This window comes from Ursus americanus, chromosome 29 (genome assembly GCF_024610735.1).
Source record: "Ursus americanus isolate L20-20 chromosome 29, mUrsAme1.1.p, whole genome shotgun sequence".
Lineage (NCBI taxonomy): Eukaryota > Metazoa > Chordata > Mammalia > Carnivora > Ursidae > Ursus > Ursus americanus.
The window spans coordinates 32,081,032-32,151,035 of NC_142155.1; the positions used below are offsets into that span (position 1 = coordinate 32,081,032).

At 53.6% G+C, this 70,004-nt stretch overlaps 2 long non-coding RNA genes across 5 annotated transcripts; both read left to right on the forward strand.

The window, feature by feature from the left end:
* Nucleotides 1-4,240: 4,240 nt before the first annotated feature.
* Nucleotides 4,241-13,263, forward strand: LOC123797280 (uncharacterized). Of its 3 annotated transcripts, XR_015722287.1 has the most exons (4): nucleotides 4,241-6,097; nucleotides 7,836-8,115; nucleotides 10,777-12,129; nucleotides 12,940-13,263. It is a non-coding gene; the product is annotated as an uncharacterized LOC123797280 (long non-coding RNA). The 3 variants fall into 3 exon arrangements; XR_015722286.1 differs by having other exon boundaries at nucleotides 4,241-8,115; XR_006780910.2 differs by having other exon boundaries at nucleotides 4,241-8,115; nucleotides 11,919-12,129.
* A 136-nt stretch (nucleotides 13,264-13,399) lies between these two features.
* On the forward strand, nucleotides 13,400-44,969 carry LOC148107527 (uncharacterized). Of its 2 annotated transcripts, XR_015722288.1 has the most exons (6): nucleotides 13,400-13,647; nucleotides 13,823-13,930; nucleotides 36,125-36,275; nucleotides 37,451-37,558; nucleotides 41,752-41,868; nucleotides 42,422-44,969. It is a non-coding gene; the product is annotated as an uncharacterized LOC148107527 (long non-coding RNA). The 2 variants fall into 2 exon arrangements; XR_015722289.1 differs by lacking the exon at nucleotides 41,752-41,868.
* The last annotated feature ends 25,035 nt before the right edge of the window (nucleotides 44,970-70,004 follow it).

Below are 70,004 nucleotides of genomic sequence, written 5' to 3' on the forward strand. Positions count from 1 at the left end.
AGGGAGCTCTTTTCTGGTTGTCGAGTTGCAAGTGTTTGGGGGACACTAAACACAAGGTCGGGGAGAGAACAGAGTGTGGAAGGTTACAGAGTCATCAGGATGCACGTGGTCACCCAGCGAGAGAGGAGGGGGAGAGGAGCCGGCAGCCAGGACACAGTCCTGGAGAGTTCTGGTGCAGAGGTGGCTGGGCAGGAGATCAAGAAGAAATGGGAGGGAGGGAGGAGGGCCGGGGAGTGGAGTCCTGGAGGCACAGAGGTGCGGTGTGAGGAGGAAGTGGTCACCCCGATCCCATGGGACAGGGGCACTTAGAAGTGAGGTCTGCAGAGGGATGGGTGGCATGACCACCTGGATGTCACTGGCGGAGAGTGGGGGAGGAGGCAGCCCGCAGTGGGGCTAAGACAGATGAGGGCAAGCGGATGGTCACAAGGAGTGTGGAGGACTGCTTCAAGAAGTCTGGCAATAGAGGACCGAGAGAGGGCAGCACGAGGAATGCTGTAAACGGCTGGGAGAGGTCTGGGCAGTTTGTACACTGGTGGGTTCTCCTTGCTGGGAAGGGGTCTTTGGTAAGAAGATGCCAGCATATGTAAAAATCACCAACAGACGGAGGCCAGCCTTGAAAATTCCCTGAGCAGACAAAACCAGTTTAGTCATACAAGCCAAGCTTAATTTAGCTTATTTTGCACGACTAACTTGACCTGGGTTGTATCTTGCTTATGCCTCTGGAAATCACAAGCAAAACTGAAACTTTTCCCAAGGGTGATATGAGGTAACACTGACTAATTCCCTGTCATTTAAGAAAACTCTGGTATCATAACCGGTCACTGTGCAGAACAGTCACTGCTTCCTCAGCGTCGTAAACTGCTTTAAAGCCGTCTACCTGAACCTCATTCCATGTGTTGGTTTGAGTGCTGAATGCTGCTTTGCAAGCTTGTTGGTGTGTGCACCACAAGCTTTTCTTACCACTTGGGTGATCGCTGGCTTTACTTCTATTATTTTGGAACTTTTGCTACCCAATAAGTACCAGGAAGTCAATATCATCAGCACGAGAAGACGCATCGTTGCACGGTCTACCTTTCACCCTGAAGGCCCTCCGGTGACAGCCAAGCTGGAGGAAGGGCCCCCGGGAGAAAAGTAGAGCATAGCTGCCTGATGGAGAGCCAGGGCCCTCGGCAGAGGTGGGCTCGGGCACCAGGAGGGGTGGATTTGGGGGGTCCATCCCTCTGACTTAGGCCGGACGAGGATGTGATGGGGCAAGTAAGCAGCTGTTGGTGGCAGCCCGTGTGGGGAGACTGCATTCCTGGGCACCTAATGATCGCTGGATAGTGCCTTTGTGGCCTTTGGGACGGGTGGGTGTTGCCTAGGGCTTAAGGCAATTAGATCACATTTAGTGAACACTCCCTGCCTGCCAGCCCTCTTCCAAGCGTTGGGCGTGCTGACACTATCTTGTCTTCCCAAAGCCTTAGGAGGTAAGGGTTCTGGCAGTCTTCCTGGGCTGTGCCCCATGCCGCCGAGGTAGGGACTGAAGCTCTGATTTGGTAGAGTAACTGTCTCAGGTCCCAGGGCCAGGAGCTGGTGGAGCTGGGGTGCTTGGCCTCTGCAGCTGGCTGCTGGAGGTGGAGGCTACAACAGAGGGGAAAGCAGGGGAGCTGGAAGAAAGGCAGCGAAGGGCACCTGGGCCCTGAGCCTGGTGGCAGGCTGGGCTCTGGGGGAGGTCAGTTTGTGTATAGGTGCGGGTGGGCAGGACCTTGCAGCGTTCACTCCTGAAGGCCTTGGGAGGGGGAGGCTGTCCCTGGGGGTGGGGGGTGGGAAAGGTAGGGATCAGCTGCCCAGAAGGAGGGAGACGGCTGAGGATGGAGAAAGAGTTGTCAGTGTGCTAGGGCACTGGGCCCCTGTGGTTTCCTGCTTATGCACTAGAGGGGTCTGCCCAGCAGGGCTCAGTGGCCATGTGGCCGGTGGGAGGGGTGGGGGAAGAAGGTGGCCACGGACATCCTGGGTCAGGGTCCGCAGGGCCCCCTCTCTCCCAGTGGGTTTGTGGCCCCAGGACAGAGTTGACTCCACCCTCTTCCACTCTGGGTCTTGACTCCAGGGGGTGGGGACAGTGCTGCCACCTGGAAACATTGCTTGAACGCACCTGTCTTGCTTTTGTCCCCTGTGAGTTCCTCGAGGACAGAAGCAGTGTCTGGCATACAGGGTGACTGCATATTTGTTCCATCAGCCTGGAAACTCCTCAAGGGAAGGGGCTGGGGCTCCTGTCTCTCAGGAAACCCTGGCCCCACTTCGGTCTCTGCCTCTCCAGCACTTGCGAACACACTAATACACGCACACATCCATGTTCATACACACGAACTCACACTCCCAGGCACGCACGTACACTGCTGCTTTGGTCAGAGCTGCCCCTGAGCAGAACGTCTTCAGGAGCAGGGTCTGTCCTGGGGCGTTGCTCTGGTGGGGCCCACAGAGGCGGGGCGGGGACGCTGTTTACGGTGTTTCTCATTTGTCCACAGCAGATTTAGGCTCCGAGCCCAAGAGGGTTGCAGGCTCTGGTTGAGCCTTGGCCCCTGCCCTTGAGAGGGTCCTGGTTGTCTGAGGATCTTGGCCAGAAGGAAGGAGGCCAAGGGCAGGGACACAGAGCAGTGCCTACCGCTTGGCATCGGGGTCCTCATTCTTTTCACGGCAACCCTATGAGGCAGGTATGATCGCGCTTTGTAAAGTGGAGACCGAGGCTCGTGTTCATGAGGTGCCCACGGCGAGGGGTGGAGCCAGGATCTCGGCTAGGTCAGGCTGCAAAGGTCATCTCAGCAGTAGATGGAATCCTTGTCGGTTTTCTGGGAGGGAGGAGGCTTTACGCTGCCCACCTTGCCCTTTGGAGCACATAATATGGTATTTGGTAAAGGCACACAAGGTCACACAGGTTGGTGCTTCTTAGCTTTTAGGAGGCCCTCTGAAAACCAGAAAACCTGTGAGAGTTATGGCCCCTCTCCCCAGAATAGTCCACACATACAGAGGCTCGCGTGGATAAATTGGGGTATGATTTCAGGGGTTCAAGGCCCCCAGTGGCTCCCAGGTTGAGAACTCCCATCAGGTGTGTTTGTGAGCAGTGTGACCGACAAGAAGAGGTGGAGTCCTTGCCCCGTACAGGCCTCCTGCCATAGTGCACCGTTTTTAATCATGAAACCTGGGAAAAATTTGAACGGCCACCGAGAGGGGCTGATTTGATCAGTAAAGCCCATCCGGACACAATGGTTCCAGGAAAGGATGGCGTACGTGTAAAGAGATGTGGCTCTCCAAGACATATTGTTGGGTGGGGACAAGCATGTTGAAGAGTGATAGACACACATCATTTACGTAAAATAAAATAAAAGCCCTCGACAATATGACTTCTTTCTGCATGTGTGGAAAAATGTGTGTTGAATGCCCAGAAAAAGGACTGGGCTCATATCCCACAGGGAGCTGGGCAGTTCCCAGGCCTGGCAGCCCTGGACGTGGAGGCCTGGAGTCTCTTCCCAGGAAGCCTCCACGAATGGGTGAGTTGAGAGCTGGCTGGTCATCAAATCAGGTCAACCCTGTGACCTGGCAGTTCCATTCCCTGAATCTTCAGGCGGGGCCAAGGGGTCCTGTGCAAGGACGCTCCCGGCAGGATTGTTGAGGGGGGGAGGAGTTGGAGGGAACCCGGATGTCCAGCACCCTGAGAGCCGGGGGGGGGGGGGGCGCGGAGGAATAAATGGTAACCACCAGGGACTAGCAACAGGGATGGGTTTTAAAAACATGGTGCTGAGAGAACAAAGTAAGAAATACATGGCGTACTGAGCACCAATTTTAAAAAATACATGCACTTGTTTTGCAAGAACACATACAAATGGTTGGCTGCAGGTGGGGACGAGGAGTGGGAATAAAAACCAGATAAAGACAAAGGGTGTGTGGTGAATTCAGTCGCCTGGGCAGGTGAGGAGGGAGGCCTTGCTGGTCAAACCGACATTTCTGTGCACATCACGACATCTAGTGGGCACGAGGACTCTCGGCTCTCTGATCCCAGAGCCTGTGCTGCGAACATTTCCCAGGACAGCCCGGCAGGGGGTGGGGGCTGGGAGGTGGGGGTCGAGGGGGGTGTGGGAGGATGTTTCCTGGCAGGGCCCCTCAGCAGAGGGGCAGGGACAGGCTGGCTGAGATTTGCTGTGGGCAGGTCCAGGGGTGTGTGTGGGGGATCTGAACTGATGCAGGGGTGGGGAAGCTTCAGACAGGCTTTGCCTTTCGCCAACCACTGAGGCAGGCAGGGGCAGAGGCTGGGGCCCAGACGCTAAATCCCCTCATGCCTACCTCAGTCGTGGCAGGAATCATCTGGCGGGGTCATCATGAAAGCAAAGAGGGAAGAAGATGGGCCTGGGGTCTGTGGGCATGGACAGAAAGCTCTGGGTGGATAGGGTCACTGGCAGCAGGGCCTGGGGCCGTTGGCCAGCAATGGACCATGGACCCAGGCCAGGTGGGGTGGGGCTGTGTGGGAGTGAATCAGGGTAGGTCCTGGGGTGAGATCCTGCAAAAATCCCACGTTATCTACTGTGAAGCTCCTCTGCTCTCCCTAAATACCCACCAGACAGGTTGTGGAGGTCATGTGTGATCAGGGAAGTAGGGGGAGGGGTGGTTACCAGCAGGGCCAGTGATCTCTGCGGTTTGAGGGACTCTACCCTGCTCGACCTCCCTCTGTAATTCGCGACTCCCCACTCCCTTCCTTCTTCTTCCTCTCTTCTCCATCATACTCTGTCCCCTCCATTATGTTAGCTCTCCCTTTCCCCATCCCCAGCCTCTCCTGCCTCTGCACCCGAGTTCTCTTCCTAAAGCACAGAACAGCTTCGCCTGTTCAAGAACCTTCCTTGGCTTCTCATGGCTTGTGAGTCAATTCTGACATCCTCGATAAGCACTCAAGTCCCTCATAATCTGGCCCAACCTGCCTCCTCACACTTGTCTTCCACGCTCTGGAAATGCATTGCTTCTCATCCCCCAAACGGACCATGTGCTCCCAGTCTCCAGCCTCCGCTCAAGCTGTTTTGAATACTCCTTCTCCCCACTCCTCTGCGGGGTAAAGTCCTCCTCATCCTTAAAGGCCCAGTTCAGTTGTTCACACCTCTGCAAAGACTTCCCTGGTGAAATGGCCACCCTCCCGCCCTTGTCATTAAATCAGCTGTCATTAATCCCTTTCCAGCTACTGCATTTTTGGAACAGCCAGCCCAGTGACTTGTTCAGCGGGTAGAAGAGAGAAGTGTGGGTTCTGACAACAGACTGGTAGAGGAATCTCGCTTGGCCGCTCACTAGCTGTGTGACCGTGGGCAAGGTCGTTTACCTCTCTGAGCCTTAGTTTTCTTATCTGCTGAATGCGGGTGAAGCTCTCATTACACAACCCAGATTCCTCACCCCAGTCTGCAAGGCCTTGTCTGACCTGTCTCCGGCCCCTGTCCTGTAGCTCACTGTGCCCCAGCCGTGCAGGCGCCCCCCAGCACCCCACTCTTCATTCTTGAACATACTAAGTCCTTTCTTGCCTCCTAGCCTCCGTACCTGCTGTTCTCTACCGGGAGTGCTCTTCCTTCTCCTCCACCTCATTTCCAGTGTCACCTCCTTAGAGAGGCCCTCTGCCACCATCCCCTAAATCACTGGCTCCACTCTGCTTTGTCCCACCTTCTGTGTATTTTCTTCCAGGGCTTACCCCAATTTAGAATTTCCCTACTTTTTGACTTGGTTGTCAGCTCTTGAGCTCTCGAGGCTGAAGCTTTTGTCCCCGGGATTATGGAAGATGACCAGACTTAGTACGTTAGCCCTGGCCTCCCCTCTTCCACTTGCTCATCGGGGAGCCCCTCAGGGCAGGGAGTATGTCTCTGTCACGATTGTATTCTTAGCACAGAGCACCATGCCTGGCCCAGAGTGGGCCCTTAGTCCGCATTTGCTGTCTGTCTGCCCATCCTTGTTCTTCTCCCTTCTTTTCTCTTCACAGCTTCTCGCAGTCTCCTGATGGCTCTTAGTGCCCGCCAGGCTGAGCCTGGCACCTTCCAGAGTAGGAGTGCTTCCCAGCCAGGCCTCTTACTTTGCTTCCAAGCCAAAACCAGGATTTTCGGTGAGGAGTTTGGGGTACACTCCTGGCTGCAGCATCAGAGGCCTTGACTATGCCCTCAGGGTCACTCCAGGTGGGAGGACAGTGACCTAGAATGGTCTGGTCTAACCGGAGAGACTTGGAGAGGGCCAGGAGGTCCCAGTGATGACCCTGGGCCCCTCCCAGCTAGAAGAACGTGGGCCGTGAATCGCTGAGCATGAGTGGGGTCCACATAGTCTAATGAAGCCTCATTTGGTTCACAAGAAAATTGGTCCCTGAACGTGGCTTGTCCCTTCGTAAGCCGAACTAGGGGTCTGGTAAATGGGAGGTGCTATGGCTCCATGTCAGCCCCTTCCCTGCTGGAGGACAGGCCGCCGGTGCCAGGATGCAGGGGGCAGTCTCTTGGGAAGCAGAGGCTGGCCGGTGAGGATGTGTCAGTCAGCCTGGCATCAGTCTGCTGCTGTGGGGACCAGGGGCTGGGGAGAGCCCCCCTGGGAGGGATGGACCCCAGGGGCCCCGCCGTCCCCCCACCCACTGAGCAAGTGAGGCAGGATTCACCCTCTGCCACAAGAGGGACACTTGAGGGGCAGGTCAGGCAGGGCTGTGCTCCTCAGGTTTGAGGATTTACCAACAAAATTTCAAAAAGTCATTTTTGGGAACTGATGTAAAGGTTGCCGGCATCTTATTTTATCAAATAAGGACATAGGATAATTTAAAAAATTAATTTCTTATTACTACATCCTGAAAAATGAACATTGGGGCGTCTGGGTGGCCCAGTCGGTTAAGCGTCTGGCTTGTGATCTCAGAGTTGTGGGATCGAGCCCTTATTGGGCTCTGTGCTCAGCACGGAGTCTGCTTGTCCCTCTCCCTCTGCTCCTCCCCCCCTCAAATAAATAAACAAAATCGTCTTTAAAAAAATGTAAATTTTAATACAAAGAAAGAATAATCTTTCTCTGGAAAGGTTTTTAAAATTATTATTTTTTTTATTTTTAAAGATTTTTATTTACTTATTTGACAGACAGCCCAAAAGCACAGCCAAGGGGAGCGGCAGAGGGAGCAGGAGAGGGAGAAGTAGGCTCCCTGCTGAGCAGGAAGCACGATGTGGGACCCAATCCCAGGACGCTGGGATCCCGACTGTGGGATGACGACTCTGTAGACAGGTGAAACCACAGTTAGGAGCCAGCTCTTCGGAATTGTTGGCTCAGGTGTTTGGATGTCTGTGTGTGTATAGGAAAATGTTCTGGAAGCAGGGAGCTGCCCAAGTGGTGTGTTTGGAGGGAAAAGACAGTGCTCCCCCATCCCAAATATTTCTTGGATGAATCCAGAAATTCTTTACTTCCCTATATCACTCAGGGAATACTTTATTTCCCTATATCCACTTTCTGTGAATTAACTAGTTTCCTATTTGGTATTTGCAAATATCCCTTGGGCAGGTTTGCCAGGGAGCAAACAAACCCTGGACAAGTGTGGCCGTCTGTGTGTGCGTGTGTGTGTGTGTGTGTGTGTGCGCACGCGCAACCTCTGGGAAGGTGTTTGTCCAGGTGAAACCTGGTCGGGATCCACGTAAGGGCCTGTGTGGGTGAGAAAGGAGAGGGGGAAGAGGGGCAGCCTTTGCTGAGCTCTCACTGTGTGTCAGGCACTGTGCAGGCACTGTGCTTCCTCACGTGCGAACTCACTGACTTCTCCCAGCAACACGGAGAGCTGCTGCTGCTTTTAAAAAATGTATTGTCATTTTTTTTAAAGATGTACTTATTTATTTTAGAGAGAGAACGAGAGAGCGGGGGCAGGCGGCAGAGGGAGAGAGAATCCCAAGCAGACTCCACGCTCAGCGCAGAGCCCGATGCGGGGCTCGATCCCACAACCCTGAGATCGTGACCTGAGCCGAAACCAAGAGTGGGAGGCCCCACTAACTGAGCCACTCAGGTGCCCCGAGAGCTGCTTCTGCTTATCTCCATTTTCCAGATGAGAAAACTGAGGCCCAGAAAGGCACGGTGGACGTCCAAGATCACAGGGCCAGTGGTGGAGCCGGCATATATATCCAGGTCGGTCTGAACTCAAGGCCGGAGCTTTTATTTCTCCAATGGGTCAAGGCACAGGAATGTTTAACATCAACTCGAGTCCCAAATTTGTCAGCATAGCATCCGATAGACGTGTGTTTTATTTGTTCTTTCTGTCCCGAAACCCTGTGGCTAACTCAGTGCGGGCCACCCCCAGGCCCGTGGAGGGAAGGGTCAACTACTGACTACTGATCGGGCCAGGCCCTGCCCTTAAATCCCTTTTTTTTTTTAAACTTAAACCTCCCCATTCCTCCTCCCCCAACCCCTGGCGACCGCCCATTTGCTCTCTGTGTCCATGAATTTGCGTGTCGTGCACATTTCACGCAAGTGGCATCCACAGCACGCGGCCGGCCCTCTGTGAGCGGCTTCTTTGACGCAGCGTGGTGTTTGCAAGGTGCATCTGCCTGGCCGCACGCACCGGTGCGTTGTTCCTGTTTATGGCCGAATAGTATTCTGTCGTATGGATATACCACGTTTCGTTTCTTCGTCTCAGTTGACGGACATTTAGGTGGCTTGCACCTTTTAGCGGTTGTGAATTGTGCTGCTCTGACGTTGTCGTGCAGGTTTCGTCTGGACACCTGTTCTTGATTCTTTGGGTACATATGAGGAGCGGCGTTGCTGGGGTCATATGGCGAGTCTATGTTTAACTTACTGAGGGACCGCCAGACTGTTTCCACAACAGCTGCATCGTTCTCTGCTCTCGGCAGCAGCGTGTGAGGGTTCCAATTTCCCCACCTCCTTGCCAACACTGGTTATTTTCCTTTTTATAGCCATCCTAGTGGGTGTGAAATGGGATCTCATTGTGGTTTTTGATCGCGTTTTCCTAACGACTAATGGCATGAATCATCTTTGCCCTTAACTCTTTGGGGGGGGCTCCAGCAGGCCCCTTGCCCCCTGCATGCCTCAGTTTCCTCGTGCCTAAATTGGGATGCCATCTCGGGTTGTTGTAAGGGTGAAATGGGTGACTCATGCAGAGAGCTTAGCACCCGTGCCAGACATGCAGCAGGGACTCTCAAGACCGTGTCAGGCAGCCCCAGTCCCACCCTTGCTCAGGTAGGGGAGAGGCTGCCTCTCGGGGGACCCTCCTGGCTCAGACCAGCTGGGACTCTGCAGGGTCAGTTAAAGCTGTCGCCCTCTGCCCGGCAGTCCGCGCCTCTCTGCCTCCACCACACTGCACTCCTCAGGGATCTGTGAGCCTTCAGAGGCTGGGCTGCGACTGGTTTCCAGTCAACCGAGAAGATATTTCTGGAGTGTAGCAGATCCCCCGAGGCCCTTTTTCCATGTCTGCGCACCCTCCCTGGCCTCTGTGTGCTTTCCCTTCTGTGGGCTCTCTCTCTACACACTGCACTCAGCTATTGGACCATACTGGAAGTGCCTGGAAGTTTGCACCCCCAAAGAGGCCCTTAACCAACAATTGGGGTGCAGGTGAGAGAGGGCTCAGCTCCCTTGCCTGGCATGGGGAGAACCCCAGAGTCCCCTGCGGGACAGGCAGAAGCCAGCCTCTGCACCCTCGTTGGCCCACCCTGCTTCCCCCAGTCCCTCTTCAGTGTCTGCTGGGAGCACTGCCTTAGGAAACCACTGAGCTGGGAATCCCCATCTCAGGATCCACTTCTGGGGAACTTGACCTAAAACCCGGAGCACCTACTGTGTACCAAGCCCTGTGCAAAATGCTGAGATAGACACTGATAAACAAGATGTGGTTCCTTCCTCCAAGGAGCTCACAGCTTGGTCGGGGCTGGTCCTGATAGCAGTCATAAAGCTAATGGCCAATGTTGCACACCTACTGTGTGCCGGGCACCAGGCTGATGGCTTTACGTACCTTACTTCATCAAAACCCTTCTGGGGCGCCTGGGTGGCTCAGTCGGTTAAGCATCCGACTCTTGATTTCAGCTCAGGTCATGATCTCAGGGTCATGAGATTGAGCCCCCGAGTCAGGCTCCATGCTCAGTGCAGAGTCTGCTTGGGATTCTCTCTCCCTCTCCCTTTGCCCCTCCCCCTGCTTGCTCTCTCTCTAAATGAGTAAAATCTTAAAAAAAACCAAAACCCTGTAACCCTCTGTGCGGGGATGGTATTATCACCACCACTTTACAGGTGAGGAAACTGAGGCCCAGAGGTTAACTAATACATGATCTGGCATTGCACAGCTCGGAAGTGGCAGCACTCACCCGGAGTCCCATGTGTCGGCCCCAGAAGGCCCTTGCTCCTGGAGGACCACTGCACTGTGTGTCATCTCTTTGTAGGGGGCCAAGCTTCAGGGGGAGGGGGAGGGGTGCGCCAGCTGCTCCCGTTCAGTAGAGGACAAAGCTTCTGCTGGGCTGCGCTGTGACTGGTGGCGAGGGTGCTTCACAAGCCATTTGTTACTGATCTTGGTTACCTTTCTGTGACTGATGTTTTTTAAAAAGATTTTATTTATTTATTTGAGAGAGAAAGCAAGAGAGAGAGAGAGAGCAACGAGCGGGTGAGAGGTGAGGGGCAGAGGGAGAAGCAGGCTCTCCACCAAGCAGGGAGTCAGACGTAGGGCTCGATACTGGGACTCTGGGATCATGACCTGAGCCGAAGCCAGACGCTTCACCGACTGAGCCACCCAGCTGTCCCACTATGATTGATTTTTTTTTTTTTTAAAGATTTTATTTATTTATGTGACAGAGAGACAGCCAGCAAGAGAGGGAACACAGCAGGGGGAGTGGGAGAGGAAGAAGCAGGCTCCCAGCGGAAGAGCCTGATGTGGGACTCGATCCCGGATCGCCAGGATCACGCCCTGAGCCGAAGGCAGATGCTTTAACGACTGCGCCCCCCAGGCGCCCCCCACTATGATTGATTTTAAGTAAGAAGAAAAAACAAGTAGATTCAAGCCCATCTCTCTGATACAGTCACTCCCTGCTCACTTACCTTCCACTGTGCTTTTCAGAGCAAGAGACCAGTGGAGGTCCTGCCCCACGGCAGCACAGGCTTGCCCTAGGTGAAGACCCCATCCCATGGGTGGTGGTATAAACGGGGTACCGGCTGCAGTCTTGCCTGGTCTCCACACCATCTGAGCTCCCGGGAGCGGGTGCCTCAGGCTCTCATGGGGGAAGGAGATGTAGCCATTGGCCTGAGCTGCTTTGTCATAGAGGACCCCCGCCCCCTTCCGTCGATAACCACCAGACCCTTGGGAAGGCAGAAGTACCATCTCAGGAGAAGCCATTGCTCTCGGGGCATGTACTGGGGTGGTTAAGAGCACAGACTCAAGGCAGATTGCCTGGGATCAAACCCTAGCTCTGCTGTTTATAAGCTGAGGGACTTGGGAAAAGTTACTTAATCCCTTGATGCCTCAGTTTTCCCATCTGTAAAGTGGGGACAGTAATCACACTGGCCTCTTAGGATTGTTGGGAGAATGAGTTGAGATTATATATATAAGGCAGGCAGGCAGAACTCTGCCTTGCACACAGCAGGAACTATACAAGCGTTGGCTGCTATTACTACTGTCACAAGAGGACTGTCCAGGCCTGGCTATGACTCCTGATCACCCAGAAGGCCCTGATAAAGTCCCTGAATCTGGACATGCTCTCCTAGACAGACGTCCCTGGAACCCTCTGTGTTCCTGGGGATGGTTGGAGTGGGGGCAGGAGGAGAAAGGCTTCTGTCTCCCTCTTTCCCTAGCCCTCCCCTCTCTGGCTTGCATCTCACCCATGCAGGGTCCTGGGGATTTGGGGTCAAAGGCCCTAGCAATGGGACTGAGGGCTGAAGGGGATGGTCCCAGGGACACCACCCTAACTCTGGGCAAGGGCACTCTGTCTATCAACCTATAGGCCTCATAGTGAGCGAGGGAGCAGCCGGCCCAGCGTCATACGTCTGTGGATAAGCCAGCTCTGCCACTACCTGACTGTGTGACCTTCGCCAGCTCCTTCCCCTGGTCCTGGTGACAGAATGAGCATTTATGAAACACTGCCTCATTTGATCCTCAAACTCACCGGTGATTCTGGTCCTCATCATACAGGCATGGAGCAGAGGCCGCAAGAGGTGAGTGACCACAGTAAGAACAGAAAGACGTGGTCAGGGAGGGGCTGGGCCAGCAGAGACCTCTCCCCACCCCCCACAATAACTGGACTCACGGGGCATTTCCTCTGTTCCAGGCATGTGCCGTTAAGGTGAGGAACCTAGGCCACAAGCAGGTAGAGCCAGAAACAGAACTGAGTCTGCTTAGATGTGGCACCAGTGCCTGACCCTCGGGCCTCAGTGACGAAGGCCAGATCCCGGGGCTCCGCTCTTGGTGCCAGGACCATGCCTCTGTCCTACACGTGGCCCCTGGCCAGACAGGCAGGCTGAGAAGATGCAGGAAGGCCTTGGCCACTCAGAGGGCAGGGGGCTGTGTCTCCCCCTATCAGACTGGGGGCTCTCTGAGGTCAGGAACTTGTCCCCTCAAATGATAGACTGTCTTATTGGCAACCTTCTCCTTTTTTAAGTTTCTATCTAGTAGAGAAACTTGAAAACATACGCAGTAGAGAATTAGCGTAATGAGCTACCGTGCACCCGTCCCCAGACTCAGCGGCTCTCAGTTCATGGCCAGTCTGGTTTCCTCAACCCCCTACCCACTCTCCCCTGCCCCCGGCCTGAGAGGATTTTGAAGCACACCTCGGGCTGCATATCGTTTTACAGATTTTTCTGAATGTGCATCTAAAGATAAAGACTCTCCTTCAAGAAAAGGACAAAAATCCCTTAATTATAGAGACTTTTGTGAAGGCGAGGACTCGCTTCTCGTTTCCTCCTTGTATCCAGCTCAGGGGAGCCCCGTTGCCCTGGGTTTGAGGTTCCTTCTGCTTCCATTTCCAGTGTGCGAAAGATGCCCAAGCTGGATGGGCCCGGAGTGGATTGACTTTGGCCCAGACCCTCCTCTGCCAGCGGAAGGCGGGGGCAAGCTCTGCGGGCAGCCCGGCTCTGACCCGCCTGCATGGGCACCTGGCTCCCCCTGCGGCCCGTGTCCAGGACTTTGGGACCGTCGCCCCTTGTGGCCCTCACCTGTAGTTAGTGGGCATCACTGGCCTGTCTCGTGTAAACACCCTTTCCTCCCCTCATAGTATTGGATGTGGCTCTTTCCATTTGTATGATTCCTGCAAATGGGCACTGCCATTTTGAAAAAAAAAATTTTTTTTTTAACTTTGGTGAATGTCATTGTGTTCATTGTGTTATAATCTTCACTCAGTGCTGTTTTAAAAATCTAGCCTTGGTGCTCCAAACTGCTGTTCCATTTCCCATGATGTGCAGCCTCACTATTTTCTGCCCACCCCCCCTCGTGGGAACGAGCTGCGGGCCCCCCCTGCCTGGCCCGCAGGGACCTGGCTGACACTCCCGGGATGCCGTCATGAGTGGTGCTCCTGGGTCACAGGACACCTTGTGTTTCATTTGACAAAGCATGGCCAACCCGAGTCCACAGTGTGCCACCTAGCCTACACCCGCCTGTGCGAAGGGCTCCGGTGTCCCTTTGTCCCCCCCCCGTGCTGGGCTTTATCCAGCCCTCTCATTTTTGCCCATCCATTGGAGGTAAGTGATGTCTGGTGTTTTTCAGCACCGTTTCTCATGTGTGTTTGCTTTTGGGGTCTTGTCTCCTTTCACTGCCCGTTCATGTCTCTTGCCCATTTTGGGGTAGGGTTGCAGTCCTCTTGTTGCTCTGCAGGTGCTTCCCGTATCCTCTGCTCTAGATATTAATCCTTTGCAGGTTCTGACATGGCCAGCATCCGCCATCACTGTCATCTTCAGGCACTTTGAAACCTAACTCCTCTCCCTCCTGCCGGCCGCCCGGCTCCTTTCTGAGTGGATGGCACAGGTGAGGCCCTTCTCACTGTCTTCTGCCCTTTTGGTAAATGCCAGGCATCCGGGACAGGGTACATCCTGCACCAGGAACTTGCTCTTAGCACGGGGCTAGGGCACGGGGGAGGGAGTGACTGGCCAGAACAGGACAGCAGCTGCCCGAGAGCCCTGTCCCTACTTCTCGGGTGCCCTTGCCCCTGACAGGTCTGGGTCCAACTGGTTCCTTCATTCACACTTACCAGCACCAGGTTGGATCATGATGTCGGCCCTTGGCCCTCCAACCCTGCTCCTGGCCTCAAAAACTTCAGCTCAGTGGAGGGAAAAATCATACCCACTGACCACAGAGGTGGCTTGGTGGAAGCCTCAGAGAGAGGGCACTCCGGAACACAACTTGAACTGCTGCCATAGCTGGTCAGGGAGGGCTTCCCAGAGGCGGTGCCTTTGGTCTGGGCTTTGGAGGACGCATGAACATTCTCCAGGCCTCAGCAGGGTCTCAGTTAAAGCCCCAAGTGGGAATAACAGTGGAGCTTTTCATCTTTGTTTCCAGGGAATATGATTTCGAGGTCTTTCCCTTTCATGGAGTTGAGGGGTCTTTGCCCCTGGCTTCTTCTGAACAGGGGCCAGGGTGACTCACAAGGGAAAGGAGGCTGGCTTGGGGGTTAGCAGATCTGCCTTCTCAGAGAGACCTTGGGCAAGTTCCTTTTCCTCTCTGGACCTAGGCCCCCTCATGTGAATGAGGAGGGCCTGGGGGGGACAGAACTCTCCCAGGACCCTTCAGAATGCCCAGAATGATGCCACATGCCAGCAGTGGCTGTCTTACCCTCTTCTTCACCCCCTATACCCTTCAAGGGACAAGGGCATTGAGGGGAGTCTGCCCTGGGTCCACGGCCCCAGGACCTCCCCAGCCTCTCTGCTCTGTAATCCCCCTTTCTACCAGACCCAGGGCAGGCTTGACTTCTTTACAGGGTTTGCTCTCAGAGCCTTTGGGATTTCCCTTGCAACAGCTCCTGTGAGTTGCGCAGGTCCCGTGTGTTAGGCTCTAGGCTCGGTGTTTCACTTCCTTTACTTCTCACAAGTCTGTGAGGTGGGTACTATTATACCCAGGGGCTCAGAGACAGTAAGCCACCTGCCCAAGGTCACCCAGCTTATAAGCGGCAGGACAAGGATTCCATCCCAGCCATGTGCCTGCTCTAGAGTCCATTTCCTCTGCCTCCGCCCCCATGGGTCCACCCTTTCCTAAACTCCAGCTGCCCTGTTAGCATTCCCTGGCCAAGCCCTCTCTATACTTCTCCTTGCTTCCAAACCTTGATCTCACACAGACACCTCCGCCTTTCCCAGGTTCACCCCTACTTTCCCCTCTGCCGTCCCTCACCCTCTGTCGCTTTCGTGCTCGAGCCTCTTTAGCCCTTCGGGGCCTGTCTCTGTTACTCTGTATCTCCCTGGAGTGCCCCTGGGAGCTGGGTGCCTGCACTGAGCCTCAGGGATCCCTGAGGCTCCTCATTGGGCTCCAGCCCTGTAGCACATGCTGGCCCCGAGGATGGGCTTGCGTGGGGCCTCTGGGCCTCACATCCCTCGGGGTCACTCGCTTTCCTGAGGTTGAACAGGCTGAGCCATGGAAGAGGTCACGCTCTAGGGCCCAGCAGGGCTGGAGATCAGGGCCCTGGCAGCCGGCCTGGCACATGCCCGAGGTGGCCAGCTTGAAGGTACGTGCTTGTTCTGCTGGAAGCTGCCGGATTATCAGAGGGGAGTGAATGGGCTGGGACACCCCGTCTCCTAGGACGTGCAGGGACTCACGCCACCTGGGGTGGGAGAGTGTGTGTGTGTGTGTGTGTGTGTGTGTGTGTGTGTGTGTGTGCGCGCGGGCATATGCGTACATGCTAGCTGTGCTCACTCCTGCTGCAGACCTGGCCCCAAAGGAGGGGTGGTGGGAGTTCTGGGTCCAACACTTGACTCCCCTGCATCTAACAAATGCGGCAGAGTGTCTGGGGCCCAGCAGGCCTCTGACTCATCTGCACTATTATTTTTATAGCTAGGAGCCTAAATCACATTTTCTTCTCCCCTGGGCAAAGCCTGTCTCCCACATTTGAACCCCAGCTGGTGGCGGGCTAGGAGTGGGGGCGCGAAGTGGGCTGGAAGCACGGCTACCCAGGCTGTGTCCCGAAGCCACCCATCTCCCAGCTGCATAGGCATTCCGCCCCTGGGCCTCGGCTGCTGCAAATGAGCAGGGCCAACACCACCGGGGACGGTAGCTTGGAGTCCGCAATGAACAGTGGGGTGTGTCCGTGGTGTGTAAGTGCCACCACGCAACATAAACGTGCGGTGATGTTCCTGGTCGGGATCTTTTTCTTCCACTTAGCACTGTGCTAGGCCCGGGAAGGGTGATCGGCACCCACCCCCCAACTCTTTGTTAAGGCCTTAGCCCAGATGCTTGAGAATGGTTTGGGTTGCCTCTTGGCCTCGGAGCCATGCAAGGCGGTCGGATGAGGAGCAGCGGGTGAAGGAATGAGTGAAGGAATACATGAAGGGACCTCCATGTCCACAGGTGTTGAGACAGAGGCTACCCCACGCCTGCAAGGTCATGACCGGCCAGACCAGATGACCTTGGAGGTGACTTTCCACTCAGGTCCTTTCCAGGTACTGTGACTGGAGCTGAGTTTGCCCCCTTTCTAAGAGACCCTTGCTCCCGAGCCTCCCGGTGGCTGGTGCCGGGCTGCACACAGGACCTTGTGCCCACACACTCCTGCTCTCAGGGGCTCTTGGGGGAGCCTGCAGCTAGCAGAACAGAGGCATATGTAGGACCTCTGATGGGCCGGGGGGAGACAGGAGAGGGGAGGACATCCTTTGCAAGGTCAGAGCTGGGTGTGTGTGTTGGCACAGCCAGCCCTTTGTGGGGCAGCCTGGAAGGCTTCCTGGAGCAATCCGTTTTGAATCTCAATGTGGGAGCCGGTGGGCTGGCCCCTGGTCCCAGCCATCACTGGCTTGTGGACTGGTATGTACCTGCCCCCTGCTTGCCCAGCCATGCCCAGCCCAGGACCCTGGCGGGCAGGGGGGAGGGGTGCCCAGCTGTGGGGGCAGAGGGTGGGGGCAGGCTTCAGTTCTTGCCCACTCACTTGGGTAGTCTCTTGGGAAGCTGGAGCTTGTAGGTGTGGTTCTGATGCCATGTGACTTGGCCCGTTCTAATCTCTTAGACCCCATTTCCTCTCCTGCAAATGCATGGTTAGCAGAGGTGGTCACCCAGGCCCCCTGGGACTCTGGGTGGGAGTCTGTTGGGAACGACCCGGCAGGCCCAGCCGAAGACCTTGTGTCCTGGAGTGAGCTGGGGGTGGGGGAGACTTCTCTTTGTAACTGCCACTTCCTGGAGGGCCAGGAAGTTTGGGGGCTGGGAAGTACCCCCAGCAAAGTTCATTCTCTGGCATCTGCCCCCTCCGCCTCCCTATCCTTCTGCCACATTTTGTCCCCTCAGTGTTACATTCCACAGAGGAAAGTGATCCTGCACTCAAGGCCTGAGGATTATGGGTCAGAGAGAAGCCGGTGTTGCCCTGGGAACACTCTTTCCCACAGGTACCCTCCTCCCCCCACCAAACGCTGGGTTTGGGGTTGATCCCGGCACACCCCAGCCTGAAGGAGCAGCAGGGCATCTGGGGTTAGGGGGCTGGTCAGCCTTTTTCTCCCTCCCTGGGGGGGTCAGTGACCCAGGGTGGGGGTGAACTGGGTTGAGCTTCTAGTGGGCCCTCCCAGGAGGTGGCTAGGGGCTAGGTCCTGGGGTCTCCACGTGCCTGGGCTCCCCTGCCCCCTCACTTCTGCCCTGACACCCCTCCCAGGCTGAAGCCCCCCTATCCCTACTAAGCTGGGGATTTCCGCCGGCTGAGCCAACCGCCTGACCCTAATTATGGCGCCTTCATCCTGTTGGGGTTAAGCTCCCAGTGGCCTTCACTGCCCCCACCACAGAGGCGAGGCCTGGGGTCAGAGATGCAGGAGGCTCAAGCCTGGTGGGCCCCCTCTGGGAAGAGCTGATGGCCAGTCTTCTCCCTGGGGGCCTCAGAGGGTGAGTCCGCGGCTTGTCCTGGGGGGCCGGGTGGACAAGTTAAGATGTTCTGAGAATGCTGGGGAAGGAAGGCGTGGTTTCTCTGGAGAGCCCTCAGGACAGGGCGGGGAGGGTGGGTATAGGCCTGGGGAGCTGACCTCTGGAAAGCAGAGAAGTCTGAAGATGGGAAAGTCCCAGACGCCCCATTTGCAACCCTGGCTCCATCTAGAATCACCTAGAAAGATTTTTTAAAATGCCCATACTTCAGCCCCACTCCTCCTAACATTGATTTCATCAGCTAGGGCTGGGGCAAGCATTGATATTTAAAAAATTCTCCCCAGGTGATTCTCTTGTAGAGCCAGTTTGAGAAGGCCCTTGAGGGAGGTCACTCCACTCGTTGGGCAAGGCTGGGTTGGAACTTGGCATTTCTAACTCTCTGGGAAGCCACTTCCTCTTGGCCTCCCCTGTCACCTGGAGGCTTATTGGCTGTCCCATTCATTTCATCATTTAGGTTCTTAGGAGCTGTGTGACCCTGAGCGAGTTGCTTAACTTTGCTGTGCCTGCTTTCTCTGCTGCGGTCAGAGGCCCTAGGCGATAAGAATTGAATGAGATGGTGCCTGTAAGGCCCCAGCAGCCCTTGAGCCAAGAGGAACTGTCATCCTTCTGCCTTCTGCCCACAACCAGGGCAGGGTCTGGGCAGAGGCCTCCTTGATCATCCCGCCCATCAGGAAGGTCCAAGTGTCAGAGGTCTCTCAGGTGGAGTGGGGAGTGGCTGTCTGGAGGTTCCCTGGGCCCTGAAAGGGAGGTGTGAGGTGGAGGGAAAGTGCTGGAAAGAATGGCTCCCTCACCCACCAGACCTCACGCTTTTCCTCTTGGAGGGTGTCGCCGGATTGGGGCCTGCAGCTATAGGAATGGCCGCCAGGTGTCACCCTCAGCTCATGCTTGAAGTGAAGGCAGCGCAGAAGAGAAAGAGGAGCTGGGTGGAGATCAGGAGGAGGACACCCCCCTTCCCCCCAGGGAGTGGGTGAGCTTGGAGAGGGCCCGGGATGGTGGGACGGCTGTTAATTTCTACAGAAAGGTGTTGTGTAAAGGTTCATTTGTCTGCCTTCAGAATTCTCCTTCCCATGCTGACAGCAAATCCCAATTCAACAGGTTTTTCATGGGGCACCTGCTGCACACAGAGTAAGAATTTTACTGAACACCTACTATGTGCAGACCCCATACACAGTTGGCCATTCGATATTCACAGCAACCCTTATAGTTAGTATGATTATTAGTCCCATGTTACAGATAAGGAAACCGAGGCTCATACTATGTGTTGGGCCCAAGGTCACCCAGCTGGACAAGGTTTGAGGCCTGTCTGGAGCCTAAATTCTTTCTCCTACACCAGGTTAACTTGCAGAGAGTTCTAGGATAGGAAACCTGCAGCAGGCTTCCCATCGGGTTGGGAGAGGATGTGGCAGGTGGCCTTGATGTCTTGGCTCTTCATCAGGAGCCAGTAAGGAGCTCAGACAGGCTATGCTGCCAGCAGGCAGAGGAAGGAGCCATGCTCACTGGGGTGTCTGGAAGCGGGATTTGGATTCATTCTGGGTGCTGGGCATGCTTGGGCTGCAGACAAAGCAGCAACTAGACGTACTCTCCATCTGCCCATGTGCTTCTCTCAGCAAACTCTCCACCCAGAGTATTTCAGTTTGCTTTTTCTTTTTAAAAGATTTTATTATCTATTTTAGAGACAGCGAGAGAGACCAAGTGTGAGCTGGGGGGAGGGGCAGAGAGGGAGAGAGAATCTGAAGCAGACTCCATGCTGAGCGTGGAGCCCGACACGGGGCTCGATCCCACAAACTTGAAATCATGAGCTGAAACCAAGAGTCGGACACTTAACCGACCGAGCCACCTAGGCGCCCCTCTTTCAGTTTTCCTACCTGTCAACTCTAGGGGCACACTTTGTTCATTCAATACCCTGTTGTTGCCTCCTGCCCCCTGCTGGGCTCCATACTGACCACTTCCAGGACGGATACTAAGAGAGACAAGACAAGTCATCCCCCACCTGCAGCTGCCCCACCTGCAGCCTAGACCAGTGGTCTCCAAAGAGTTTTTGATCATGCCTCCTAACAATTAAAAAAATTATGGAGTATGCACTAGTAATATAAGCACATTTTTATATTGTTTACCTTATAAACCACACTCACACTAAATGAAAAGTTGAGATTTAAAAAAACAGATGTCCTATTATTTTTCTCCTGTACCTCTGTCCTCATACACACACAGCACTTTAGACCTAACTGTTCCAGGAGATGAGAGGGTAGAGTTGGCCCAACCCCACTCAGTATGAATATGTGGTCAGTGTTCCAGAACATCCTTGCCCACCCCTTCATGCCCTAGCAATGGATGGGAGAAGCTTCAGGGACAGCAGGTGGGAGTGTGGGCAGACAGGAAGCCATGTCTGGGGAGGGATCCAGATAATCCAGGCAAGAAGCAGGTTTTTATTTTAAATCCTGACGCTGAAAATTTTGTATGGCTTTTCACACTGTCCCAGGGCATAGAGAGCCAGGACAACGTGTCCCAAGTAGTCTCTGATTTCATGTACTTTAGGTGGTTCTGTTCCATTTCCAACAGTTTAAGCCCTCCCCCTCCCCCCCCGAGGTTGGGGAACATTCCCCCTACTATACCCACTTGGGACAGGAAGGAGAGAGCCCATCTGGGGAGGCACTTAGGGGCTGCCCTCTCTCGGGCTTCATCCTCCACTGCCCCTTCCGGGTTGGAGGCCCCTGCGTCCCCCTTGCCTGGGCAAATCCCCATGTAGAGCCCAACACTTGGGGACCCCCGTGAATATGGGTTGTAGGAGAAGTGAGGCAAGAGGCTGCATTTGGGGTACAGAAGGGAGCCCCTCTATAAGGCCCCCTTACTCAGAGAAGTCTTAAGAGAAGCCCCTTCCCTCCAACCCTGGTGCTGGAGAAGGACCAAATGGCCTGTGAAGGCATCTGTCTGCCCCTGAGGGCGGCTGCCAGGGGGGCAGCCATTATGGCTAGCCTGGTGTGGGTGCCTTTGTGAGCAGTGGCTGGGTGACTGCTTCTGCAGTCACTGGGCGCTTGTTCTGTGGGGTGAGGGGTGTGGGGGTGGGGGCACGTACGTGAGGCTGGGCACGAACAGCCTCACCTACCAACCGTACTCCTGCCAGGTACAACCAGCTACTGCGGCTGCCCGCCATCCGCCTCCTCCCTTCCCTGGGCATGGCCAAGCCGGGGGGCAAATGACTTGGCGGGTACCTCCCCTCGTTTGGACCCACTGGTGCAGGGCGGGCTCACCTAGGGCAGAGGCAGGACTCCCAGCTAGGTGGGTGCTCTGCCAACAGGAGGAGGGGGGGTGGTAATGAGGCAAGGGAGGGGGCTCAGGGCAGAGATAGGCCCCTTCCCCTCTCCCAGACTGGATGGGTAGAGCAGGGCAGAGGGGGCTGAAGGAAGGGGGAGTTTCTCTGCTTAGGGCCCAGGAAATGATTTCGATGCAAATGAGATGCAAACTCCTTAATGAGTTTGCAATTAGGAGAGGAGGCTGCCAGGCCCGGGCAGTGCCTGCGGGTTTTATGAATGGGCCTGCGTGGGGTGGGGGTGGCGGCGCGCCGGCCCGCCCCCACATTTCCCTGCCGCTGCAGCCGCGACATGCCGCGCCGCACGTTGCTGCCTCCCGGCCCCGCCGCGACCTGGCCCGCCACCAGCGGGTCAGCTGCTTCAGACGGGGCGCAGGAGGCTGTCGGCCAGAGTCCCCGCCACGCCGCCGGCCCGCCGGCGACACGCCCCCTGGGGCCCGGCGCGGGGGGGGGGGGGGGACTCTCTCTGGCGCCCCTTCTCCTGGTTGGTTATTGGAATGGATTCCTGAAGCAGGAGACAGTGAAGTTAGCCTTCCGGCCTTGTTGCCCTTAGGGTGGGCGGCCCTGGGAAGTCGCTGGCCACAGGAGGGGGGTGCACCCCTAACTTGGGAGGGCAATGACCTTGGGAGGGATAGAAGTATAGGGGAGAGGAGAGGAACCAGTTCCATTTCCAGAACCCCCTTGTCCTCATGTCTGTTCCCACCTGCCTCACCTCAAAAGGCCTGTTCCCACCACCCCAGGGCACCTGCTTTTTTCTGCAGTGCCAACTTAGGTCTGCTCTGGGCCTTGCTCGGACCTGGGGCCAAAGAGTGGGTCTCCTGGGTGGGTGGTCAGCTCTATTCAGAAAGGGATTCAGCAGAGTTTGAGAGTTTGAGCCCTATTAGGCCACAGACCCCTCCCCTCCCCCACTGCTTTCAGAGTAAATTAACTAATTACCTCCAATTAAAGCGCCATGCTCTCTGTTCCCTCCCAGGCTTCAATCCCCGCCCCTGGGAGTCCTCCTCACCCTGGCTGGGTCTGGAAGGGGGCCTGGCCATTAAGGTGGAAGCAGTGAATCAGTGAGAGGAGCAGGGGAAGGGAAGGGAGGGGGAAGCCGACAGAGCCATTTACTTTTTGGGAGTGGTCCAGGCAGCCAGGTCCTCTGCCTTCCTAGGGGTCTGGGCACGTAGGCCCTGTGAAGGTTGGAAGCAGGGGCCGCCTTTGGAGGGAAGAACTGGGCCTGCGCAGATGCCAAGGCCCTGGGGTAACCTTCCTCAGAAAAAGCAACTTCAGGGGCAGGTTCTAGGAGCTGCCAGTTCTTGGTGGCACCTGTTGCCTCCCTCACCCAACACACCTGGAGAGACTCCAGATGCCCAGGGGTCCATCCGGTCTCTCCTCCCTCTAGCCCCAGCTCCTCTGGCTTACAGCAGTGAGAACACACCTTAGTCTTTTCCTCCTGCCTCTTTGTGGCCCAGAAACACAGGCCCTAGCACTAACATGGTCTGCACCACCCTGACACAGCCCTGACAACCCCCTTCCCCTTGCCCCACGTGTGAGACGTGATGAGGAGGATGCCTGGCAGCCAGAGGCAGAGAGATGGGTTGTTGACCTGGGTCTCACCTCTTGGGGAGCTGGCCTTTCCCGAGACAGGCAGTACCACACCAGGCTGTGACTCAGGCCCCTACGCCACCTTGAGCCCCACCATGCCACGGATGTGGACTTGGGCCATCCTTGTATAGGGAAAGGGGGTGGGGTGGAGACATTTGTCAATTGCAGACTTCTTTCTGGCTTCGCCTCTCCCAACCCTGGCAGGGCACTGCGGCCATCAGAGTGAGTGGATGTGTGAGCCATCCAGGGCAGGGGCAGGGCTCCACACACAGAAAAGTCTGCCCCTGGTGTGTCCTGAGCAGCCCCTCTACCAGCTTGACTTCCCCTCCTTTGTCTACTGAGGACAACTCCAGCAAGGCTCCAGCATGCCTCCCTTCTTTGTGGCCAGTGTGCCACTCTCAACTGGCTCCTGGTTTTCAGTTGTTTCTGTGACTCTTGTTCCCTTCTCCAGAACCTCCGTGAGGGGATCTGCAGGACTCTGTTCTTTTCTGTACTTCTCAGTGGCCAGCAGAGGGCGCCCCCCAAAGACAGAGGCACCAGGGAAGGAACAGACATTCTGCTTCCCTGGATCCAGGCACTGTGCAAAGTCCAGGCTTGGTTTGTGTAAAATGAAACTGACCCAGGATGCCTTCCTCCCTGGGATCTAGACTTAACCTGTCGGCAGAGTGCTAGAGGTTAGACTACAGGTTGAACCCAGTGGCTGCCTTGGAGATGAACCCAGGTGGTCTTGGGCAGGAAGGCAAGGATGAGGGAGCCACCCCCTCCCAGCAGCCTTAATGGGGAAGGGGCACTGGAGATCGTTGGCTTTCCTTCCCTCACCCTGGGAGAAGGGGTGGGAGGGGCTGCAGAAAATAGCTGTTGTCGCATCCCGTGGGAAGGGCTGCTGTGGATATCAGGGCCACATCTGGATTCCTGGCAGGATGGGGAGCTGGTCAGTTTGAGTCCCTCCAGGGATGTAAGGTCCACCCCTTGGTGTCCTCTCACCATTACATTTCTGGGGAGGTCTTTACAACAGGTGTATAGGGCACAGACTGGTAATAGGGGTGAATTCATGTCAGTCTAGGAGGGGCCCTCCGGGCACTCAATTCCTGAGGATGTGGCCCTAGGGCCCTGGGCGGCAGCCGGCTCTTCTGGGCCATCAGACCTTTCTTCTATCCTGTCCGAGTGTGCATGGTGAGGTGCTGGCGTTCCCCTTTTGGAAATGCTGGGAAATAGGCTCTGTGTCCATCCTGAACATTCCACTTCTTCCAGGGACATAACAGAGAGGGGAAGGGGAGTGGGGCTACAGTATATTTTAGGTACCCCACCCCAGGAAAGGTGGAGGGGGGACGGGCTTGCTGTTGGGTCATCTCACACAAAAGCCTGGGAATGTGACTGGGAAGGGAAAAAGGGAGCCAGGACACCGGGAGCTATTCTCTCTTGGGTCTGGGGTTTGGGGAAGGGACAACACGGAGAAAAACCCGGTCGGCTAGGTTCCAGGACACCCGGGCACGGAGCAGGGAGATGGCCGTAATGGTCTAGCAGGAGCGAGCGATGACGAAGTAGGGAAGTCAAGTGGGGAGCGTTGCGCCCACCCGGGCTCCCCTCAAGCCCGTCTCCCCCAGCTCTCCCCAACCCGGCCCGCCGCGGCCCCTCCTCCAGACCTGGGCGCCGCCTCCCCCTCCCCTCCTCCTCCCCCTCCCACCCGGCGCTGCAGCTGCTGCCGACGGACCATTCTGCACGTAGCGAATGGAGGAGACGCACAAGGGAGGCCTCAAGTGCGCGCGCGCGCGGGGGCCGGAGCCGCGCGGGCGGGGGAGCGGCTGCGAGCGCGCGTGCGCGTGCGGCGCCGGTCCTGAGCGCGCGCGCGCCAAGCTCCGGAGCGCGCGGCTCCTCTGCGCGCAGAGGTTAGGGATGCTCGGGGGTGGGGCCTGACCCCCCGCCGCTCCAGGCCCTCCGAGGGCGCTCTGTCCCCAGTCCAGGGAACCCCATCTTTACCCAGGCCCCTTTTCATCTTCCACCCCAATAGTACGGTCCTTTGCGCGTAGTAGGCGCTTCATGATGACTGGGTGCTGGAATGACTCGATTTGCTGCCCATCCTCATCCTCTGGGTCACTGCTCTACAGTCGGCTGGGTCCTGGGCTGGGGGTGGAGGGGTGGTGCTAAAGGGCTGAAAACTCTGGTTCCTTGGGGACTAGATTCATGAGCCTGTAGTCCCACCTTTGCCCCAGTACCTTTCAGCCTGGAGGACCTCACCCTCCCACTTCTCTGTACCTGAATCCAGGGCAGGCCCTTAAGGCCTCTAGAGGGCCTTCAAAAACGGCTGTCAAGGAAAAACAAATGAATGCCTTGACCTCTATTTTTCTGAGATGGGGAACTCCCAAGGGTGTGCCTTTCCCTGTCACTTCCTCCCACTGTATGTCACCTGCACAACTCCCACTCCCTGGGGTGTCCAGGATGGGACTGTGCTCAGCCCACACTGCTTGGCAAAGGTGTGGTATGGTGAACACAGAGTGTGTGTCCTGACATCACCTGTGAGTGCAGGGAGGCCATGCCAGGCTGTGGCAGGCAGTGCTCATCTTGGAAGTGTCTGCTGAGTCCCAGGGGCACCCTCCCCACTTCCTGAGCCCCTGATCTCAAGGGGCTGGTAAGTGGGTAGCCTGGAAGCTGCCCTTTCCTTGCCTAGTATCCTTACTCCACCCTCCCTGCCACTCAGAGGCATGGGATGAGGCCTCTCCAGGCTGTGCAGGCTTTGGGCCAGGCAGGTGCAAGGTCCTGTGAAGGGGTGTTGAATAGGATTGGTTCCGTTTTGGACCTCCTGTCGCTGTGGTGGGAATGAGTAGAAGGGGACTGGTTAGTGGCATGTGGGGATGAAGGTGGCTGAGGGTTCTTTGTCACACATGTTAACTTGAACTTGCCCAAGTTTGATCTCCGTGAGCCACAGCTTCCCGTTGAATGGGAATCCAGCATTCATTTAGTGGGGTAGTTGAGTATTAAAGCGTAGTCTGCATCTAACGTGCCTCACGTGTTGGAGACATGCTCAGTGAGAGCTAAATCTTCTTCTTATTATTGTGTGCAAACTGGCTGAAAGGCTGGGGACATTTCCCTCAGCTGCATTTCCATGGATGGAGTGAATTCAAATCCCAGAGCTGGCAGCTCCTTGGAATTTAGAGGTGGGTTTTCAGAAAACTATAGCGGAACCAGTAATATGTCATACTTCTGTCATCATCCAAGAATGAACCATTTCACATGAGTTTTCCAAACATTAATATCTGAGACCTTAAAAAGATATTTTGGATGGAACTCACTAGTGGGTATTACACACTTTCCTGCCTTCTTAATCAGAGGGTACAGAACATGTGAGTCTTTATGACTCAAAGTTGTGGTTACAAGTGTCCATCACTATCCTGATTGTAATACAGTGAAAATCCAAGGTCTTGTTTGGCCTCACACTAAAGGCCCTTTCCATGATGGCTACTTTTCATAGTTCTTGTGTCTGCTTTTTAGAATTCTTCGTCACTTCATCAGCTCTCTTCCTATTAGCTGTCACTTCCACTCCCATCACTTTGTCTGCCTGCAGACGATCACCCCACCTCATTCTTAACTTGTTTCTATTCTGCTCTGGGCTGAGAAATCAGAAAATCACATCTGTTAGAAGATGAGAAAAACAACACGATCTTTTGAACTCGACAAATTATATTAAAATTCATCTGGAAAAGTAAACATGCAAAAAGAGCTTGGAAAATTCTGAAAAAGAGACATTATAAGGGGCGACTAGTGTTACTAAAATGTTGTATAAAGCTCCAGTAATAAAACAGTTGGGTACTGGCACGAGAACAGACAGCCAGATCAAAGGAACAGAATAGAGTCCAGACACACACCCGTGAACAAGTGGAAATTGAATATATGATAAAGGAACATTTTAGATCAGAGAAAAAAAAGATGAATTATAATCCATTTGGACAACTGGCTAGCTGTTTAGGAAAAAAAGCACAGTTCTCTACTTTATTCATTATTCTGAAATAAGTCCCAGATGGACCAAATATTTAAATGTAAAAAGGAAATCGTAAAATTACTAGAAGACAATATTCAACACAACTTTTTAAAAAATATATTTTTGGATTGAGGAAGGTATGACACTAAATATAGGAGTTGCAAAGGGAAAGACTTAAAGAAATGGCTCCATAAAAATATAATATCTTAAAGTCAAAGGCAAATAAACCAGAAAAAATGTTTTCAATATATATGACAGATGAGTTCATACAGTCAATAAGGCTAAGAAAAGCAAATAGAAAAATGGGCAAAGCACATGAACAGAAAAGGGAAGACTAATAGCCAAGAACCAGGTGAAAATGTCCACCCTCTGTCAAAATACAAAAAATCAAAATTAAGGAACAGTGAGATTCTCTTTTTCCCAGTGTGACCGTGGACACAGCTATCCTACAAACTGGTGGGAAGGCAATAGCACTTGCAAAGGGGGTTAGCCATACACATGAGAAGAATTCATTCACAAACCATTGGCTTAGGGGTTCCATAGCTAGGGATTTATCAGATACGCTGTCACAAAAGTCACAAGTGTTCCAAGTATATGTACAACGGTGTTCATTGCAATATTATTTCCAGATCTGGAAAACTGGAGGCAATGTCAAGCCCATCAGTAAGGCACTGTTACGGGGCATTCAAACACCAGAGTGATAGGCAGTGGTTAAAATGAGGTGCAGGGGGGCCGGTCTGGCTCGGTTGGTAGAGCATGCGACTCTTGATCTCAGGGCTGTAAATGCGAGCCCCTACATTGGGTGTAGAGATTACTTAAAAATAAAGTCTTTAAAAAAAAAATAAAAAGTGAGGTCCAGATTTAAGTGTCGGTATTTGCTAAGTGTAAAAGCAAGTGGCAGGACCTTGCTTAGATGGTGTTAGTCAGCAAAGGGTACCCCCTTGGGCTGCATCAGCATCCTGCAAAGACTGTTAGAGACCCCAAATCTTGGGTGACCTCAGAAGAACTGGGTCAGGAACCCTGGGGCTGGGGCCCTGCAGTCCAGTTTACCATGATCTCGAGGGGATTTGGATGCCTCCTCAAGGCTGAGAAGTACTGGAGAGGAGAATGTCACTATTTGTGTAAAAAAGGGATATAAGTCTATCTGCCCTCTGTTTCAAAAATTTCAGGGATTCACTCGGAGCCGATTGAGGTGAACTTTGACTTTTCATTTTTTTCTGCTTCTGAACTCTTCAGACATTTTCTCCTGAGAGTATATTGCCTTGATTTTCTAAAAAAAAGTAGGTAATAAACAAGCTACCCAAATGGAGACACAAAATGTCGTCTGTAACACACAATGGAATATTACTCGGCCTTAAAAAGGAAGGCAGTTCTGACCCCTGCTACCATGTGAGCAAACCTTGAGGACGTAATGCTAAGTGAAATCAGCCAGCCGCAAAAGGACAAATACTGTATGACTCCACTTTAATGAGGTACTAAAATCACAGAAACAGAAAGTAGAATGGTGGTTGCAGGGGCTCTTGGGGGCAGGGGGGCAGGAAGAATGAGAAGTTTAGTGGGTAGAGTTTCGGTTGGGGAAGATAAAAAGACTTCTGGAGAAGGATGGCGGTAATGATTGCACAACAGTGTGAATCACTTCATGCCGCTGAACTGTGCACTTAAACATGCTTAAGGTGGTGCGTTTTATATTCTGTGTGTTTTACCGCAATTGAAAAAATGTTAAAAAAAAAAAAAAAAAAGGAAAGGAAAGAAAGCTACCCGACCAAAAAAGGTGTGTAAAGTAGGGATAGCGATTAAAGCCAGAAGGTTCTGTGAGAGCCTCCCTACAGATTACAGTGTGAGTTTGAGGGCTGGGCTTGGTGACAACCCTTTCTGCTGTAGAGTCTGGGTTGTAGCGAGTCTTGGCATTCGATAAGAGAGAGACCATAGCCTCGCCCACACGATGGGAAGTAGAGCTAATGAACTTGCTGCCTTGAGAGAAGGCATAGGCCCACGATAGGTACAGATAGGAGAGTGGGTTGGGTGGAAGACGCAGAGGCCTGCTGGGCCGTTGCCCCTTTCCTCCTGTCTCGGCTGAGGCCCTTCCGTTGGCTGCAGGGTGGGGCATGGCTGGCTCCCCACGTGGGTCAGGGCTCTGCAGAGAGTGTGGTGAGCCCAGTGGCCCGGAGGGGGATGGCTCGTAGGGGGAGAGGAGGGAAAGAGGGCAGGATGAGCAGAAACTGGCAGGGCAGGGCATGGGTTTCTTGGGGACAAGACTGTGCTCAGACATCTGGGTGGAGCGAGACCTGGCCTTGAAAGAGGGATGATCCTAGGGGAGTGGGTGAGAGAGGAGGGGGCCCTGGCGAAGCTGGACCTAGCACAGCCAACTGGCTGGGGCCCAGAGGCGGAGGATGGCATGTGGGCTTCTTCTGGCCCTCCTGCCGGCTTGGGGGAGAGGACTCCTGCATCAGGCTCTGGAACTTCAGAGATGGCCCATTCTGGCAGGTCTGCCTGTATACTCTGGACCCTCCCTCTCCAGGCACCGGGAATCTGGGGCTGCCAGGAACCGAGAAGGGGAGCTTGTGGCCAAAGAGGGGCCTAGAGATAAGAAGGCCTTGCAGCCGGCCTGGTCAGGTTGAGAGGGCAGTGTAAAATGAAGGGAAAGGGGAGAGAATCTGGAGAATCTGACGAGCTTCTGTGTGTTCTCTAGCCCGAGGGCAGGAGAAACCAATGAGGGGCCTTGACACTGAGGTTGGAGGCTTCCTGCCTGAGTCCCCCACCCCTACCCCCGGCCAGCCCGCATTCAGCAAGCTCCTTTCAGGAAGCTGGAGAGTAGTCCCTGACCTCAAGGAGCTCACAGCCCGCCTGGAAGAGGGGCCGCCCTAACTCAGGCACAGCGGGTGCTGACCGCAAGCCTGGCCTGCTCACCCCAGGGCTGGATCTGCCTGGGTCTTCGACAGTCCCAGCGCGTCCATACAGTGCGGTTGGTATCTCAGGGCACTCTCAGCCATGGCGATGTCCAATTCTCAATGCTGGGTGGGGAGACACAGACTCTCTGATCCCACCAGCCTGGAGGTGGGGTTGTCAGTGGAACAAGGAAGGCCAGAAGCCATTGCTTCCTCTGGGCCATGCCAACTCCAGCACTGTATAGCCTTGTGGTTCATTTCCCTGAAAGAGGTTCAGGAGGTCAGAAGGAGGCAGAGAGCAGCAGGGTCAAAGACTGGGGAGAGCCTTGCTACTGGTATGGAAAGGTGCCTAAGGGTACGGGGATGGATTTTGGGCCCGTCCACCCTGTTTCCTTCTTCCTTTACTACCGAATGTATCCCCTCTAGGATGGGGCTGCCCTCTCGCAGTGACCCACTGGGGTAGGAGGCCTCTCCTCTTCTCTAATCCAGGGGCCAGCATGTTGGAAAAGGGCTGACTAATAGGGTTGGGACCCACTTCCTGTGCTGATTTGGACTCACGGAAGTAGAAGCCTGCCTAGCCTGGCCTTTCCGGGCCACAGACGCCCAGGCTTCTCTGCGCCTCCCCATGCTTAGCTTTGGATCTAGGGGGAACTGGACATGCGCCCCTGCGGCTGAGGACAGCGAGATGTGAGATGATGATGCTGGGACTGCCCGCTCTTTCAGCTGGGCCCTGCACTCACATCCGGTGGGGTCACCCTACCCAGCAGATCATTCAGCATGAGATACTAGGGCTAGACGGCAGGAGGGACCGCTCAGAGGGGTGAGTGGGTAAACTGGGAGCAGGTTGCTCACTGAGGGAGTCCCCATCAGTGAGTATAATTGTCCTCCTTCAGATTGGGGGTTTGCTGAGAAGCTGATCCCCTCTACCCCAACCAGTCTGGAAAGCCCAAATGATAGAGATGGAGGATGAATCACCCGCTCTAAAGCTAAGGGCATCCGCTTCAGATCCAGTTGGATGGGAAAGATAAGCCTCTGTCTTCAGGGAAACCACAGCTGAGGGGGCAACACAGCCCTGCCCTCAGGGACCCCAGTCTGAGGGGAGACACAGCCCAGTCTGAGGGGAGACACAGCCCTGTCCTCAGGGAGCCCCAGTCTGAGGGGAGACACAGCCCTGCCTCAGGGAGCCCCAGTCTGAGGGGAGACACAGCCCTGTCCTCAGGGAGCCCCAGTCTGAGGGGAGACACAGCCCTGTCCTCAGGGAGCCCCAGTCTGAGGGGAGACACAGCCCTGTCCTCAGGGAACCCCCGCTTGATGGGAAAATGCCATGTTCTCCTTACTTCTTCCCTCCTTGGTGTGTTATTTTCCCTCCCTAGCCCCATCCTCTATTCTCCTGGAGATTTCCTTCCCTAGGAAAGATTGGGTGGGGGGTGTCAGAAGCGCCTGTCTGGCTCTGCCCCCTCCTTCCTGTTGACTCCAAGCCTGCTCACCATCCCTGTGTAAAGCCCACGAAACCTGAGTGTGAGGGCTCCAGGCGGGAGACTGAGTCATGGTGACTCAAGGGTGAACTGAACCCCCATCCCCATGACAGCAGTGCTTGATTGAGAGGTGGCACGAGAGCCAGGGGTAGGAAAAGAAGGGGCACCTGCTGACTCCAGGCCCCTTCTTTCCTCTCCTGTGGGTGCTGGGACTGCGCATGTGTGCAGGAGAGCATGTGGAGCTTGCAGCCCATGTCCTCTGCACTCGGCAGACATGTGAGGCTGGAGTGAATCATGGAGCAAGAGTGGATGTCTGGAAGCCAGATGTGGCCCAGCTGTTCGGGGCAAGGAGCCCAGCCACCCCCAGACCAGATGTGGCAGCACTTCCCTCTCCCTCCACCCTCTATCTTCCAGGCTCTCAGAGCATTTCTGGGCAAGATCCCCACCCTGGGCCCAACTAAGGATTCTGTCTCTCTACTGTGAGGAGTTATTCTCCCCCCATCAGTAAGGCTTCCCCAAGTGGGTAAGAATAGGCCTCCACATAGTCACATGTACCCCATCCTCTTTCGCATAAGCCTGAGTGTTCACCGGCACAGACGCCCTCAGACAGAGAGCTCTTCCAGGGCAGAGGCCATGTCTCCTCCATCAGATTAGAGGGTCTGAAGGAAGACAGAAGGTGCCAGCACACAAATGCACGTGCTCACTCAAGCATGTGTTCCTGTAGACATGGATACCCGAGTTGGCGCTGCCTGAGGGCAGAGGCTGAGTCTCCCCATCATACTGTAATTTCCCTTAGGCGGACGTCAATCCAACTTCCTCCTCATACTGAAAGTTCCCTGAATGTAGACCTCCTTTCCTTCCCTGTCAGACTGGGGTCCCTGAGGGCAGGGCTGTGTCTCCCCCTCAGACTGGGGCTCCCTGAGGGCAGGGCTGTGTCTCCCCTCAGACTGGGGCTCCCTGAGGGCAGGGCTGTCTCTCCCCTTAGACTGGGGTCCCTGAGGGCAAGGCTGTGTCTCTCCCCTTAGACTGGGGTCCCTGAGGGCAGGGCTGTGTCTCTCCCCTTAGACTGGGGTCCCTGAGGGCAGGGCTGTGTCTCCCCTCAGACTGGGGCTCCCTGAGGGCAGGGCTGTGTCTCTCCCCTTAGACTGGGGTCCCTGAGGGCAAGGCTGAGTCTTGCCCCTCAGTCAGCTTCCTCCAGAGTCCCTGGAGCTAAGGTTTGCCACAGTTCCCTTCCTTGTGCTGTTCAGTCATCTCCTAATTTCTTGAGGCTTCCCTATGTCTCCTGTGGTCCCTCCTGTGGTCACTTCACTCCCAGTGGCTAGGAATCTCCCAGCAGATTCCCAGCATCTTCAACATGGCTGGTGACTCAGCCTCCTCAGCCTTTCTTCCCCTGCCGGACCAGCCTTAGGCCTCACATCACGGTGGGGAATCCCCCGTTTCCCTCCTTCTCTGACGTCTAGGCCTGTCTCCTATGTCCTCCAGTCAGGACGGCCCCCTCCCGGCCCACACACACTATCGTCCTAATCTACCAGCAGAGATCATGAGAAGGGAGCGTGTCACACATGAGGCTTCATTTTGTCTTCACAAGCCTGGGATGTAGATAGGGCATGTGATCTCTATTTGACAAGTGAGGAAATGGGCTCAGAAAGGTCACACAGCTCCTGGGTGGCCGACCGGAAATGAGAGCAGCGCCTGACTATGCATGTGCTCAGCCAGGTAGCCTGGATGACATGGCTTGCTTAGCCTCTGCTCTCAGGGAGCCTCATGTTGGAGTGTCTGTGTCTAAGGAAGCACCTTTCCTGTCTTCCTTTAGACCTGCTAATCTGATGGGGGAGACACAGTGCCTGCCCTCAGCCCATTCTCCTCAGCTCCGCTGCAGGTGCTCACAGTCTCCCTGGGGAGAAGACAGGGATACCCCAGTGCCCGTGGTTAAATGACAGTGCTTGGGATGTGACAGGGGCTCTGCGGCTGAGCGAGCTAGTGGCTTGTAGCAGAGCCTGAGTGCCAGGGAATGGAGCTGCTCTGCGGGTTTGGCCTGAGGGAGTGCAGGCTGGTACGGTGGCCTTCAACCAGCCAGAGGACGTTCTAATCACTCAATGGAAGGACACGGAGTCTGCGAGGTGAAGGGGAGTGGCACCTTCCATGCGTGGGGCACACGCTGTAGCCGCCCCTCACTACCTCACCTTGAACAGTGTATCGGTGAGGAAACATGGACCCAGGGATGAGCTTCTCTTGGCTAGAGTACACACTTCCTGGCTTTGAGCCCATGTCTGTCAGACCCCAAAGCCATCACTCCCCTGGGGTGGGAGGCTGAGCATTGCCCAGTCCCATCCCTGCTCCTGCAGCATTCTATTGAAGAATGGTTTGGCTTTTGGCTGAGCCTCCCTGGGTTTGAATTCTGACTCTGTCCCTACCTGCTGTGTGGTTGCGGTAAGTTACTCGATCTCTCTGTGCCTCTGCTCCCCCATGTTTCCAATGGGTATAATGTAACAGTACTTATACTGACGTATACTTGGTATTTGTGAGCTGGTGACCCAGAATACTCATGAAGATTTCGGCCTCTTCTTTCTCCCCCACCCCAACCCTTGCAGTCCAAGAGGAGAAAAGCAGTTAAGAATTGGGACTTGGCAAGATGGGGCTAAGGTGTCTCTGGGGTGGGGATATTCCCCAGGGGGTACTCGGGGCCTGCTCGGGCCCCTCCTTGGGATAGCGGGGGGGTGGTGGGGGGACCAGGAAGCCTTACTTCCCACTGGTGCCCTCCATCCCTGGCCTCTGGTCCCCTCCCCACCGCGGAGTGTAGGCACGTGGGCTTCTGGCATGTACCCGGTGATAAGGGCCACCCAGCAGGCAGGACGTGGGCTACGTGAGGGTGCAGTGGAGGCGGCAGCTGCCTGCCCAGCTCCAGGGGCCAAGGCCGGGAGGCTGGGCCGTGGGGTCCATTGTCTGGCCTCCCCCCCTCTGGCGAGCACAGGCTCAGCAGCAGCCGGCAGCGGGCTCTTGGCAGAAGCTCCGTCCTGCTCCCCCCACGCAGGCACGCCCTGGCCTGCACGTCCTCGCCTGGGCCTCCGGCCACCATGGTGCGGCCCGTGCGCGGGCTACTGCTGCTGCTGGCCTCCAGGGGGCACTGCTTGGGCACCTGGGGAGACCTTGCAGGGGGAGGCAGGGTTTGGAGGCCTCACCCTGGGGTTGTCTGGGACTCAGTCCACCAGGATGGGACAGACTGGGAAGAGGGCAGAGAAAAGGTGGTCCACTGGGCAGGTGGTGGGGCAGGTGGTGGGGCAAGGTGACCCCCGGCTGCAGCGTGGGGAGTTATTGCAGTGTCAGTTTTGTGGATAGAAAAGGGAGAAGGGTGCTGGGGCCAACTGGCGGGGTGACTAGGCCTCCTCTCTCGCGTCTCACTTTCCTGAGCTGTCCAACGAAGGGACTGGAGAGGACCCACCTCTGGGTTCAATGTTCTGTGATTCATGGCATCCTTGTTCTTCCTGGTTGAGCTCAACCCCAGTTGAGACTAGTGGAGACAATATGGGGCATGTCCCGATCTGTGTTTCCCTTTCCCCTTCTCCATCAAACTGGGGCGAGCTCCAGGGTGCCTGCCTGCAGCCCAGTGCCCTTGGGAATCATTGAGGTGAGGCCTGACAATTCACTTGCCCCTCAGAGCCTCCAGCCCCGGGCCTCCCAGGGCTGGAGATATGGCCTCTGATCAACAGGTTAAAAATAACCCCCATGGACTCTTCTCCCTCCACAGGAATGATGTTTGTGCTGGCATCTGCGGCCCCTCTGGGCCTGCCAACTTCCACAGCATGTGACATTGTCAGGGGACCGTAGGTGTGAGGAAGTCAGCCGGAGGGGTTCGTGCTGCCCTGCCTTAAGGTGAAGGCATGCTGCAGGGGTCAGAGATGGCTGGCAGGGCCGCCTGTGGCCATGGGGCTGCCACGGGGCTGGGGGCACGTGACAGGCGGGGTGAAGCCCACTTGTGGAAGCAAAATGATACAGACTGCAGGCAGGTGCTGGGCCGGGGCTGCGCAGGGCAGAGCCGTCCGGTCCTATCGTCTCCAACCCTCAGATCCCAGAGTCAGCAAGAGGGAACCACAGGATTGTGGTATCAAGGAATTCTAGACTTGAAAAGAACTCGAAGAGATCCTCTCAGCCCGATTCCTGCCCAGGCAGGAGAAAAACAGCAGCCTACTAGAGAATACTTAGGGAGCTTGTCCTGGGTGCCAGGCTCTCAGCTGCCATCCACTGAGTTAATCCTGGTGGCTCTCTGAGCCCAGCTCGGTTTTGTGTTTGGCTTTGTTCTGTAAACAGAAGAAGAAACGGAGGCCCGCAATTAAGTTACCGACGTCCAGGGTGGCTTCAAACTCATCTCGTAGGATTCTTAAACCCACGCCCCACATCACGACCTTGTCCAGTTCAGTGGAGGTGGGAGCCGAGGCCCAGAGGTTGCTCTTAGAATTGCAAGACCCTTTCAGTCCTGACTCTGTCCACAGCTCCTTGCACGTCAGAGCGTGTCTCGTGGGCAGTCAGAATTCTCCCTTAGGCCACCTGGCATCACAGTGACTTCCATGGAAGCTGATTTTTTCTCGTTTGCTGCTCCAAGGAGACATGCCAGCACTCCGTTCCCCTCGTGAAGTCCCTTCTTAGCCTTAACAGCAGTCTTGCCCATCTAGGACCGCCCCCCCCGTTTTTCCCTGGGGAGTTTTAGGAAGGGCGTCCCTGTGTCTTAGCTGCACTGAAGGCAGCCCTGCGTCTTTCTAGGCAGGACGAGGCAGGATCCTGAGGGGTGGAAGGTGTGGCTCTCCCACGGCGTTTACCATTGACCTGGAGGGTCCCTAAGGGCTGGGGCTATTGTTCTGGAATGAGGAGCCCAGGTCTCTTTCCCTAAGTCTTTGTTCCTCACACCAGGGAAGGATTTCAACAGTGGCAGTAATGAGCCCTGTCGTCCAGTGCACCTGCCCTGCACCAGACCCAGCAAGAAGCACACTGCAGGAGTCGCCCCACTGAATCCTCACGACAGCCAGCTGAAGGGACTTCTACTGTCATCCCCACTGTAGAGGTGAGGAATCCCAGGAACGCCAGAGAGGGGCTCCCGGCTGGAAGCTGTATTGACAGGACGCCACACTGATTCTGCGGGGGGTTTTAAAAAATCCCTTCACACTTGCCTTGAATAGTGAGGCAATAAGTAAGGCCCCCTTCCGAAGCACAGAAAGGAAAACAGAGTTGGACATGGGCAGTGGGTCAGGTTGGCCATGCTGCTCTTCCCACTCCATGAAGCCTGGCTGGCTGAAACATTTGCCCCAGGGTGTTTCCTTCCTTCTGGATATCTTTCTTCATTTCACCCACTTGCCTGACTCCTCCCTCCCTCTCTCCCTTCTTTCCTTTCCTCTCTCCATCCACCCATCCATCCATCCATCCCCAGCTCCTCCCGGAGCTCAGTTCTCCCCACAGGGCTCTGCCTGACCTTGCAGGGCATGCAGGAGGGAACACTCCTCGTGGGGATGTCACATCCCAGACAACTCTTCTATACACCCCCTAGCCACACATGGGTGCGGAGGTGTCTCTACCAGAGGAGGGGCCTGTATCCGAGTTAAGTTTGGTTTATATAAGATAGAGGTGAATTTCTTGCCCCCATGCTTAAAGTCGACAGGTAAACATCCCCGGGCTGGTTTGAAGACTACAGGCTGTCAGGGACTCAGCCCCTTCTCGCTTATTGATCTGCTGGATGTAGTTTCCATTTCCAAGGTCACTTCATTGCTCAAGACGGTTGCTGGAAATCTAGCCAGGAGAAAGGAGGGAGAAAGGGCTGAAGGAGCGCATGTCCCTTCCCTGGACACTTCCTGGACCTCATACCCACACCGCTTGCGTCCCGCTGGCCAGAAGGCGGCCACCCCGCCACACCTAGCTGCAAGGGAAGCGGAGCGCTAGCGTCTTTCTGTCCCCGGGGTCTGGCTGCAAACTGAGGCAGAGCAGGGAACGGTGGATGTTGGGGGAATGCCTGCCACAGGCCCTGGTTCCCTTTAGTTTGCAATCGGCGGAGAGGTGGTAGGGCCTTCCCAGCTCCCGTCATCAAGCAAATCTGATTCTCTCCCTTCTCTGAAGCCTCTGTTCTTTCTGCTACTTAGCACAGCGCCCCCGCCCCTCAACTTATCTCTCTGAGAGGTTGGTTTCAGAGGTTTTAATTATCCGCTGTCAGCTACAATTTGGAAGCAGACGATTCTCCTTCTGATACAGGGTCAGGAGCTCAACAGTGGCCTTACGCTACATCCCAAAGCCTTCGTCATTCCCCTCACTTCATGTCATCACGTGGGCATGTTACGGTCTCATGTCATCACAAGAAGGGTAAGTACGGTACAGTAAGATATTTGGGGAGAGAGCCCACATTCACATAACTTTTATTCCATGATATGGTTATAATTGTTCTATTTTACTATTAGTTATTATTGTTCATCTCCTACTGGGCTTAACTGTTGAATTAAACTTTATCACAGTATGTATGTATAGGAAGAACATGGTGTACGTAGAGTTCGGTACTGTCCGTGGTTGCGGGCATCCACTGAGGGTCTTGGAAGTATCCCCCACAGAGAAGAGGGGACTGCGGTATTTACTGCCCCGAACTGTTAGTGGCAGCGTGCAGCTCCAAGATGGGCTGCCATTGGCTGTTGCTCAGCCACGGCAGACCCAGGCCAATGCACTCATTTATTCCCATGACAGGCCCGAGCAGCTGCTTGTCTTGGTCCCATTTTACAGTTGAAGAAACTGAGGTCCCGAGAAGTTGGGTGACTTCCCAAAAAGCAGCCAGCCGGGCTCTCAGCCCAGTTCCTACATGTTCCTTTCTTTCCCGTTGAGTGTTCCCTGTAGGAGTGAATGCCCTGGGCCCTCTCATGGTCTGACGGGAGGAACTGGAATGGTCTGGGCCCCAGGAAGGGCCTGTATGGGAGGAGAGGGCAGGCAGGGGTGTGACCTCAGTCCGCAGGTGTCTCCTCAGCACTTACTCCGCCTACTCAGGGCCATGGTCAGGGAACATGTATGAGCAGGGACTACTGACAGGCGGCGTGGGGACTTCTGCTGGCCAGAGCTGGCCACTATGGCCACATCCCCGGATGCAACTTTCCCCAGCACGTGAACATCCTAGACCCAGGGGTGAGGAAGGGCAGGGATAAGGTATCCCCTACCATTTCCTCTTTCTTCCTCCTGCCCACCCTAGGGGAGGAGGCAACAGGGGGCTACCCCTACCCCAGCTGGCTGATTTGGGGAGATGGGGGAGGGTGTGCAACCAGCTCGGAGGGAAAGTGGCCAGATTCCGGGCTTCTTGGTCTGACCAGGGCCATCAGGGCCATCCCCCTGCCTCTGGGGGATAGTCCCGTCCTTGCTTGCTGATCCCCGAGGGTGAGGTCATTACTCTGGCCCAGAGTTGGGGGAAGAGCACTGAGCGTAAGCGTGGTCACGGCCGCGACATGTGGTTAGTAATGTTACTGTAATAACTGCTCCCTGATCTCTAGGCAAGAGGAAAGGCTCATGAGCCATGAGTCACAGCTGGCAGTTGACAGCGAGGCTGGCATGCGCAGTTCCAACGGGGTTGTGCTGGGGATGGCCCTGAGACCCAGACATGACCTCTGCCCTCTGGGAGTTCCCGCAGGAAACAGGTGATGACCAGGAAAAGCAGATGTGAGATGAGACGCCTCCACTCTCTGCCCACCTCCACCAGGAAGTCTTCCTTGATTAACTGCTTTGGTATTGCTCTGGGGTTGACCCTGAGTTACCAGCTCTGGCAAGATGGGCTCCTTTTTACTTGACCATCCTGCCAAACGTGAGCACTGAGCACCTATACGTTCTGTGTTAGGGGCAGGAGTGTGGGCAACAATGTGGCACTTTCATTCAAGTCATCCATCATTCAACAAAGGTGCCAGGTGCTCAGGATACGCTGGTGACTCCCCCCCCCGCCCAAGACTCAGTCCTGCTCTCACAGAGCCTGGAGAAGGAGAAACTGAAAGCAAATAGTCACACAGATAAAAAGGAATCACCAAGTGGGCCCAGGGAAGGCAGGGCCTGGGGGCAAGGGCGGCTGGCAGTCAGGGGGCTTCCTGAGTCTGGGCCGCTCCTAGTGGGGGCTGATCCCCTCCCCTGGCAGCCTCTCCTCTGCCGACAAAGGTTCTGCAGGGAGATGGCTGGCCGACACGATGGCACTGTGCCCACCAATGGGGGCCGTGCCAAGCGTGATGTGATGTGTGCTGATCCCTCTCCACTCCTTACTGAAGACCAGCGTCTGCTGCCCCCGCAGCACAGGGAGCCTGGGGCGGCTCTCCCATCATGTCCGGGGGTGTGTTTGGGGGAAATGTCAGAATGGGGAGAGGGATCCCCTTGTGCTGCGAGAAGAGGGGCCAGTCTCAAAGGAGCTCCCCACCACAGAGCTGGTCTTCTGCTCCCAGCTGATGGGGCCCCTGGCATTGTCCGGTGTGTCGGTCCCCTCTGCCTTCCTCTTGTACCCTCGCGATGGACAGAGGAGGTGACCCTGTTGGCCCTGTTGCTCCTCTCACTCCCATACTTTGGACCTTCCACTCCAAAACGTGTTGGAGACATATTTTCTTGCCCTCTTTTCTTGAACCACTCTGCCTGTTTAGGCCCCGGTTCCAGGAGAGAGAGTGAGGGATCCTGGGGATGGAAGGGGGCACGGAGGCAAGGATGTCCCATCGCCCAGAAATAAACAGTGCAGGTTGACTGGGCTCCGTCTCCCTTTTCCTCCTGCAGCCTGTCGGCCTGTCATCTGAGATGGGGACGGTGCTGGGTAGAAGGAGGTCCAAACCTGGGAGCAGCTATTGGATTTAAATATAGGTTCTTGGGTCCTACTCACAGATACTGGAATTTTCTAGGTCTGGAAGAATCTTAGTTAAAAGTCCCTCAGGGGGCGCCTGGGTGGCTCAGTCATTTAAGCCTCCAACTCTTGATTTCTGCCTAGGTCATGATCTCAGGGTCGTGAAATTGGGCTCCGTGCTGGGTGTGGAACCTGCTTAAGATTCTCTGTTTCCCATCACAAGAGCTCTTTCTCTTTCCAAAAACAAAAAACAAAAAACAAAAACCCACAAAAAACCCCACCAAAACTCCCTCAGCATTTGTGACATCAATGACTGGGGATCACAGTCTGCTTTTGAGGAAAGAGCTCAGATTCTGGAGGCCTCCTGGCCTTGGGTTCTGACCGCAGCTCTTCCTCTTGCTCTCTGGGTGATTTCGGACACTTCTTCTCGAGGCCCTGGCTTCACATCTGTAGAGTGGGACCGCAATACCTCCCTTGAACTCAGTGGCCAAGTGCAGAGCAAGCACTAGCCTCAGGCCTGGCGCACGGCAGGAGCCCAGGAAAGTGTGCATTCTCCGCGTTCAGCCAGGCCGTCTTCGGGATTTGGCTGGCTCGGTCACTTCCTGGTTAGCTTGAGCCCCTCGTCCCTCCCACCATTTGGGGACTATGGGGGGGGGGTGAGAGAGGAGACTCAGAGGTTGGGAATAATGGATATGCAAGGGGAAGCACCCCAGAGGCTGCTGCTGCTGGTGACCATTCACCAACACCGGGACTTTCACCGTAAAAATAGTCACCTACACCAAACACATAGCGCTGTGTGTCAGGCACCATTCTGAGTCCACTAAGGACGCAATTCTCCTGAGGAAATGTTATTCCATTTTACAGATGGGGAAGTCAAGGCACAGAGGGGTTACAGAAGGAGCTCGAGGTCACACGGGCCTGTGATGGGCAGGCCTGGGGCTTGAACCCAGGCAGCCTGGCTCTTAACTACTTCTTCTCTCTGGCATAGGGCTCCCTGGGGAGTGGGGTGGACTTGCCTTCCCTTCCCGTGCCTCTGTGGAAGGTTCTGGGGCTGGGCTGTGCTCTGGTGGGAAGAGGCAGGCCCCGGTTGCCCCTGTCTGGGGTCTCCCGGGCTGCAGCAGCTCCTGCCCGTCCTACCCTGAGTGTCCCCGCTCCTCTGTGGTTGCCGCCTCCACCCCGCTCTTCCTCCCTCAGGTCAGTGTTCGTTTTCCCCAGCTGTTAGCATCTGGACCCCCCAGGAGCTGTCGCTGGACTCTGCCTGCCCAGCCGGCCTCGGCTCAGAGCCCAGTGATCAGGGAGAGGTGAGGAGCCTCCCATCTGAACTCCATCCTGACCCCATGGCCCAAGACCAGTGGCCACTGTTCCCTGCTCCCTCAGTCCTCAGGGGCTGTGGGCATGAGGGCACTGGCACCCCCCCCCCCCCAGCTGCTGTTTATGACCCGGTAAATCACTTGTCCCCACCGTCGGCCTTAATGAGGGCCAGGACCCACTAAGACACCCCAATTAACCACACCATCTGTTTTCCTTTAAGTGGAAACAGTGTGGCTGGTGAGCAAGAGCCCAGAGTGAGGATGCTGTGGGGTGGGCTCAGGGATTGTTTTCGTCCCGGGAAATGACTTACCGCTCTCCCTGCCCCCACCTCTGCTGGACCCAGAGGTTGGCTCCTCTCCCTCAAAGGAGAGCCTGGGGGCCCCCGAAGGACACAATTTCTGTCCCACCACAGCTGGCTTCCGCAGCAGGCTGGATTTGGGTTCGGCGGTGACTCAGATGGGATGCAGGGGGCCCCACTGCGTACAAGCTTCCTGGAGATTTGGGAGGCCAGATGTCAATGTCAACAAAGGTATTTGAGTACAGGAGTGGGCAGGAGGCAAGAATGGGAAAGGGAAGCCAGTGGTTGGTGAGATCATTCCCGAGCAATCTGTGTATTCTTTCATTGATCCATGGGTTTATCGAGCACTTCCCAAGTGCCCAGCGCTGATTGGGCACAGAGATGTGTGAAAGAGGGCCTTTGGGGAGCCCAGAGGTCAAGGCTCTTCCTTGACCTCTGGAGGAAGTGTTGGACTTAGGAATTAGCCCATTTCAGCTCCAGCTCTCTCCTGAGTTCAATTCCCTAGGTCAGCACCCCGGTGAGCGTGAGAGCTAGTGTAAACATTGGAGCAACGGGTTGGGGATAGAAGTTGGAGACAGGAATCAGGAAGCATCAGGAATAGTTGGTGAAATGGGTCAATGAACAAATGTTTAGGTGGGGAAATTAGCAGGTAGTGTTAGAAAGCTGTGGGGTGGCGTTCGGGCTGGATAGCTCCCTAGGGAGTATAGGGCAGAATGGACCCCAGTTGGACTTCAGCAGGAAGGACCTTCATTCACTTCTCCCTCAAATACAGAAGCAATCACAGAGCCTGCATCCCCTTCTGCACCATGGCAGGCATACCGGCTGGTCAGAGCCCTCTCTCCTTCGGAGTCCAGAAGCAGCCTCACGTTTCACTGCACCCTGGTCCCGGCCATCACTACTAATGGCTCAGAACTGACGTGAAATGAAGATCTATCCACCATTCTGGGCTGGGATTCAGACATGCACAAGGGTCTAAGGAAACTCCGAGAAGAAAACCCTCCAAAGAGAAGAGACGGTTGGGAGAATCTTGGCTGAGTGACAGGGCTTCATGGTCAAAGGGCAAGCGAGGGCGGTTCTAAGCAGGGCGGGCGACTGTCACAGGATTTGCCGGGACCTGACTGTCTGGTAGACCCGCCTCTGCGTCTGCGAGAGGGAACAGAAGAGGGAGTGGGGAGTAGAATACAAAGCCCGGTTTACCAGGACTCTGCAGGGGACAGAATCCACTTTGGTGGGTTTAAATGGATTTGTTACAGAGTGTGAAACTGCAGAACTACTGGAAGGCCAAGGCCAAGGACTCAGGGTTGAGTTTCAGGAGCAGCTCTCAGTGCTACACTGCAGAACTGGGCCACGGAAGGAGCTGCTGTGTCTTTAGTGACCATGAGCTCATACGCTCCGGAGCCACACGGACCGTCATGATCAGGAAACTGCTCCTGTGACCGGCTCCACACTGCACCTGCTGAAGGGTCCACACTAGTAGGTGGACATCCAGGGCTTCCCCTTCTTCTTCGTTTGTTTCTTTTTTTTTTTTAATGCCAGTGTCGTTAACATACAGTGTTCTGTTAGTTTCGGGTGTACAATACACTGATTCAGCATTTCTGTACATTACTCAGTGCTCATCAAAATACTTGTACTCTTAATGCCTTTCACCTAGTTCATCCATTCCCTCACTGACAGCCATCTGTTTGTTCTCTATAATTAAGAGTCTGTTTTTTTGTTTTGTTTTGTTTTTTGTTTGTCTCCCCCTTTTCCCCTTTGTTTGCTTTCTTTCTTTCTTTTTTTTTTAAAGATTTTATTTATTTATTCGACAGAGATAGAGACAGCCAGCGAGAGAGGGAACACAAGCAGGGGGAGTGGGAGAGGAAGAAGCAGGCTCATAGCAGAGGAGCCCGATGTGGGGCTCGATCCCACAACGCGGGATCACGCCCTGAGCCGAAGGCAGACGCTTAACCGCTGTGCCACCCAGGCACCCCTGTTTGCTTTATTTCTTAAATTCCACATACGAGTGAAATCATATGGCATTTGTCTTTCTCTGACTGGCTTATTTTGCTTAGCTTTGTACTCTCTAGCTCCACCCATGCCATTGCAAATGGCAGGGTATCATTCTTTTTTACGGCTCAATAACATTCCATTGCGTATATAGACCACATCTTCTTTATCCATTCATCAGCCGGTGGACACTGGGGCTGCTTCCACAATCTGGCTGTTGTAGATACTGCTGCAATAAACACAGGGGTGCATATAGCTCTTCAAATTAGTGTTTTCATCTTTGGGTAAATACCCAGTAGTGTGATTTCTGGATCATATGGTAATTCTGTTTTTAATTTTTTGAGGCACCTCCAGACTGTTTTCCACAGGGACTGCACCAGTTTGCGTTCCCACCGACAGTGCAAGAGGGTTCCTCTTTCTCTGCATCTCACCAACACCTCTTGTTTCCTGTGTTGTTGGTTTTAGCCATTCTGACAGGTGTGACTGATATGTCATTATAGTTTTGATTTGTATTTCCCTGATGATGAGTGATGTTAAGCACTTTTCATGTGTCTGTTGGCCATCTGCATGTCTTCTTTGGGAAAGTGTCTATTCGTGTCTTCTGCCCATTTTTAATTGGATTATTTGATTTTTTTGGTGTTAAGTTGTATAAGTTCTTTATATATTTTTGATACTAACCCTTTATTGGATATGTCCTTGGCAAATAGCTTCTCCCATTCTGTAGGTTGCCTTTTAGTTTTGTTGGTTGTTTCCTTTGCTGTGCAGAAGATTTTATTTTGATGTAGTCCCAATAGTTTATTTTTGCTTTTGTTTCCTTGCCTCAGGAGACATACATAGAAAGATGATGTTACAGCCAACATCAGAGAAATTACTACCTGTGCTCTCTAAGGTTTTTTGTCATTTCAGGTCTCACCTTTAGGTCTTTAATCCATTTTGAGTTTGCTTTTGTGTATGCTGTGAGAAAGTAGTCCAGTTTTCTTCTGCATGTAGCTGGCCAGTTTTCCCAGCACCATTTGTTGAAGAGACTGTCTTTTTCCCATTGCATATTCTTTCCTGTTTTGTTGGATATTACTTAACCATATAATCGTGGGTTTATTTCTGGGCTTTCTAGTCTGTTCTATTGTTCTGTGTGTCTATTTTTGTGCCAGTACCTTATTGTTTTGATTACTACAGCTTTGTAATATAACTTGAAATCTCGAATTGTGATTCCTTCAGCTTTGTTTTTCCTTTTCAAGATTGTTTTGGCTGGGGATGCCTGGGTGGCTCAGTAAGTTAAGCATCTTCCTTTGGTTCAGGTTCAGATCCTGGCGTCCTGAGATGGAACCCTGCATCAGGCTCCCTGCTAGGGGGGGAGTCTCCTTCTCCCTCCCCCCCAGCCCTCCCCCCACTTATGCGCTTGTGCTCATGCTCTTTCTCTCTCTCAAATAAATAAAATCTTAAAAAAAAAAAAAAGATTGCTTTGGCTATACAGGGTCTTTTGTGGTTCCATACAAATTTTAGGATTGTTTATGCTAGCTCTGTGAAAAATGCAGCTGGTATTTTGATAGGGATTGCATTAAATTTGTAGATTGTTTTAGGTAGTATGGACATTTTAACAATATTTGCTCTTCCACTCCATGAGCATGGAATGTCTTCCCATTTGTTTGTGTTGTCTTCAACTTCTTTCTTTCTTTCTTTCTTTCTTTCTTTCTTTCTTTCTTTCTTTCTTTCTTTCTTTCTTCCTTCCTTCCTTCCTTCCTTCCTTCCTTCCTTCCTTCCTTCCTTCCTTCCTTCGAGTCAGGGGTGGGGGAGTGGCAGAGGGAGAGGAAGAGAGAGAATCTCAAGCAGGCTCCATGCCCAGCGCAGGGATTGATTTCACAACCCTGAGATCATGACCTGAGCCTAAATCAAGAGTGAGATGCTTAACTGACTGAGCCACCAGGGTGCCCCTTGTCTTCAATTTCTTTCATCAGTGTTTTATAGTTATCCGAGTATAGGCCTTTCACTTCCTTGGTTAAGTTTATTCCTAGGTATTTTATTATTTTTGGTGCAATTGTAAGTGGGATTGTTTTTTAAATTTCTCTTTCTGCTGCTTCACTATTAGTGTGTAGAAATGTAAGGGTATATTGCATTCTGTATATAGATTTTGTATCCTGTGACCCTACTGAATTCCTTTATCAGTTCTAAGGAGTTTTTTGGTGGAGTTGTTAGGTTTTTCTATGTATATTATTATGTCATCTGCAAATAGTATAAGTTTCATTTCTTCCTTACCAATTTGGATGCCTTTTTTTTCTTTTTCTTGTCTGATTGCTGTAGCTAAGACTTCCAGTACTATGTTGAATAAAAGTAATGAGAGTGGACGTTCTTGTCTTACTCCTGACCTTAGTAGAAAAGCTCCCAGTTTTTTCCCATTAAGGATGGTGTTAGCTGTGGGTTTTTCATAGATGGCCTTTAGTATGCTCAACTATGTTGCCTCTAAAACTACTTTGTTGAGGGTTCTTACCATGAGTGGATGTTATACTTTTATCATGAATGGACATTGTCAATGCTTTTTTTTGCCTCTATTGACATGATCATATGGTTTTTATCCTTTCTCTTATTGATGTGATGTGTCACATTGATTGGTTTGCAAACATTGAACCACCCTTGCATCCCAGGAATAAATCCCACTTGATCGTGGGGAATGATTTTTATAAATGTATTGTTGGATTCCGTTTGCTAATATTTTGTTGAAGATTTTTGCATCCATGTTCATCAGAGATATTGGGCTGTAGTTCTCTTTTTTTGTGGTGTCTTTATCTGGTTTAGGTATTAGGGTAATGCTGGCTGCATAGAAAGACCTTAGAAGTTTTCCTTCCTCTTCTATTTTTTGGAGAAGTTTGAGAAGAATCAGTATTTTTTTTTTAAAGATTTTATTTATTTATTCGACAGAGATAGAGACAGCCAGCGAGAGAGGGAACACAAGCAGGGGGAGTGGGAGAGGAAGAAGCAGGCTCATAGCGGAAGAGCCTGATGTGGGGCTCGATCCCAGAACGCCGGGATCACGCCCTGAGCCGAAGGCAGACGCTTAACCGCTGTGCCACCCAGGCGCCCCGAGAAGAATCAGTATTAACGCTTCTTTAAATGCTTGGCAGAATTTGCCGGTGGAGCTGTCTGGTCCTAGATGTTTGTTTGTTGGAGGCATTTTGATTACGGATTCAATTTCATTGCTGGTAATCGGTCTGTTCAAATTTTCCGTTTCTTCCTGCTTCAGTTTGGGAGGTTATATGTCTCTAGGAATTTATCCATTTCTTCCAGGTTGCCCAATTCGTTGGCATATCATTTTTCATAATATTCTCTCATGACCTTTTGTATTTCCATGGTGTGGGTTGTTACTTCTCCTCTTTCGTTTCTGATTGTGTTTATTGGTCCTCCCTCTCTCTGTTTTCGTTTTATGAGTCTGGCTAGAGGTTTATCAATGTTGTTGATCTTTTCCAAGAAGCAGCTCCTGGTTTCATTGATCCGTTCTAGTGTTCTCGTTGTTTCTATCTCATTTATTTCCACTCGATTACTTCCTCCCTTCTTCGGATTTTGGATTTTGTTTGTTCTTCTTTCTCTAGTTCCTTTAGGTGCAAGATTAGGTTGTTTGTTTGAGATTTTTCTGGCTTCTCAAGGTATGGGCCTCGCCTTTTTGACCCTGTCTGCCAGGATTGCAGCAAAGCAACTATGGCAAGGAAAAAACCAAACCAAACCAAACCAAAACACCCCTGCCCCTTTCCCAGAAAGCAGGAGCTGCAGAAGGTCAGCCATTTAACTCCTCTGCAAGTGCATCTAGTTGGCTAACTCTGAATTTCATCCTGATTCCTAACAAATGTAGCATTTTGTTTATTTCTATTTATTTATTTATTTATTTATTTTTTTTACTTTTCTTGTTTCTGCAGTCTAGGAGGGCACCTAGCAGGGGGTGGGACGGATTGAGATCTCGTCCAGCATATCCGTCGTACACTGTCTCCTGAACTTCTGTAAGATGCCAGGCACAGGCAGCTAGCTCTGTGTTTGGATTCTCTCGCATGGAGAATGCAAGAATGGAGAAGGAACTGCATCCCCCCCCCCCTTACTACAGACCACTAACAGCTTTGGCACCTTGAGGGCTCAGGCACAGCAGCCATGCCCTTTGTGGGTGGTCCTGGAGGAGTTTTCCCACCAGGTCATCACATCAGATGAGAAAACTCCTAGGCCCGTCCAGGAATAGTTGGTGGGACTGTGGAAGCAGCTGGGACCAGCGAGTATTAGGGTCTGAGTGATTTTCTTTAACTCCTGGCCGGATCCCTCTTTGGAAACAATACCATGAGCAGCTAGGATATGCCAGGTACTGTGCTGGGGGTTGGGGATACAGAGAGGAAGGGAATACGGTCCCCGCTGCCCTTTGTGGCTCCTTTTCTAGCCCGAGAAGAGATGTGGAAAGCCGATAAAAGGATGCCCATGGCACCGAGGGTGTGAAAAGGAGAACAGATCCAGGAGACAGGGAAGCTTCCCAGGAGAGGTGACATTGGAGATGAGTCCTGAAAGGCCCAAGGATGCTGGGAGGAGGCGTGGGTAAGGGACAAGGGCACACGGGAGAAAGACACCGGAATCTCAGAGAGCCGGGCATGAAGGCATGCGGGGCCGGAGACCACGTATGGGAAACCAAACCAGGAATTTCTCAGGGGGCAAGTCTCAGCCTCCGCCTCCAGGGCAGGCTGGTGTTCCCGTGCTTGGCACCTGTGTCTGGCCAGGACTACAGTTTGTCCCCTGCTCTCCTCAGACTGTGGGATGGGGTTGGCTGCCTCTGCTCGCACAGACTGCTGGGAATGACTCACGGTGGAGGAGGAGCTGGGGAGCCATGGGCCTCTGCCCAGGCTAGAGGCTATGTGAAGGCCTCTCCCCCAGGGGTGGTGGCAGTGGAAGAAACTAGCCCTTGTGCATAGGGTGGCCCCTGTCACTCCACTCTGGGCCTCAGAGGGAGTTAATGGAACCCTAAGTCCCCAACACCCTCCTCCAGTGCCCCTTGTACTCTGCACCACCCCCCTCCCAAAGCAGGGCTGCCCCTCCCTCCCTGCATCCCACTGCATCTTGATGCCAGCCCTCCCTGGCTTGGGTGGCTAAGGGTACCGGTGGTGGGGTCATTACAGGACACCGCCGCCCGAGGGTCAGAATGGAGGAGGCCCAGCTGTCAGCTGGAACCCATCAGAGGCCCAAGCAAGCCCTGGCAGCAGGCAGCAGGGGGAGGGCAGCTAATGAGAAAGGTGTCCCTGTAGCTGCAGTTTCTTAACCCTTCCCACTCCCATCACCAGGGTGTGTCCTGGATTTTCCCTCCGTGACAGGTGGCTCCAGGTCCTCAACCCAAGTTGGTTGGAGTGGGGTGGGCTTGATTTAATGGAGAGACCCTGCCCCTGCCTCAGGGAAGGGAATGAAACAACATAGTTCCTGTTTTTCAGGGAATCTTTAGTCTTAGAGGAAAAAACCAATTCAGACCTAGTCTGAGGGGGAGACACAGCCCTGCCTCAGGGAGCCCCAGTCTGAGGGGAGACACAGCCCTGCCCTCAGAGAGCCCCAGTCTGAGGGGAGACACAGCCCTGTCCTCAATTAGCTCAGGGTCAGAGATGGGAGAGGTTTTGTCTCCTTATTAAACCAAGAAATCAGTATAACGGCACAACTTCTGACTTTCTTTGAGATTTTGTGAGGAATCAGCAACTTGAACATATCCGGGTGCTCTAAAAATCTAGGACTGATGTATCTGCAGATCCAGACTGCTGTCACTAGGGGACAGTTTTGTCCTGGTTGCCCTCTTAGGGTCAGCTGCCCTCCTCAACCACCGACTTTTCTAAGACCTCTCTGCATCCCGAAAACCACTCAGCAAGTGGTTTATTTTCAAGAGCTCATTCAACTCCTTCTTTGGTATCCACGTAACTTATATAACTCCCGGCTTTCAATTAACAATTAGAGTGGGTGAGCAAGAGCACAAAAGGGAACAAGTCTACGTGCAACTGGCCTTTCTTCAGCTGCGTGGTTTAGATGTCCCTGATTTATTTTCCACAATTAGCGGCTGGCCTTCTCCCAACTTCTCTCCTGGTTCTGGTTGAAGGGCCTGCTGCTGGCTGGGCACGGCCGCCTGGCGAAGCTGTCTAAGGGCGCCCCTTCCTCTGCTGGGATCACGGACGAGTTCGGCCTCTTGGTGACTGGGTGCGCAGAGCTAATTACGAAGCTCTCCAGGGGCAGGGGTGGGGCGCAGGCCCGCAGGCCGGCCGAAGGGGAAAGGCTCTGAAGGCTTTGGCGAGCCTTTGCAGGGCTCTGCCTCTCCAGCAACTCATTCTAACTAGGGGCCTCCATTTTCTCATCTGTTAAATGGAAGTGAACAATTGGATTACGTGGTCCCTAGAGTCCCTGGTTCCTGGACTTCGATGCTCCGGCCTGGTCCCTTTCCTACCCCACCCTGGGCTCTCCCTGCACCCTGGCATGGTGACCATGGATGCATTAATCACCAGCTCGGCCAGCCGCCAATGCAATCAGCAAGCATACCACCAGGAAACCTTGTGCTGTGGCCAAAGGGCTGCTGCCCCATTTTTCTCCTGTCCTAGTCTGGCACTCTAATGCCTGACGATGGTGTGAATCCAGCCCAGTGAGGCTGTTGGGCCGCGTTTCCTGGGACCCTGAGCCAGCCTCTGGGCTTTACCCTAAAGGAGCTCCCAGCACAGTGAGCCGAGCGTGTGCAGGAGGCCTGAGGTGCGTGCGTGCAGTGACCATCAAATATTCACTGGCCCAGGTCCTGGATGAGGCAGGGGGATGACACACATGAATCGGTGGGCGTGGCTCAGTTCTTTGTGGTGTTAAGAGGCATGTATGTGGGCTCTGACGTCAGTTTCCAGGTTCAGATCTTGGCCTGACGCTGACTTGGGCAAGGGACTTGGCAGACGCCTTGTTTTGTCCATCTGGAAAATGGGAACAGTGAAGGAGCACAACAACAAGTCAGGATTCAATGAGTCAGTGAAGACAAAGCGTTTGGAGCCCAGGGTGTGGCTATTACAACTTTTATTTCACGAGCACCAACTCAGTGCCAAGAATTGTCACGGCATTTTGTGGAAACCAGATCCCTTCAGGGAAGGAGGGCGATCAGCCTGGCTTGGCTGAGGAAGGAGGCCTCATGTGAGAGTTGGTACCACAGTTTGGTCTTGAAGGATCGAGCTAAATACAAAGGGAGCCCTGGGGGAGGGCACTCCAGGACGGCAGGCAGGTGGGCAGAAACTGTGTTGGGGGAGCTCTGGAGAGGCCAGAGAGATTATGGTATAAGGGGGACAAAACCGGAAAGTGGGTGTAAGCCGGAGGAACTCCTAAAACATAGAATGTGGCCTTTCTCCTACGGGCCAAGGGGTCCCCTGGTAGTTGTTGGGTGAGGGGTTCCTGCGGGGGAGATGAAGCTAGTGTATTTCATGGAGGCAGCAGGCTTAGTTCCCCGGGTGAATAGTATCAGCGATAAAATGATCGAAGAAACCCCTGTTTTATAGATTGGAAGGCCCCCAGGGAGTGTTCTCAAGGACACCTTGGCTGGCCATCGCGGTGGCCGGACAGGTGAGTTAAGGGGGAGTTAGCCCCTTCGCTCTACAGACAGGAGCGTGAGGCTCTGCCCAAGTGCCCAGCGGTTGCCCAGCAGGAGCCCTGAGGGATAGAAGTGCCCTTCGGGGGCTTCTGCCCTGACTTTAAGGGTTGGCAGGCCTGTGGGTGCATGTGCATTGTGGGGGACAATGAGAGTGTTTGTGCAAGGACCCCCCCCTCCCCCACCATCCCTGCTCCCCTGTCAGGCCAACGCTGGGTTTGCTGTACTTCTGGCCCCCTGGGAAGGGACGGGGGAGGGGGCAGGCTCTGCACCGAGCACACAGTAGGTCGGCATCTAAAGCCCTGCAGATAGGTACTGAGAGCATTGGTGACTTGAGTGGAGGGTGACAGAGCCACTATCAGGAGGTGTGGGGGGGCATGCAGGACTCCAGGGCGTGGGGTGGGAGCACACAGAGCTCTGCCCTTACAATAAGCTCTTGGCTGCCCTAGAAGCCCCAGCTTAGCAGCAGCCAAGGAGGATGGGTAGAAGCCTCCATGTGCTTTCCTCTCCTGCCGGGCTCCTCCCTGTCTTCTCTGGGTTTCTGCCACAGGGCTGCGAGTCTGGCTTCTGATGTCTGATCTTAGCTCTTTTCACTCTTAGGATCCCACCTGCTTGGCTGACACTCCCTCTCCTTCCACACCGGGGGCTTCCTCCTCCGACGTTCATTTTCCAGGTCCCGGAGTTCCCCAGCAGAGCCTGGGGGTGAGGAAGGAAGTAGCAGAGCCCTGGTTTCCTGAGCCCTGCCCCCACCCCAGCCCCTCCTGGACCATACCAGGCTCATGGACCTTCTAGGGGGTCCAGCCCGGGGTGCACCTCTTGGCACAGCCTAGGTACCATCTGTGGGTACCGTCTGCCAGGGCCCCACTATTTGGGGGGTTCCAGGAGCCCGAGGGGGACCAACAGTGGACGCACTGGAAAAGGCACACCATAACAGAAGTTCAAGAGCAGCCCCAGCAGAGAGCTTTGCAGATGCTTGGAGCAGGTGAGGTCACGGAGCAAGAGTGGAAGCAGTCGGGGGGCTTCCTGAGGTGGGCTCCCTGACTGGGGCTGAGCCTTAAAGGGTAGGGGGCTTGGAGAGGGGACGGGACTATCCAGGTGATTCTTCCCAGAGGGTAGGGGCCAGCCTTCCTGAGCTGCACACGGCAGTGGGTTAAGGGGGAAAAGCAGAGGGGTGTGGGCACGCTTGCCTGGCCAGCCCTGGAGGATGTGTGCGTCGTGGCCCTAAAGGCTGGGCAGTTATGGGCTGTTTATTGGCTCCCTCGTTTATTATTCATCTTCATTTACCTAGTACCTTCCCTGTGCCAGGAGCTGCGCTGGGGGCTGAGGGCTTCATGTCGAGCGGGCCAGATGAGCGGGCCAGATGTATCTCTTGCCTCCTGGAGCTCCTGGCTTAGATGGGAAGGCTGACGAGCAAGCAGGCCCCCCCGCCATACTGATCAGTGCTGGGAGAGAAGAGATGGGGGCTCCGTGAACGTGGAGAGGAGGGCTTCAGCTTCAGACCCTGGGCGGGGAGGCGGGAGCAGAGACCCGCAGGCCAAGGAGTGAGCTGGGAGGAAGGGCCCGGAAGGAGGAGAGGGTGTCCTCTCAGTGGGGGAAGATGGTGGCATCGGGTGGGCGGTGGGGGTGAGGTGCAGTGGCAGCAGGACCCAGGTCCCACGTGTCGTGCTACATTGAGAACTTGTCTGGAGGGCACTGGGGAATCTTTGACAGGCTGGATGGGCTGGATGGGATCTGATTTGTGTTTTGGAAAAGTTGCTTTGGCTCAGGTGGGGATCAGGTTGGGGGGCGTCAGAGGGAAGTCCTGTACCAGGTTCGGCGACAGGGCAGGGAGGAGTGCCTCCTGGATACAGGCCCCGTGAAGGCAGGATGGTGGCCTTCTTGGTGTTACCCCATAGAGCCCAGTGGGGAGTGTTGCCCAAGTCCCATAAGGGAGGCCATGTGGGGTCCTGGGTGATAGCTGGTCTTCTCGCTCCCGGGTCCCTTCCTCGGGTGGAGGCGCGGCCGCTGTGACGGTGGCCCAACTCTCTGGCACCCTCAGAGAGAGATGAGGAACCCCATTCTGGGCGGGAAACCTCTTGGATGAGGCAGGAAAGAGCCAGTTGTCAGAGAAGGAGCTACTTTGCATTAACCCTGCATCCTCCCTCCCCCAGGTGATTAATTTGGCCTTCAAGAGTAAAACCCTGTGGTTCCCATGGATCAGAGCTAAGATCCCATTGCTTGGGAGAGGAGATGTTGGGAGGGAGAATAGCTTATCCCAGACTGAGCCCACATGCGAAGAGGGCCAATGGAACCCCAGGGATGAGAGTGAGAATGAACGTCATGGTCAAGGGGACAGGTGGGGGTGAGCTGGACTTCAAAGCCTGCCTGCCCTGGGAAGGAGGGGGGTTTGTGGAGTCTGGGCCTCTGGGGCTATCCTCTGCACCTGAGCTCCTCTGCAGGCCTCCTGTGTGGGCTGGGGGCTGGGATGCCAGGGATTCAGGAACCTTCCTTCTCCTCCACTTCCCCATACAACCCTCCCTTCCTAGGGGAGAGGGGAATGGGAGGGCACAGGAGGGCTGTGTGGCCAAGCCCTCAGTTCAGCCAGGCCTGGGAACCCTGCCCGAGGCACCCGAGACAATGCCGGGAATGGAGGCTGGCCTGGCCAGAGGCAGGCCCCGGGAGGGGGCAGGAGCAGTGTCCACTCCATTCACATCCCTGGCCCCAGCACGGCATGGTGGCTCTCAGCACCACCCCCGACTCTTGGGCTCCCTGCCCGGTCCCAGGCTTCTGCCCACCCACCCCTTGGCAGCTACTAGCCATGCCATTCTCCCAGAAGGCCCCTCTCCTCCCCAGCTTGGTCCTAACCCCCAAAGGACGAGGGTGTGTGTGTGTGTGGGGGGGTGTATACGAGCATGTGAGTGTGTGATGGCACATGAGTGAGTGTATTATGTGTGTCTATGAGTGCATGTGAGCGCATGTGTGTAAGTGGCGGGGAGGCCAAGAGGAGACAGAAGCTGTGCGCCCTCTCCCTAGCCGCACCCCTCCCCCAGTCATTCACTGGGGGTGCAGGGCCAGCATTTCTCAGCACAGCCTTCCTTCCCCACCAGGGCAGGGGGTGAACTGTCTACTTTCCCCACCCACACAGCCTTGTATTGGGGGTGGAAAATGCAGCCATCATCTCTGGGAACCTCCTTCTTCTCTAGGGCTGGGGAAGGACCCTGCATTTTCTCCACCTGGCCAGTCAGAGGTCCAGGGGAGATGGACCCCTCTTTGGGGGCTCTAGGCTGGTGGGGGGCGTGGTGGTGGAAAAGATAGGCTTCCCGGTTCCCAGCCCCAAGCCTGGCCTGGATTTCTTGGAGGGGACGGTGAGAGGGAGCTCTGGCCCACAGAGAACTGGGATTCGGTTATTAAACCAAGTTGCAATTTCAGTCTGCTTTCCGGCCAAATTTTCTTCCCGCCTCCCTTTCTCCGCAAGATAATAGAAATATCCGGGAGAGGTTCCTCTCCTCCCTGGCCCTGCCATTGGCCAGGCCCCTGTCATGGCAGGCACACCCCCTGGGCCTGAGCCAACTCCACCCCCACCCCACCCCACAAGAGGGAGCAATTACATCAGCAGCTCTCTCCAGCTCCAGTCGTCTCTGGGAGAGACCTCTGACCCATTCCCTGAAAGGACCTTCTCATCCTGAAGGGAAGATATCATCCCTAACCTGGCCTCATGACTTCTGACTGTCCCCGACCCTGCTAGGCCCCTGAAACCCTGGTAGCAGCAGGGATTGGTTGTGGCAGCATTATGCCGGGACTTGAATCCCAGTCCAGCCACTTTCCAGCTGTGTGATGTTGGGCAAGGCACTTACCCTCTCTGAGCCTCAGTTTCCCAATCTGTAACTGGGGATCATAATAGCGCTGTCTTTATAGGTTTGTTCTGGGGATTCAATTAGTTAACTCAATTAGTTAATATTCATAACAGACTTATGCTTTATCTTGCACTATGTAAGTGTTGGTTAACTAAATACATCATTTTCCTAAATGATGGCTAGCGAAGGAATAGCTGGATGGCCGGGTCACTGACCCTTTAACTCCGAGTTTCCCGCCTCAGCACTTACTCCTGTCCTGGCAATTGGCCAGAGGAATCTCTCTGACTTCCGCCCCCTCCTCAGGGCTTAGCCCTCACCCCGCACTTCTTCTCCTCGGGCACGGAAATTACAGTGGAACATGGAGCCCAATGGGGGCGCAGAAGAGAGTCTCTCGCACCCTGACCTGTCCCGCCCCTGACCTGTCCCCCACCCCCACCCCATGGTGGCTTGAAGGAGGAAGAGGTGCTCTGCGGCAGGTCTCTCCACAGTGCCTTCTAGGCCTTTGCTGCTCCGGAGAGAGGAAGCGACAGCGTTGCTTGCTGGGCTCGAGATGTAGGTTTTGGTTTAAAGATGGAAAAGATCCACTCGTGGAAACTCACCGGCCGTCCTGAGACAATGATCTCATCCGTTTCCAGCCACTCACACGGGGCTGGATAGTCGTTGGGGGTGGGGGTGGGCTGTGCTGCACCTTGCAGGGGTGGTGGAGGGCTTCTCTGTCCTCCACCCCCCTCCCCCCACCTCCCTAGGCTCTGATCCCACCAGAGGGACAGACCTCAGCCTTGCCTGGTCTCGCCGGGCCGCACGGTACCCTCTCTCCCCATCCCACTGTTATTGCTCTCACTGTGGCTCTGGACACTGAGACAGCTCTTTCCCTGAGCCTGGGGCCTGCCTGAGGCCTGGCTTCCTTGGTGCTCAGGGTCGTCTGGTTCTGTTCAGACTTTTCAACTTTGTCACGAGGAACCACTCTGTGCTTTCCTGGGCCTGGTGCTGGGGGGGCAAGGACGTGAAAGGCCCAGGCAGGGCCTAGTCACCATGGTGGAAACCCCTCAACCAGAGAACAGCCCTCGCAGGGAAGCTGAGGGCCTTGAGATTCCTTCCTTCCCCCTTTTCTCCCTTCTTCCCTCCCTCCTACAAATATTTACTGAGCCCCTCCGTCATAGCAAAAGCGTGGACGAGGCCCTGCGCTGAGGTTCAGAGGGAACCCGCTGCAGAAACCGCACAGAGCTTCCTTTTCTGAGGTCTGAAGCTCTGCTCACTGGGGGCTCCCTGAGGGTCACGCCTAAGACGTCGCCCCCTCGCAGGACCTTCTGCATTCATGGATTCACAGATGCTCAGGGGGTGCCTGCTACGCGTGGGCTCTTGCCCTCTAAACCGGGTCCCCGTGGATAAGAAGAAGCTGCTTCTGGGAAGGGGGTTCTGGGCAGAAGGGGCAGCCCCTACGAAGCCTGGAGCCCCAGTGCAACCGGAGGACGGCCCTGGGCTGAGGCAGGAAGGGCCTTTGCAGTGGTGACTCACAGGGAAAGCAGGGTCTGCCCTGGAGCCGTAGAGAAAGGAGCCTCGGAGAAGGGCTGATTTCACTGCTGTGGCAGGAGAGACAGCCCAGGAGAGTGTCAAGTATCTTGCCCAAAGGAAGACAGGAATTCGAAATTTGTGGAATCCCTGACTCATCGCTGGGGGTGGAGAGAGGTGGGAAAAGGCTGGGCGGCAGGGCCTTCCAGGAGGACCGCAAGCTCCTTGCTCACAGACTCCTCCCAGCGCTTGCCTCCAGGCCCTTCCCGAGGGCTCCCTGCTGTCTAACCGTGCTCTCTCCTGCTGTGTTCTTGGGAGTCCTTGGTGGAGATGGACCACACTGCGCCCTAACGGAGGCCTCCCCTAACCCTTAACCTGCCCCAGGGACTGTTCCAGGCCCTCCGGGCTGGGGAAGGTTGCTGGGAGGCGGCTTCATCCTCAGCCCCAGGCTAAGCGGCCACCTTCAGCTCTAGGCTGGCCTGGCTGGGGTCTTAGATACACACCCGGGGCGGAGGGGGGAGGCATCCTTCTGCAGATGGAAGGCAATGCGTGTTAGGGACAACACAGAGCTATGCCGGCCCGCTGCTTGGTGCCGCTGGGGTCCGAGGCGCCCAGGGCCTCACGTGAGGTCTGCTCAGACTGAGGGATGGACACACGTGGGTGGGGCCCTGCAGTCTACATCTAGAAGGAGGCGGGTTAGGAATGTGCCTGGTGATGGGCCCAGTATGGGTGGCTGAGGGCGCTGGAGTAGAGAGAATGGGACTGCTCCTGCGCGGTGGGTAGGGGGGATACCTCCTGCCCCCCCGCCCCCGCTGGAGCTCCACCGTGCCCTACTCAGGTTCTAAGGGTCTCCCTCTCACCGCCTCTTTTTGTTCTCTCTCCCCATCCCTCTTTTCTGTCTCTGTCCCTTTCTTCTTCCTCTTATCCTCCTGTCTTTCAGTCACTGACTGCTCTGTCAGTTTCGCCTGTCTTTCTGTGTCTGTTTCTCTCCAGCCCCGATACCCTGGCCTCTTTGTGCCATCTGGCACAAGGAGAACCCCCTTTCTCCATCAGCAATTCCTCCCCCTGGACACTGGGTGACCCCCGTCTGCCTCTGTGTGTGTGTGTGTGTGTGAAGGGGGCTGCTGGGTGAGTCAAGGTGGGGCAGGCGGTAGAGGGTCTGGCTGAAGGTAGGGGGGCTGGGGCTGGACTGCTGTCCCCCTGGGTAGCGTCAGGCTTTCTAGGCAGATGCAGCGCCGGCCCTGCACCTGGGTTCCTGCTCATTCTAGGAAAACAACAAGAGCCAAGGGCCCACAAAGCATGTTTTCCCACTCAGTCCCTGTCCCTGCCTCCCACAACAGATAATCAAGGCAGAGACAGGGGCCACTCTGGGGCAGGGACTTGCATGCTGGGCCTGCTGACCCTCGGGGATGGCAACCATACCTTTCCTCGCCAGCTGCCTGCTCCGTGCACCTTTTCCCATGCCGGCTGCTGGCAGGCTGGCCAGCCCCGTATCCCCTGCCCCAGCTGATTCTTTCCCACAAGTCTTGGCAGAGGTCGGGTCTCCTGTACGGGCAGCTCTCCCTTCCTTCAGTCCATTTCTTAGGCTTCAGCTCCTGGCTGCAGCCTCCTCGGGGAAGCCTTCTTTGATTGTCCCCTTTGCATCTCAGCCCATTCCTCCTGGGCCCTGCTGGATTAGTGGACCCACAGCGGACACGCTGCAGGATTGAGATCCAAGTTTCCGGGCTGAGTGCTGGTCCAGGGAACAGCCTGGGAAAGGGGGGGTGGGGAGAAGGTGCTAACCGCCACCCAGCATCTGCCAGGTACTTCCTGGACATTGGTTGTTTCACTCACACAGCAGCCCTTTCAGGTAGAGTTCGTTATTCCCATTTGACAGATAAGAAAACTGAGGTTCTGAGAGATTAACCAATTTACCTGAGGTCACACAGCAAAAGCCCCAAAGTAAGACACCCTCAAAATGACATGGGACTGGCAGGGGTTTCCAGTGTAGAGGGAAGTAGCTTCCCCTCCACCCCCAGGACTCTGCATCTCAGCTTCCAGAAAGTTAAGGTGTTGCTACCAGAGTTTGGGATGGAGGCAGGAGGATGGATGAAATGACCTCTTGTGTGCTTACCTGGGTTTAGTCCACTCTCTGCCCTCCCTGTGAGACTTCCCCGCATCACCCTCAGAGAGCTCACCTCTCTTGCCTTCCTATGAAGGCAAACACTTAGCAGCCCCCAGGCCCTGCCCAGTTCACCCTGGATCCCACCTCTGGCTCCCTTCCTCAGGGCTGGCCCTGAAGTGCCTGAGGAGGCCTGGCTCGCAGTAACCTGCTTGTTCTCTGCTCCAGGGGGCCCCCTTACCCTGTTCCCCTAGTCCCCTGCTCCCCTCCCAGACCACCTTGTCTAGGATTCGGTTGGGATCTCCATCCAGGGCCCTTCTCTGGCTTTGGGAAGGGCCTGGATTCAAATTCTCCATCCCTGTAACTATACATGAAACTTGGCCTTCCTTTCCTGCCGTGTGTCTGTTTTTCTTTCTCTCTTCCTTCATTCTCTCTTACCTTCAGGGCGCCTACTGTGTGCACAACACTGTGCTCCTGTAGGACCCAGGGCCTGATTCCATGGTAAGTGGGTCCATCAACAGCCAACCAGACAGAAACATGAGCTAATGCGACAGGAGTCTGAGCAAACACATTGTGGGAACTTGGGGATGCGGGCGGGCGCCATCTTGGAAACGGTTGTGCAGAGATGCATGGGACCGAGCCTCCAAGGGCTCTGCCAGGCAGAGAGGGGGGCACGTGTGTGCTGACCCAGTGGAGGGGAGGGTCTCTAGACCACTCTGCAGTGTGGAGGGGTTGGAGGAGTTCTCCAACTTGGACTGTGAGCTTCCGGGGAGGACCTCTATTCTCTGAAGCAATGCTCGTCACACGGTCTGGGGCAAGGACAAACTGTTGTTGTTGTTGTGTTTTTTAAATTCCAATTTGTCGTAGACCAATAATATTATAAAATATAATACGAAGAAATGATGAGAAAAACAAAATAAGACAAAGTACGAGTCCTAATATTTTATTGTTGGATTCAATAGACATAAAATTGCTGTCCTATTGCTATTAAAGAGTCTAAATGCTTGCACTTGGCCTCCCTACCAATCCCGTCCCAGGTCGGTCATAAGCGGTGGTGGACGGGCCTGGTGGGTGTGGATCACTCCTTGAGTGTCACTGCCCTAGAGCGGAGTTTTCAAGTTGCAAGTCATGACCTGTTAGTCGGGTTGGAAATTAATTCAGTAGGTTGGGACCAGTGCTCCATAAACATGAACTGGAACAGAATGGAGAATAGAGGGCTTTGCGTGCAGCAGGGGAAGCATGGTTCTGTGAATGTTTATTTCGGGTGTACACACATACGTGTGCTGGTACTGGGTTGGGAGGTGGGACGTGTGACCGTGGGCTGTGGCCTGTGCCCCTCCCCACGGTGCTGAATGGACACAATCTGCTCTCCGATGCTGCTACTACCACCGGACCTCCTTGTTTCCTCCCTCAGGACGCTGTTTCTTTATCTCCTGCCCTGGCCGTCCGGGTGCCTCTCCTGTTTTCAGCGCAGTGGTACTGCTCGAGAGGCGTTGGCCCTTCTGCTTACCTGTTCCTTTTTTCCTGGAAAGTCCTCCTCCTCCCTCCCCTTCCCCAGATGTTCCCTTCCTCCTGGGCCCCTGGTAATCAGTCCCCAAAAGCAGTGCTGAGCCTGGGGGCAGCCCCAGACACAGAACAGTGGGGCTCCGCCCTCGAGAAGGGAGAGCTGTGCTGGGGGTCAGGGGATGGAATGCATAATATCAAGGAATGTGTGACAGGAGATGACCTGGGACCAGCCTCCGGCCCCTCCCCTCGGGCTGGGCTGGGGGAGGACCTGGTTTCCCCTGGTGACCCACGGTGGGGGAACCACACGGCCCCATCCAGGGGCCTTGCTTAGTTGTTGCCTCCTTTTGGGGGCTCTGTGGATAGGCTGCTCCCACTCTAGGGATGTACTGTAATGTATTCAACCAATTCTCCGTAAATGAACCCCTGGGCTGCTTGCACTTTTGTTTTTTTTTTTTTTAGAAACAACGCTATGAGGAGAAGCTTCATACCTCTCTGCCACCACATCTGAGCTCCTGATTCCTGGAGGCCCCTCACCCCACCTCCCATTTCTCACGTCTTTATCCACACATGGTCTACATTTCTCCTGCTTCTCAGCCCCCAGCTGGCTGGGTCCCATGTCATGGGGCTAAACATGAGCCAGAGGTTTGGAAAATGTGATCTCCTTCCTCCTCAGGCCACATACCCATCCTTCTCACAGCGACTCGTTTGGTTTCTTTAACGAGGCTTCCCAAATACCCAGCTGTAGCATAAGGACTCTTTGACTTGCAAGTAACAGAACACTCAACTCAAAACGGTTTAGACAATACGGGAAGTTTTTATTTCATAAGAAAAATAAATTCCCAAGGAAGGGTGGATCCAGGGCGGTTCAGTGAGGGGCTTTACCACATTATCAAGCACCCGGATTCTTGCTTTCTGCTTTGCCCTCCTCTGGCGTTGGCTTGCTTCCCTCATGATTGCAAGATGGCTGTTGAGGTTCCAGACATCACATCCAGACATGATATGTCTGGAGGTTGAAGAGAAGCTATCTCTTTCTGTAGATCTACTTTTTATTTTTATTTTTTTTTAAGATTTATTTATTTATTTGCAGAAGAGAATGAGCGGGAGGAGGAACAGAGGGAGGGGGAGAAGTAGATTTCCTGCTGAGCAGGGAGCCTGATGCAGGGCTCGATCCCAGGACCCTGAGATCAGGACCTGAACTGAAGGCAGACGCTTCACCTACTGAGCCACCCAGATGCCCCTGTAGGTCTACTTTTAAGATCAAGAAAACTTTTCCTTAAAGTGACCCTAGCGAACTTACCCCAGCTCTCATAGGCCAAGGTTAGAGTACTTGCTGATTCCTTTGTTAACTCTTGGTGGGAGAATGAGGCTTCCCTGGGTGGCAAAGCATAGGACTGTGGGAAGGGGTGGGTTGGGTTTTAAAGGAACAAAGGGGTCTGGGGACAGAAGTTGAGTGGACAACCCACAGCGTCTATCATGCGGGCTGGTAGAGAAAGTTCCTCCACTGGGGACGACTCCATTTCTGTGTTTCTTAACCAGCTGGGCCTGTGGCTCCTGTCCGGGGGACTTAGCTTGATTCTGATTCAATTAGAAAACATTTGTTGAGGGAAGGAGATACAGTTTCACCCTTGAGGGAATCTGTTGTAATGCTGGAGAGGAGAGACAAGGGCCCAGCACGGCTGAGAAAAGAAGGCTGACTCGCTGAAATGGAGACAGGAAGTACTCTAGCCCTTCTCTCTGAGAGATGGCGTTTAATGAGGAGTCCCCGCTCCTGCTGGATTGGATGCAGGGGACTGACTGAGATGCCCTTGAACTGGGCTTCCCCTGCTGCTGGGGTCAACTCCATGTCGGGAATGGGAAGGCCAAGGTGCAGGTGGTCCAGAGGTAAGAGGGGCACTTATCTGAAGACAGGGTCCTCTTTGTCTTGGCCTTCAGGTGGGTCTTGTCCTTGCCCTTGTGTCAGAGAGGGACAGGAAGGAAAGGAGGTGCTGTAAGTCAGGACCCTACCTGGGGAAAAGGAAAAACACAGGAAGTGACTCAAGGCCTCTGGGGCAGACAGGTGGCCTGCGGTGCCCCAGGACAAACCCTGGGGGAGTTGCCCGAGGGCGAGGGTCCCCTCCCCAGAGGCGGCCAGGGCACACCATCCTGGCTATTTCTGCCAACCGTGTTTCCCACAAACCCTTCCCCTCCTTACCACAGGGCCGCCTGCCCACTCACCCACACACCCAGCCACCAGCTGTCGCAATTCCTGGCCCCAGTCCACCCTCTGTATCCGGGAGGGCTCATCACCTCTGACCCCAGAAGGTGGATCAGGCCCTTTTCCTGCCTCTCCCCTGTTCCTCTCCCTCTGCCCTCATCCCCACAGGGGCGACGTGCCAGAGCCACTCGAGGGTGAGGTCTCCTGAGCAAGGCGGCTGCTTCTGTGGGTGCGGGTACAACAGGGCGGTACTCAGGGTCAAGAATGTGGCCTCAGGTCGAGTAAGGGGAGCGAACGTAGGGGAACACAAGCCTGTGAACTTCTGGGTCCTCTGCCGTGTGCAAGGCGGAGGGGACTTAGTCCCACTCACTGGAGTTCAGACTTGATGCCAGGGCCCCAGCTGGTAAAAAATGATATTTTCCTCCCTTTACCACTGTTCTTGGGCATTAAGCTTCCTTAGGGACCTCTGAAGGAGGGAGTGGCTGGGCCTAGGCATGATTAAAGCATATTATTTTAAATTTTATTTTACAAATGTAGGTTATATTATATGTAAGTTTGGCAACTAGTTTTTTCGCTTATCATCTTAGACATCTTTCTGTAATAGTATGGATAGAAAGCTTCCTTCTTTTTTTTTCTTTTAAGTAAAAAACATGGGGCTCGAACTCACGACCCTGAATCAAGAGTCACATGCTCCACCAGCTGAACCAGCCAGGTGCCCCTGAAAGCTTCCTTCCTCTTCTTCTTCTAAAATATATATATATATATATTTTTTTTTAAGAATATGTATATATATATATTTTTAAGATTTATTTATTTATTTATTTTTAAAGATTTTATTTATTTATTTGAGAGAGAGAGAAAGAGAGAGCACAAGCAGGGGGAGCAGCAGACTCCCCACTGAGCAGGGAGCCTGATGTGGGGATTGATCCCAGGACTCCGGGATGACGACTTGAGCTGAAGGCAGACGCCTCACTGACTGAGCCACCCAGGCACGCCTTCCTTATTCTTTTAATAGCTGCACAGTATTTCACTCTACGGATGTTCTATAATTTATTTAACCAGTCCCCTGTAAATGAGCCCGTAAATGTTCTCCCCAACTTAAAAATAAATTATAAACAGTGCTGCGAAGAACATCTTTGTCCATTTACCTTTGGGCTCTTGCATAAATACTTTTGCAGGATAAAATCCTGGAAGTTAAACTGCTAGATCAAAGAGTATGAACATTTAAAATTGAATAGATATGCCTAATTGCTCTCCAGAATGTACTAATTTCCCTTCCATTGGCACTCTGCGAGACGGCCTGTGTAATCGTACCTTTCACAGCACTGTGTTAAGAATCTTCTTAACACTGCCAATCTGATAAGTAAAAAATTATATCTTGCTTTCATTTGCACTTGAAATTGTGAGATGGAACGTTTTATTTTTATTCGCTAGTTGCGTTTTTTGTGAATGGCCTGTTTCTGTTCTTTGCCTGTATTTCCCATTGGATTGTTGTCTTTTTCCTATTGTTTTGTAAAATATGTCTTTTTTCAAAATTAGGGAACAGAGCATTTTGTCACACGCCTTGCAAGCCTTGTTCTCATATTTTTGTCTTTTGATTTCGTTCATGAAGTTTTTCCTTTTAAAACTTTTCTTTCTACGTAGGTACATCTGTTAATCTTCTCTGTTATGACTTCTGTTCTGTTCCATTAGAAAAGCCTTTGCTACCCCAGGGTCATAAAAACATTTACACGTATTTTCTTCTGGCACATTAGGTGGTTTTATTTTTCAAATATTTTCTTCTTTAAATCTTTGATCCAGTTGCAATTTATTTCAGTGTTAGGAGTGAGGTAGGGAATACAGACATGTTTATTTTTGTCCTGAATGTGTGGCTAGTGTCTCAATTTATTGAATTGAATTCTCATGTTTATTTGGGTCAACTTCAGATTTCTGCATTCTTTACTACTGATCTGTCTGTACCAGTCCCATACTATTTTAATTATTGGAGCTGTATAATACATTTCAAAAAGATTTACTTGTTTATTTTAGAGAGAGAGAAAGAAAGAGCACAGGGGAGGGGCAGAGGGAGAGGGAGAGAAAAACTCAAGCAGACTCTGCCCTGGGCACGGAGCCCCATGCAGGGCTCGATCTCATGACCCTCAGATGAGGACCTGAGCTGAAACCAAGAGTCAGACACTCAACTGACCGTGCCACCCAGATGTCCCTGTGGCTATATAATATTTTTAAAAGTGTTTTATAGGGCTACCACTCCCTTGTTATTTTAGTTTTTTCCCTCCAGGAAATTTCTGGATATTCTTCCATATTTATTTTTCCAGGTGAATTTATAACCATTTTGTCAAGTTATCTCAAAAAAAAAAAATTCTACTGAATGTATAGATTCCCTATGGGGACACTGATGTGCTTACAATATTATCAACTTTTTATCCAAAAGCAGGGTTTCTTTCCATTTGTTCAAGTCCATGTTTATTTGGGTTTTATTGCTCTTTCCATGGACACCTGTGCAGTTTTTTCTGTCTCCTGTTATGATTTTGTTGCTTTGTGGACGGGACCTTCTTTCTTGGGTTTAGGAGATCTTGTTTATTTTTTATTTTTATTTTAATTACGTTATTTTTTTAGTTTTTTTTTTTAAAGTTTTAATTTTAATCCCAGGTGGCTAACACACAGTGTTATACTCTTTTCGGGTGTACGATATAGTGATTCAACTCTTCCATACATCAGCCAGTGCTCATCACCTGTTACCCCCATTCCTCCCCCATCTCCCCTCTGGTAACCATCAATTTGTTCTCTATAGTTAAGAATCTGTTTCTTGGTTTGTCTCTCTTCCCCCCCCCCTTTGCTTGTTCGTTTTGTTAAATTCCACACATGAGTGAAATCATATGGTATTTGCCTTTTTCTGACTGACTTTTTTCGTTTAGCATTATACTCTTAGCTCTATCTATGTTGTTGCAAATGGCAAGATTTCATTCTTTTTTTATGGCTGAATAATATTTCATTGTATATAACATATCTTCTTTATCCATTCATCAGTCAATGAACACTTGGGTGGCCTCCATATCTTGGCTATTGTAAATAACGCTGCAGTAAACATCGGGGTGCACGCATCCCTTTGCATTCGTGTTTTTTGTATTCTTTGGGTAAATGCCCAGTAGTGCAACTGCTGGATCATAGGGTACTTCTATTCTTAACTCTCTGAGGAACTTACATACTGTTTTCCAGAGTGGCTGCACCAGCTTGCATTCCCACCAGCAGCGCAAGAGTGTTCCCCTTTCTCCACATCCTCGCCAACATCTGTTATTTCTTATAGATCTTGTTTTTAAACTAGTCACCTTGCTAAATTTTCTGATTATTACTAAAAATTCTTTAGCTGATTATCTTAGGATATCCATGTATATAGAATAATATCATTCAATGATAGTTATGCTTTCTCCTTGTGATATTTAGATCTCTCATTTTGTTCTTTTATTTAATTGCATTGTCAAGTATTCCAGAACAATTAAAATAGTAGTGGTGACAGTTTATGGTGACAGCTGCCATCTGCCTTTAATATGGAACTTCTTCCAGAGTCTCTCCATTCAACGTGTTGGAGAAAAACGAATCTCTCTGTTTTACATATTAAGATGGTGGGTTATGTCGAGTTTCCCAGTACTTGGCCGTCTTGCTTTTCTGGAAGGAACTACGGTTAGTCTTAATGTATTCTGCTTTTATTGACACAAATTTTTTCCTTAAGTTTTATTTATTTAAGTAATCTCTACACGCAACGTGGGGCTTGGACTCATGTCCCCAAGATCAAGAGTTGCACATCCTTCCAACTGAGCCACCCAGGCACCCAACACAATTTTAATCCAGACACCCTTCCTTAGCTCAGAATTTCCTCCTTTGGAGATCATTCCTCCCTTGGAAGTAGAGGCATGAAAACAGGGTGAAGGTGAGATGGGAGTGTGGCCACAGGAAGCTCAGGATGTGGGCTTTCAGACTCCTGTCCCCAAGGGAATGGGGATTCACAAAAGGCACCCCAAACCCCGGACTGAGAGAGGAAACAGAGCTGAGCAGGGGGTGAGGAGGGCCAGGGAAGGGAGGAAGGCTAGTGAGGACAAAGGAGCAGGGGGCATGGGGCTTTGGAAGAAAATCAGATACCCTTCTGTTTATCCCCAAAGATTTTTTTGCCCCTCTGTCATCCTATTTCAAGCCCTCGTCTTTTGGGGGAAACATGGTCAGAACGCTGGGTTTCTTTTGGTTCATGGAATCGATGTAGGTATGGGTGGACATCCCCATGCTCAGGGAGGTGAGGCAGGCTAGATGAGTCCTCGGAAGCTGTTAAGAGATCAAGGAAGCTGTCCAGCCTGGTTTGGCCACTTCTCAACATTTGGACTTTACTCAGCAGCTTCTGAGAGCAATAACCGTTTATCCCCTCCACCCATCTCCTGCAGGGTCCCAAGAGCTGTTCTTTTGTCCTAAACATATAACCTTGTTCCTCCCTCCCTCCATTTCCTGATGCAGTTGTGGGGTCCCCTCGCCATGACCCGTTGTCAGGAACCTGGCTGACTGCATCATCACCCTTGGGTGAACATTGCTGTGCCCAGGGTTGGGGGAGAGTAGAGAGAAAAGGGGACTTTCCAGGGTGGGCCCTGATAGGTCCTGGGCATTGAGGTGGCTGAGGGCCCCTATGTAGACGACGGGCTGAAGCCAGGTAGCCAGAAAGAGACAAGAGTGCCCTTCAGGTGTCTTCTCTGAGCTGGCCTCTCTCTCCCAGCTAGGACGGTCAGCTCTAAGAGCACAAAAAGAACAAGTCCTTGATCCAGAATCTCCACATCCTCCAGATCCACGAACATCCACTGGCCCTTCATTAACCCAGTCATTTAAGAAGGGAAGCTGTGCTTGTATTACCTGGGTGGGTATAGACACATCCCCACTCTTTTCTCATGAGAGAAGACCAAGAGCATACAGACAGGTGTGGGGGTAAACGGAGTTTCAGGCAAAGTGAGGAAGAGCGTGGCCAGCCATTGATAGGAGGCCAGCAAGAGTAAATGGTGGGCGCCCAGCCCAGAGGCAGGGGATTGAATGCAACGACCTCCGGATGCTGATGGTAACCGTGAGGAGTAAAGGGTGCTACTTTTGGTGCATCCCACCGTGGGCAACTGGGGCTAACCCTCTTTCCCAGCCATGGGAGGCTGGTCAGCAGGAAAGGGCTCCTGCCGTCAGACTGGAGTTGAGGATGGAAATCTAGCTTCTGGCAAGATGGCAAGAGCAAGTCAGACCCTAGCCTTGGGGGAGTCAGGACCCCTGGGGGCACTTGAGGCAGGGGCTTGGACCGAAAGAGGCAAGATGGGCCCTGGGGTTTGGACGTGGGCTTCCGGAACAAGGAGGAGTGCAGGCCGAATGAGGAGCGTTCAGGGCATTCGAGTTGGCCGCCACCGGCCACAGTACAAAAGGGCTTTTCTTAGAATCATCTTGCAAAATCATGATAGATTCTTGACTGTTGTGGCTTCCTGTGGAAAAGTAGGTACCACTGGAAGCTCCCAGTAAGTGCCCTGGCATGAGTCTTACTCATTTCCAGTCTTCTCAATTTCTGCACCAGGCCCTGGGCCCTGGAGTGGGGTGGGGGCGGGGAGCTTCTGGTAAACCCATCACAGATGTGTGGTGTGAGGCGGAGCCAAGGTAGCGACAGGAACACTTTCTGGAATAACAATGCCATTTCCTCAGAAAAGCCTTCTCCTTGGGGCCGACACCACCTGGTGTCAGCAGCTTCGAGAGACCAGAAGAAGTTGCTGGCAACTCAGTATCATTTCCTTCCCCGGTCTATGCTTTGCTCTGCCCAGCTGGAGGCTGGAAGCCAGGAAACTAGAATCCCCGCCAGTCAGCGCGAGGCACGTCGATGAGATCTGGCGGGTGGACAGAAGCATAAATCACAGCATTGTTCTGGTGGCCGCCGTGGGCAGGTGTGTGGGCTTCGGCAGAGATTTTTGGAACAACCTTCAGGCATTTTCTCCACTTTGGTGCTGGAAGTTCAGGTGTCCTGTGGTTTCCCAGCAACTTCCTGATGTCCTAAAAGCAGGCGGAGAACTTGATAGTCAGCATTTCCACAGCTTTGTAAATACCTCGTTTTCTGTACTAAGTCTCTTTCTGCTTGAAATACTTAGAGCGGTTTCCATGATTTCTAGCTGACTGATACAGCGATCTGGCCGCCCCTAACAATTTATAACCTGCTTCTTTTCCCCTAATAATAGATCCTGAAGATAAATCTGTCTACAGGTCATTCAATGGCTTAAAAATATTTTTTTAAAAAAATCTGGGTTTCCATGGCTGCACGCTTGCTCAGCATACAGATATGTCATCATTTATTTCTCCCACTCTCTGTTGTCCAACATTTAGTTTGTTTCCTGTGTTTTACTTTTATAAACCCACACTGTCAAGTCCATCCTTGGCTATTAATTTTTGTACACAGCCAAGAGTATTTACTTAGAAGTAAATATTCTTGAAGTGCAATTTTTAGTTAAAGAGCATTAACTTTTTGGAAGCTTTTATGCATATTTCCAGATAAGTCATCCATGTTTTATTCCTTTGACTTTCAAGGCACCTCGCTCTGCTGGTTCTCCCCCCCTCAACTTCTCTGGCTGTGCTGTCTCCTTGCTTGGTTCTTTCTTACCTCTCTGACTTCTAACCAGCGGAGAGCCCCCAGATTCAGTCCTCGCTCATCTTCTCTTTTTAATCTGTGCTTATTCTCTGGGAAAATACTACTTGTATGCTGATGACTCCTTCATTTATACCGTAGGCCCATGCCTCCCCCTGCGCTCTGACTTGTGGAGTCAGATTGTCTGCTCAACCCCTCCATCTGGATGTCCGATGGGAACAAAAACCTGCTTTCCCCACAGGCTGCCCAGTTCCAGTCCGTGACAGCTCCTTCCTCCAGGTTCTCCAGACCAAAGAACCTGGTAGTCATCCCTGACATCTCTCTTTCTCTTGAAACTTTGTGTAGTTCTTGAGAAATTCCATGATCTCTCACTCCAAATATATCCATAATCCCATCACTCCTCACCAGCTCCACCTTCACCACCCACTCCAAGCCGCCATCTTGTCTCAGCTGGGTCATTGCCTCCTAACGAGTCTCTCTGCCTCCCCCTAGCTTAGTCTATTCTCAACAGCAGCCACAGTGATCCTGTTAAAACATAAACCAGACCACTTTACCCTTCTGCTCAAAACCCTCTGGTGGGGCCCCTCTCCCTCAGTAAAAGCCGATATCCCTATAGTGGCGGGCAAAACCTTAACCGACCCCCGCCATTGCCTCTCTGATCTCCTCTCCCCACTCTGCCTACTCCATCTGCTCTGGCCACTTGTGCCTTCTGGCTGTTTCTCAAACATTCTAGTCAAGCACCCATCTTGAGCCATTGCTCCCGCTGTCCCCTGTGTCTGGAACACCTTCCCCAGCTGTCCACGCGGCAAGCTCCATCGCCCCCTGAGGTCTTTGTTCAAATCCTCAGTGAAGGCTTCTCTGACCACCCCCTGGGCAGCCCCCCATCTAAAATAACACCCCCTAGGCACCTGGACACTCCGCATGTCCACTGTACTTTTCTCCATAGCTCCCATCACCGTCTAGCAAATCTATAGAAAGATAAAACTCATTTATTTTGTTTATTGTCTCCCCCTTTAAAATTC